Genomic DNA, 53,969 nt, shown 5'->3' with positions numbered 1-53,969 from the left:
AGCGTTATCGAGGGCAGCTGTGCCACAGGGCACTTCCTCATGCGTGGCTGCAAGATGGGGCCCTCCATGGCTGCAGGGGAGGGAAGGCTGGCAGCCCCTGCCCTTCCCACTGACCAGACACCAGGGAGACACCAGGCACCATCCAGGCATCGGGAGGGCTCTCTGGGATGTTCCCTCCTGGCTCCAGGGCAGGAGAGCGGCACGGCCAGGAGGGAGTCTGGACTGAACTGAAGGGTCTCCAGCAGGACGGCTCTGCAGGGGAAAGAAGAGGATGGAACATTGGCTCTGAGCTCAGCTGCACTTCCCTGGGCACAAAGGCTCATCTTGCTGCTTTCCAGATCCTGCCAGACTCGAGCATCCATGCCCAGCGGAAGACACAGACCAGCCTTGACCTGAGATTCCCTCTCCTGGCTGCTGTCGCTGCCTCCCTTCTCCCCCAGGCAGCTGGGAGCAGATGAGGCCAAAGTCCCAGCAATCTCAGCTCTCCACTGGAGGCTGATAAACGGTGTGGGCACAGAACAGCAGCAATCCCCACCCAGCCTGGCTTTGTGCAGGAGGGAGAGTCAATATTTAAACCAGAGGCTGTTTCCTGGGCAGACAGGAGGACAAACCCCCGGCTCCATCCTGGGCGCCAGACCCAAACCTCCTCCTCCACCCCTTCATTTGTTCTCCCAGCCACATGTTCCACCCTGGTTCCCCTCTCCTGTGGGAATGGGGCCCCATTCCCTTCACCTGAGCACCAGCTGCAGGGCCAAGCACTGACGAATGGGCAGCAATTTAAGGGAGAGGGATGCCCAGCCAGTGTTTGGGTTGTCTCCTTGCCTGCTTTTTGTGCAGACATTTGTCCTTGTTGTCCCTCAAATAAAAATTGTCCTGAGGCCCCTCAAATGAAGGACAGGACAAGAAGAATCGGGGATAGAAAGACGAGGTGAGGAAATATTCAATCATCCTAAGAATGGCAGGCCCTTGCTTCAAACTAAGGCAGTGCAGTGAAAGCTTTGAAACCTGGTTTTCATTTAAATTGAGCAAAAACTACAGTCAACTGTTGGGTTTTCAGCCAAGTTTGTGGGCCCTGATGAACTGGGAAGAAATTACTGGCAGGATGCATCCACTGGTGCAGCTTTAGGTAAATCCCTTAGGTAAATTCCTTAGGTAAACTCCTCAAAGGACAGGAAATAGCACTTTTCCCTGCAGGGCTTGCAGTCAGGCTGTGCAGAGGCTGCAGGAGGTTTGACAGGCATGTGAGCAGCAGAAGGTGGCTTTAATTTGGAGGGCAAAGGTTCCTGAGCAGGTGCTGTGTGACCTGGCAGGTGCAATGCCCTGTGTGGGAGCAGGTCACAAAACAAGGTGGTTAAAGGGAAGGATGGAGCTGTGAGGGGGAAGATGGAATGGCTGAGCCCACCTCACCAGTCTGAGAGCAGCAAAGGGTCCCCATCACCACTTTCCAGAAGACCTCAGGGTCAATTTTAACTCCAAAAACCTAATTTCAAATATATTGCTTCAAGCAGCCAAGCCCTCTGCTGCCTCCACCCTCATTCCAGGTGCACTCATTGCAGTTTGCTCAGCCTAAATATGCCCACTTTCCATGGAGGTGAGGAAAATCAGGGGGAATCTGAGTTTTAAACAGCTGGTTTAGCCCCTGATTTGTAGAGAAGACCAAAGGAAGTGCCTGTCTTAAACAGAAACTTTCCCTGAGGGAATACATTATACAGGGGGAAAAAAAAATCACACAAAAAAAAAAAATCACAGAAAAACCCCCAAAAAACCAAACCACCCAATAGTTGTTTTATAACTGTATTTTGGAGCATAATTAAATCCTCTTTGAAATCATCTGTGGTGTTAGGGAACAGGTCCATGCATTATTTAACTGTAACACAAACTGGGAGCGAGGGAGGACAGACAGGACTGACTTCACCACACTGAAGGGAGCTGGGTGGGGGCTGCCACTCCCTGCACACACCAGCACTGTCCTGCAAGCCTGCACACACACCAGCACTGTCCTGCAACCCTGCCAGGGGTGTGCATCGACCCTGCCTGCTGGAGAAAAGCCCCCTGTGATGGCAGGTCCCCAGAGGACCAGGATGTGACCCCACATGGGAACCTGCTCAAGCATTGCTAAACCTCTTCCCAGGAGGGGAGCATCACCTCTGTGCAAAAGACTGCTTTGTGGGGAAGTGAAATGGGGGAAATCTGCCTGGCTGCCATCACAGGACAGACTGGTGCAAAGAAAGTCTTGTCTGGGGAGCTGAGCATCAATCCTGCCCTGGTGAGCTCTGCTACACACAGAGCCATGCTCCACTGACACCAGGAGCCTTCAACTCTGATGCCTCAGCAGCCTTTGGCCAGCTCAAGGTGCATCCCTTCATTGCAGACAGCCCTGGATGGCTGCCCCTGCTGCAGGAGAGCCCTTTGTGAGCAGCTCTCAGATCCCAGCAGCTCCATTTCCATCAGCAACAGGAGCAGGAGCTGGGAGATGCCCCTCAGTGCAGCCAAGCCAGTCCAACCCAGCACCCACTGTGTGCAGGCTGCCTGCCCAGCCCACAGCCCTGCTGGCTGTACCCAAACACAGCCCATTCCATTCCATGAGTGTATCCTGTGTGCAGGCTGCCCTCCCAGCCCACAGCCCTGCTGAGTGTACCCAAACACAGCCCATTCCATGACTGAAATCCTGCCCAAAGCAGCACCACTGGCAGCACATGTCCCTTCCCAAGGGCTCTCTGTGTCCACATCCCATCACTGCCCTGAGCTGGGCTGGACCTGTCTCTTTGGGACTCTGCTGTTCTTTGCAGTGGGATCTGTTTCCCTTCCCTGTTTTGATCCTATAATTTCATTTTCATGCCCGTGGGAGGTGGGATGTTCCTGGGTGATCGGGTACCCTCAAACCTTGAATATGGATGCCAGGTTGATCTTGCCCAGGATGAGCTACCTGCCAGGCCAAGGTGCTCTCTCCAGAAAGGATGAGGCAGGAGCTGTCACCGGGCATAACCTTCCCAGGGAGGTGACCTTGGATCTCCTGCTGCTTATCAGCTCAGGCAGAACAAAGCAGTCTTTTGTCCCTGCAGCTCATGGCTGGCTCCTTTAGTACCTGGGCATTTTCTGGATTCCTGAACTTCCCCAGCAACTCCAGAGCTACAGCCTGGACTAAAGAAACAACAGCTTTCTGCTCTCTCTGCTATACACCCCAGTTGAGACAGCCACGAGGATGGAGCTTTGGTGCAGCTGGAGCCTGAGCCAGATGTCCAGAAGTCTGTTCCTGGTCTTGCTGGAGGAGGTGTCAGTTCTGGCACCATGGACTTTGGATCAGAAAATAGAAATGTACAGATATCGAAACAAGCTGGGGGTTTCTTGAGGAGTCCAGGCTGATGAGCTGTCCCTGCCGAGGCATCAGTCCATGGGGAAGGAGGCTGGGACGGGCGCCCTGCGGAACAGGAGGCTGGAGCCACGGAACAGCTGCCCCTGAGGAGGAGAGCCCGGGGTCAGGGCAGCCTCAGACCTGCCCAGGGAGCTGCAGCTGCTTCAGCAGGGCCCCACTCCATGCCCATGGCAGGGCTGCAAGGCTGGGCAAAGTGAGGTTCCAGCCCTGTGGGTGCTGAGGTGAGCATTTCCTCCAGGGGTGACATGCAGAGGGGCACAGACTCTGCTGTGTGAAATGCACGGGATAGAAGCTCACAGGCTGCAAGCTTGGGGTGTGCAAGGGGCACAGCAGCGCTGCCAAGCTGGTATCTGTGCCACAACTGGAGGGATAGAAGCAGGCTACAAAGCACAGCAAGGATGCAGCATTGCCATGCTGGTACCAGTGTCACAACTGGAGGGACAGAAGCAGGTTACAGAGCACAGCAGCACTGCCAGGCTGGTACCAGTGCCACAACTGGAGGGACAGAAGCAGGCTACAGAGCATGGCAAGGATGCAGCACTGCCATGCTGGTACCAGTGCCACAACTGGAGGGACAAAAGCAGGTTACAGAGCACAGCAAGGATGCAGCACAGGCACTTTTGGGGAACGCTGGAGACTTGGGAAAGGAGCAGAGGGAACCCAAAGCCCCGTGTGTGCCCTGCTCCCTCACCTGAGCACTGAGGTACCTCCAGCAGTGGATCCAGGATGCAAAGGCAGGAGCGTAGGGAGGGAGGCCGGCGCGCAACCTGCAGGGCAACAGGGAACGGCTGAGGTGGATGTGTCACCTTACCCGCACAGGTAACAAAAGAGCAGCAGGAGGTGTGAACGAGGACACGGGGACAGTGTCCACACCGGGCTGGCAGCCAAGTGACAGCTCGTTATTTACAATGCAGCAGATCTGTAATTTAATTACCCCTGGAGTGCACAAACAAGGAGCGTTACCTGGAGACTTTGAGAGTCCAGGACCGTATCTACACTTTCAAAAGCCAGCAGATACTGAGAAAACACGGCACCAGACTCGGATCCCGTTCCCATGAGCAAAAAAAAATGCAGAAGACTTGCAGCGGTGCGATTGGGAAGGCAAGCTTGGTCCTGCTCCTGTCTGCTGCCATAAGAGCTCTGCTTCCCTCGTGCTGCTCCCTGGAGCCAGCACTGTCCCTTTGATCCCTGTGCCTCCTGCTCAGCTCAGACCACCACAACTCTCCCGATTTCTCACCACCTGAGCTTTTCTGCTGCTCGTGTCTGTGCCCTCTGATCTAAAATTATAAGCAACCTGGGAGAGGAAACGAGCCAGCTCTGCGAGGTGCCACAGAGTTTACGGGGCTGGAGGAAAGCTTTACGGTCGTTAGCAGCCCATTCAGACAACAAGGGGCTGCAAGAAAGGAAAAGAAAGGCTTTAGATCTCAGTGTGAAGGACATACCCGCAGTTGTTCACTGCCATGAGATCTCCCACGAGAAGGAACGGGTAGGTCAGCATGCTCACAGCGATCTGAAAGCACAGAAAAGCAGCAGCCTCTCTAAAGCTCCCCATGTCAAAAACGCTATTTCCAGCTTTTGCATGTTAGCAGAATTATCCTTGGATAAGGGATGTCATGTACAGAGCAGCCTGTGTCCCCAGGGCAGGAGCTCTGAGCCCAGAGGTGGCAGGAGGAGGGGAAAGGACACAGCAGCTCCTACATACCCCCATCACGAATTTGGTGTAGCTCCGGATCACCGAGGCCTGGCTGAACTGCAGAGAGAAACCAAAGGCGTTGTGGAGCAGGGGATGACACCAGGCTGGCACTGTCACTGTGTGACACCCCCTGAGCCTGAGATGAGGGGCAGGGGAGGAGGCAGAAAGCAACAGAGAGCAGCTGCATTCCAGCTGAGAGTCTGGGAAGGCATTTGGGGAACTGTGATCACCCAAAGGTGAAGCACAGCCCTGAGCAGACACAGAGCCCCCAGCACTCTCACAGGGATGTCCCCAAAGCCTGGGGTCTGTACTAAGTCAGCCCCTGCTCCCCAGGAATCCCTCCCCACTGCAGCTGCTTGCTCCAGACCCCAAGCCCTCCCTCGGGCACTTCCACTCACGTTGTCGTCCACAGCGTAGGTGTTGATGAAGTGAGCCAGGAGGTTGCAGCACCAGAGGAAGATGACATCCCCCAGGACGTGAGGGACTAACCCACTGCAAGGGCAAAAAGAGGGTGTGAGGTGCAGGAGGGTCCCAGTGGCACCTCCTGAGATGCCCAGCCCTCCTTCCCTCCACCAGCTCAGATGAACTCCACTCCCCCCAAATGGAATTTCTACTTTGGGAGGAAGGGAAAAGGGAAATTTCAGGGAAGAGCTCTCTCAGCCTTCAAACTTGGTACTACTCGTGCTGCTCTGGCTGAATTTTTGGGGGGATTTTTCTGGGCATGATTCAATTCCCCTTGTTCCTGCTGCTGAGAAACTCAAGTGAGACACAGATGAAGTGATTTCCATTTCTGAAGATGCTCTTTTGGATGCACAATGAGAAGTTCATCTCTTTGTGGAATCTCTCTCCTTTTAGAAATCAAAATGAGAGGGGTTATTCCTGCACAACCTGCTCCACTGAGAAATGGGAGTAACTGGGGGAACATTGATTTTTCCCAGTCCCTGCTGCCCCCAGGAGCAGAGTTCTTTGGTTAATGCCACCCACTGATACACTGGAGCTCCCAGCAGCACCAGCACTGCCAGCTTTTGCAGATAACAGCACTAAAACTTTAATAAAATATTCCAGAGGGTTTCTCCAGTTTTCTCTGCTGCAGCAGTGCAGGGTTTCCTGCTTTTGCAGGGGTTGTTCCACTGCAAAAGGATCCAGGTGTGTGTCAAACCTGTGTTTCACCAGCAGATGTGGTCAGCTCTGAAAAGAAGCCTGTCAAGAGCCACAGGAGTGTTTGCTGAGCTGCAAAGAGCCCCCTCCAGGCACGTTAATCTGAGTCTTTTGTTTCTTTCCAAACACCACCATGCTGCCTCCTCGGAGCAAAGGACCAGTTTGTTTCCTGCTGTGGTTGCTGCAGCACCAAAGCAGCAGCTGGGACTGGTTTTGGGAACAACCTGAGCATTGTTAAGGCCCCAGCAGCCCTGGGGATGCAGCTGAGGTCTCAGGGGCCAGGCACAGCAGAAACCTTCAGCAGAAAATTCCCTGGCTTCAAAGATGTGATACATGAGAGCAGCAGACAGGACAAAGAAATCAAAGCTCTCTGGCCCCAAAGAGATGTTCTGCTTTGTGTTTGGCTTTCAGCCTTTGTAAAAAATCCATCCTTTCTGTAACTCAAAGTTAAGTCTGAAGCTCCTGAGCTGCTGCAGATACAACAGAGCCTAATAAATTCCAGAAGCAAAGGGCTGTGCCAAGGCAGCCCCAGAAGGAAAACCTCACCCAACTGTTGAGAGGGAGTCAGACTGTTTATTCCACTTCCAATAAGGATCCCATCCCTTTCTCCCCTCCAAAGTAATGACAGCTGCTGGCCCTGAGCTGATGACTGGAAACCAGGGGTCTGAGAGCTGCAGAAAATAACTAAAAAAAACCAACAAGCCAAAGGCATCAGCCCTGAAAACCCCTCCTGGAATTCCAGCACTGCCTTTACTACTATTGACATAAAAAAGTGAGTGCTGCAATTCTCACACCTGCTGAGATGTCCAAGATCTGAACTGGGAATATCTTTGGAAGATGATGAAAAGCTGGAACAGCAGCAGGCAGAGGAGGAAGCCTCAATGATGTACAGCAATGTGACCCAACAGCAGAAACCCCAGTGCAAGGGACCTGGGACAAGCCAAGTTTGAACTGACCATGCCCAGCAGCTTTGGAGCTCAGGGAACACCTCCCTGGGCTGGCAGGAGCCTGCTGCAGATATGAGGGGAAGGGAGATAAACCCATCCTTGCAAAGCCTTTATCTCCAGCCAGGCACACACCCAGAGAGTGTGAGAGAAGACTCAGAGAGTGTGTGCCACTGTTATAAGGCCATGAGAAACAAGTGCCCTGCCATGATTTTAGGGCAGTGGATGTGCTGGGATTGCACCAGGGCTCAGAGGAGAAAATCAGCAGTTTGGCCCTTCAGATGCAGTTTGTGCTCCCCTCACAGCAGTGGGATTTCCTAACAGGGTTGTAGAGCATGTAGAACTTCAGAGCCCTCCTGAGACAATTGGGGTTGTGTTAAAGCCTTTCCTGAGAACCATTAAGTTTCATTAGGCCACCAGCAGTGTTTATTTCCATGTGGATGGAAGGGAATGTGGTGGCTTCTTTCAATCACTTCCCTGGGAGGTGGAGGGTTGTGAGCAGCCTGCTCCAGCCATGCCCCACTCACAGGGACCATCCTGTATTGAGTGGAGCAGATTTGGAGCTGCACAGCTCAGCTGAGAAGCTGTGGGCTGCCAAAGGAAGAAGCAGTGACCCTCAATGGGTGCAGATCCCTGGCCATTTCCCCTTGGGGAAGGACAGGGTGAGACCCCTTGTGATTCTTTCCCTCTTCCTCATGCATTCAGGTTTCATCTGGAGGCCCATATTTTGTGAGTGCAGAGCCAAAGGCATCCTGGAAATCCCTACTGAAATTCCAGAGCTGCCTTTACTATTATTGACATAATAAATTGAGTTATCTCCCCACCACGAGCAGAGACAGCAGGTGGTTCTGTTTTATGTAGATGTGAAAAAGAAAGGCAGGAAGCATTAATTAAGGGTTCAAGCAAAAAGGTGTCCACTAAACTTCCATTTCAGTGATGCACCAATTTGCCAGGCTCTGAAAGCAGCTGGAAACATCTTTCAGCTCCTCCTGGTCCAGGCACCACCACACTCCAGCCACACAGGTAAACCTGCTCATTACAAGCACCCACGGTGCTCTGCAGAGCAATTTGCTGCTTATCCAGGGCCTGGCTTTCATTTCAACAAGGGAACTTATTGTTGCACTTGATCTTGGGGCCTGTTGCACAAACAATGCTTTAAATGGCCCTTCACTGAAACACAAAGAAGCACCAAGGGAAAAAGAAAGATAAGAAAAAACACAGCTTGCTCTGGGCTCTGAAGGTTTGATTGAAGATAAGATCTGGGGCAAACTCAATGGTCAACCTGGATTGCTGTCAAAGGCACAGATTTAACTGTGGGAGTCCCTTGGTCAGACAAGGTTTCAGCTCAGTGTGACTCCAGGTGGGGGTGGCAAAGCTGCCAGCAGAGCCATCAGTGCCTTCAGGCTATGGGAGAAGGTATTTAAACAACAATTCACTTACACAAAGAATCCCAGGATCCCTTCTTCCTTAAATATCCTGCCAATGGCACTGAACACACCGCTGCCAAGAAAGGAAAAGAGCTGTGAGTGTGCAGAGTGGTTCCACCTCTGCCCTGTGCAGCTTCACATGCATCCTGCAGCCCTCAACCATCATTCCAGCAGCTCGTTCTGCCTGTTCTCCTCACACCAGGCAGGTTGGAGGAAAGGAAGGTCGTGTCTGTGCTCTGCCAGTCTGCAGTGACACCAGCAGAACAAGCTGCACACAACTGTCCAGTGCTGAAGGCACAAGAGCTCTGTGAGGCTTTGTGAGTGGGTACAGGTGTTGTGTGATATGGGTTGATTTGGATGATTCTAAGCCCAAGAACCCTGTCTGCCTTTGGGAACTCGAGCTGGCTGTTGTGGGCTGGCTGCAATCCTGTCTAGTGTGCCTCCACATTGCTCCACAGGCAGTTCTGCCCTGCAGAGAGGCAGCTGGTACTGCAAAAGGCCTGGAAAAATTTTACAGACTAAGCAGGGCTGCAGCAAAGCTTTGTGTTACCCACTCTGCCTCCCTGCTGCCTTCTCTTTCCATTAATAGGCAAAGGAAAAAGGAAGAAGACTCAGCAAGAGGTGATACAGCCTCAAACAGGCACAAGGTGGAACAGAGGCACATCAGGGACAGAGCCCAGCCTTCCACATCCTTTAAAGCCCCAGTCACCCACCCTCTAAGCACAGCTCAGATTAACTTTTCAGCCTCTCAAGCCTCCTGGATAACCCTATTCCCCATGGCATGGGAGCCACCATTAAGTTCCATTAGGCCACCAGCAGTGTTTATTTCATGTGGATGGAAGGGAATGTGGCAGCTTTTTCCAGACCACTTCCCTGGGAGGTGGAGGGTTGTGAGCAGCCTGCTCCACTCACAGCCATGCCCCACTCACAGGGACCATCCCAGAGCACCCTATATTTGATCTGGAATCAGTACCTGGCATTCCAGAGCCTCCCCAGGTGCAGCCACTCACCTGTATTTGACTTCCCGGCCCACGAACTGGACCATGCAGCGCATGGAGATCACTGGGAGGAAAGAAACACAGGGCTGATAGACAAACAAATCCACTTTGGGTTGTACTGGATGTCAAGGGAAATGAAACATGACCCTTCTGCTCTCCCTCAACTCACAGCATCTCCAGCTCCTCTCAGTGGTCATCAGCACTGCAAGACTCATTAGAAACTGGGGCCTTTCCTGAGCCTGTAAGTGGTGGGAAGGATTTCAGAGGATCACAGAGAGGTTTGGGTTGGAAGGGATCTGTCAAGTCCCTAACTTTATAGTCCAAAAGATCTATATTTTCCCAAACTCCCTGGCATAGGCAGGGACACCTTCCACTGTCCTAGGTTGCTCCAAGCCCTGTCCAGCCTGGCCTTGGACACTTCCAGGCATGGGGCAGCCACAGCTTCTCTGTGCCAAGGCCTCCCCACCCTCACAGAGAAGATTTATTCCCAAAATCCCATCTAACCCAGCTCTCCAGCAGTGGGAAGCCATTCCCTGTGTCCTGTGTCTCCATGCCCTCATCCAAAGTCCCTCTCCAGCTCTCTTGGAGCACCTTTAGGCACTGGAAAGCTGCTACTGGCTCTAACCCCAATGGGATCTCTAGGACAAGGTCCTGGATGAGTGGCAAGAGAGAAACTCTTGCTCAGCTGTGTTTGTGCCTGAAGGCAAACCCCAGCATCAGCCTCCTATGATAGAGAAGTATAAGAACCATCCCCCTGAGTGTGCAGGGTTTGGGGTGATGCCCAGCCTGGAGGGAGCTGCCAGCCAGGGCACAGGACTCACCGTGCAGGGGGTGTGACACAACCCGGGACACACACTGCATCATCATCTCGTGGGATGTCTGGGAAGGGAGGAGAAAATACTGTGAGAAAAGCTGTGTGCTCCCCCTGCTCCCTTTCCCTCACACATTTTGGGTCTCTCTTTTGAGATCTGTTCTTGTGGTGAACCTCTGCCCCTGTGAATTATTTAATGGATTGACACAGAATGGCCACTAAACTGACAGACAAACAAATCCACAAATTTCTCACCACAAACTTCTCACTCCAGTTTCTCTCCAAGTGATCTCATCCACGTCCCCAGGGATGTCCCCAGCCACTCATGAATGGGCAATATCTACTTCTCACCTCTCTGACCACTTTCCTAAGTGAAGTTTTCACATCATCCTTGTTAGACACGTGCTCCATGTCTTCCAGTGGAAAAGCCTGAGTGGAGAGGGAAGCGACATGCTCAGAACTGATGGAGATCCTGACCCACAATGTCTGAGGATGGGAGAAACTACAAAAAACTGTGCTCTAGACTCTAGATGCAAAGGCAAGACAAACAGGCAAGAAAAAAACACAGGAGAAGAAAGGATGGAAAGTAAAACAGAGGAATAGAGGAGTCACAAAACTGCAGACAGAGGATACAAGGTACAGGGATGCCAAATCAAATTAAAATGGTTTATAAATTAAAAAATGCTTTGAGGATGGATGTATCAGTCCTCCTGTGCAGCTCTTGCTGCAGTAGCACTGCCCCTGCAGGTGATTAATGGAGAGAAGCTGACCTTTACCTTCTTCACACTCCCCCTGGTGATGGTTGATAAAGTGCTTGAGATGAGGCGAGGGGTGAGGCCACGGAAGAGGCCTCTCTTCCCATCCACTTCCACGATGTGTCTGGCTGGGAGGGACAACACCAGGGTACTGTCAGCAGGGAAGGGGACATGGAGAGCACCCCAAACACCCCCAGGGCTCAGCTGAAACCACACCAGGCTCAGCTCAGCACTCCATGGCCCCACAGTAAGTGACTCATTGTACAGTCCTAAAGAAACTTCTCACTGGAGGACAAGAATTCTTACTCTGCCATCTGGCTAATCTGGAAGGACAGCTGCAATATTTTGGGCTATTTTTTGTCTTTTTGATGGTTTTGCTCACCTGAAAGGGCTCCAAGGCAGTTTGGACTGAACCAGGCAGGGGGGATCATCCCATGTGCTCTGTGCTGTCACCTCCTCCCTCCACCCCAGGAGGGTTCATATGGATCTCACAAACCCACGTTCAGTTCCTGCCCCACCACCTTCTCCCAGGCAAACTTCCTCAGGTCTCCAGTTGCAAAAAAAGCCCAGAGATCCCATTTCTCCCACATATAACAAGGTAGGATAGAACCCACTGTGTGCTGGTGGCTACTGACTGCTCCTGTCCCTGTTCTGTGCTGTCCAAGCAAAGCCAGGCAGGCTCTGCACCTCTCCATCACCCAACTCTGCCCATATCTCTGGAAATTGCATCTTCCAAAGGGCAGCACTGGAGCATTTCCAGCCCTGGGTGTCCCAGGATGGGCTTCCAGGGCTCTCATCCTGCTCCTGTGCTGGTTCCACCCCATGGGCACCACTGGCAGATTTTGGGATTGGCCCAGCTCAGCTGCCAGGACAGTGCATTCCCCTTCCACACAGCAAGCCTGCTGTGACAGCAGGTCACAAAGTATTCACCCACCTCTCCCATGCTGCTCCACCCACAAAAGAGGAAACTACTGATTTTCTTTCCTTCTAAATATATTACCTGCCCTTTTCTTGGTATTTCTGTCCCTTTTTAGGGCTCCATCTATAACACAAATGAGCAGGGCAGGGGGCAGGTTATTCCAGGGCTGTTTTGGAGCAGAAGGAAAGTATTTTGCAACCTCCAAAACACACAAAAACCTCCTGCAACAAACCTACAGCACCTAAAAGCCCCCAAACCCCTCCACCATGGTGCAAACCCAGAGCAATGTGCCACAGGAACACGATGCAGCACCAACACCCCCAGCAAGAGGTACATGAACGTGACAGCCTTGCAAGGAGTTGTGGTGGTTTATGCCTCACTGGAGCCTCAGGATGATCCCAAGGGGATGTGGGAGTGCTGCTGGGGTCAGCTCAGGCTGCCTGGCAGCTCCCAGCCCTGACTCCAGGAGGGCAGGACCTCGTGCTGGCAGGGAGGGACAGTCACTCACCGTAGGTGAAGAAGCCAGGCAGGTACAGGACCTTCCTCCCCAGCACATTTCTGCCAATGGTTGGAGGTAGTGGCTCATGGCCAACCTGAGAGAGAAAGCTCGTGAGCAGATCTCTGTTCTGGTGTTCCCAAAGTCCCTGGGATGAAGAGGACTGATCCCAGTATCCCCCCATCACTCTCAGACACTCCTTTCCCCTTCTTATGGGGTGCCTAGGTTACAGAGGGTCCTCCACCCTCCAATTTTAGGAGCTCCCTGTTACTGAGAGGGTTTTGAGGTTTCCTATCCCTTCTTATATGGGAGGCCCCATGGCAGAGGGGTAATTTTATAGGGGTTCCCAGATTGCTGGGTGTCCCCATTCCCTGTCATAGGAGGGATCCAAATGCCCCACTACAAAGGAGCCCCCACTGTATGGTGTCCCCTATTCCCTATATATGGTGCCCCTATTGTAGAAGGCATCCTCACCCTCCTATTATATGGGACCCCATTTTTATATAGGTCCACCAGTGTATAGGGGACCCCATTCCCTTACATATGGGGCACTCCATTACCCACAGGTCCCTCATTCTGTAAGTGCTCAGGGGGTCCCTTATAATGGGGGGGCTGCATGTACAGTGACCCCCAGGGCAGGGAGTCCTCTACAGGGGCACGAACCAGGAATCCACTCCCACCTGTGACAGTGGGGTCCCAATCCCCCATCCCACACAGGGACTGCACCCCGTTACATTACCCATGGGGGTCCCCCATTCTATAGGTGCCCAAAGCCTCCATAGGGGCACGAACCAGGAATCCACTCCCACCTGTGACAGTGGGGTCTCAATCCCCCATCCCACACAGGGGTCCCCCATTCTATAGGTGCCCCCCATTCTGTAGATACCCCCATTGCACAGGGGGTCCCACTGTAACGGGGGGCTGCACATACCATGTATATAACCCTAGCACATGGGGGTTTCCATGGGGGCACTGCAGGAATCCAGTGCCCCTATGGAAATCCAGTATATCTCCTCCTGTTATACTGGGGTCCCGATCCCCCGTTACTCACAGGGACCCCATCCCATTAATTACACCGGGGTCCCGATCCCCCGTTACCCACTGGGACCCCACTCCATTAAGTCCACCGGGGTCCCGATGCTCTGTTACCCATTGGGACCCCGCCCCGTTAATTACACCGGGGTCCCGATCCCCCGTTACCCACAGGGACCCCACTCCATTAAGTCCACCGGGGTCCCGATGCTCTGTTACCCACAGGGACCCCACCCCGTTAATTACACCGGGGTCCCGATGCTCTGTTACCCACAGGGACCCCACCCCGTTAATTACATTGAGGTCCCCCCGTCCTATAGGTACCCCCCATCCTATAGGTGCCCCCACCGCACAGGGGGCCCCGTTATACCGGGTAGGGCTGCACAAACAGTGACCCCCCAGCGCACGGAGGCCTCTATAGGAGCACTATCCACAAATCCTCCCGTTATCCCGGATTCACCCCTCCCGTTACACACGGTACCCCCACCACACCGTCCCCCCCCCAAAGCGGACCTGCACAAGCAGCTTGACGTAGAGCAGGGGGTGGCTGGCGGCGGCGAGCCCCGCGCCCAGCAGCACGAACAGGCCCTCGGCGCCCTCAGGCCCCGCCGCGTCCGCCGCGCCCCCGCCAGGCGGCGACAGCGGCCCCGGGGGCAGCGCCGCCATGGCCGCCATGGCTCGCGCGTCACCGGCCGCCACCACCGCGCCGCGGGCCGGGGGGGGGGAACCGCGGAAACATTGAGGGGCGGGAGGAACCACTGAGGGGCGGGGGGGAGCAGGTATGAGGGGAGGCGATGGCGGCGGCGGGAGAGGCGGAGGGGCAGCGGAAAATGGAGAAGGGGTTTAGGGGTTTGGGGAGTTGGGTGTGAGTGACTGACGGGGATTGTGAGCACACGGGAGAGGGGAGAGATAAAAGATAAATGGAGTTAAAGAGGAAGGGAAGGGAAGGGAAGGGAAGGGAAAAAAGGGGGGGAAGAGAAGAGAGAAAAGAGAAGAGAGAAGAGAAGAGAAGAGAAGAGAAGAGAAGAGAAGAGAAGAGAAGAGAAGAGAAGAGAAGAGAAGAGAAGAGAAGAGAAGAGAAGAGAGAAGAGAAGAGAAGAGAAGAGAAGAGAAGAGAAGAGAAGAGAAGAGAAGAGAAGAGAAAAGAGAAGAGAAAGAAGGAAAATTTAAAAAGACCCAAAAAATACCAGGAAAGGAAAAGAGAAAAAAAGGAAAGCAGATCTCCAGTGCTGGTTCCGTCACTGGTCTGCCTGACCCTCCTGGGGCACAAGCTCTGGGATGGGTTTGTCACTTGCCGTGCACATTGGATCTCATACACAGTGCACTGTCTTAGACCTTTCTGGAAAAATACTGCCCTATGTCCACACGGTCCCTTCTCCAGCCACATCTTGTTCTGTCTCACGGTTATCACCGACAATCCTCGTCTGTTGTTACCAGCAGTCCTTGGCTGGCCCCGCAGCCATGCAGCTCTGGGTGTTTGGGGCAGACACACCAGCCCTAGCTGGGCACCAGCGTCCTGCCAGCCCACTCCAGCCATCCAGACTGTCCAGACTCCCACCCTGGTGGGACACTCAGAACCCAGGAAATCCCTCTGGCTGTCCTGGAGGGCTATAGCCCCTGCCCTGGGGGCTCAGAGAGCTTGGCACAGAGCCCAAGCCCCCTGTGCCTTTGATTTAGCCCTTAGAAAAAACAATTGTCAACCTTATTTACAAGTGATGAAAGTTTAAGTAGAATGATACTGAATTTATCACAGGGTGAAAAATAGTTTTTTGGGGTTTTTAGAATGGGGGTTCAGGGGGCAAGATGGAGGGATCTGGGTGTGTCCAGCCTTTCTCCTTTTTCTTCTTGGCCTCCATCTTCTGCTGTGATGTTGGCACTTTTAGATTGGTTTAGAGTAGAAGCTCACTGTCTAACACAGGTGATAGGTATTGGGAAGCAATTGTAAATATTGTACATGTGTTTTGTATAAAAACATAACACCACCCTGGGGGCAGGCAGAGTGCCTGGGACTGTCTTGCTGAGCGGACCTCAGCAGGACAGGAGAAAAAATAAACAACCTTGAGACCAAGAAATGAAGAGCTCTGACTCCTTCTTTGATTGCCTGGCTGGGAAAAGATATTTTCTAATGTATCTCAGGGTCACTGTGAGCAGCGAGAGACCCCGAGAGGACACAGCCCACTCCACCTGAGGTGTCCCAGGTCACACCTGCCCTGCGCCATCCCTGCTGCTGCTCTGCCCTCGGCTGTGCCACACTTGGGTCCCTCCCAAACTGAAGCCATTCCCAGTGTTTTCTCAGCATTTCTCCTACCCACAAAGTGCTCTGGTTCCTCTTTCCCTTCCCTTTTGAGGCCAGCCCAGTGACAAGCTCCGCTGCCACAGAGAGGGCAGCGGTTGGGCTTTGCCTCGTGCAAATCCTCACTCCCAAACTGCAGCCAGAAGCACTTCAGAGCAGAGAAGGGGACACAGGAAGGAGCTGCAGCTCCTGGACACCCTGGAGCTGCTCCCAGCCTGTGCCATGGATGGAAAAGCAGATTGTCAGCAGAGTGTGGTGAAGCTGGTGGCTGCATTTGAAGAGCACTGGTAAGGCAGGAGGGCTCTGGGTGCTCAGGGTGTGTTAGGGCTCCACGTGGGGTGGGTTTGGAAAGGAAGAAACCCGCTGTGGAGGTGGTTTGGAGCCTGTGGAGAAGCTGACAAGGCGATTTTGGAGAAGCTGACAAGGTGACTTACAATCCTTCACAACTCAGGTCAGCCTCAGTGTCTTCCTCCTGCTGAGGGTCATGAGCAGAATCTGAAAACCTCAGTGGGGTGTGAGTGGTTGTGCCTGGCTCAGGGTTAGGTTGTGGCAGCCCATTTCCCCACAGCCAGCATCTTCACACTCAGCCTGGCTGGTGCATCTTCCTGCTGGGGAAAGGAATCGTGGTTTGGGAATTGTCCCTCTGGGCAGGGGTTGTCACTGGGAATTGACTGCCTGGGTGTCTGGGAGGGTCCCAGCCTCAGACTGTCCAGCTGGTTGCAGAGATGTGGCTCCTAGGAAAGGAAACAGAAAGCAATATGGTAAGGGAGAGAGAGAATTCCTTTCATAAAGCAGCTCCTTCCTTTGGAGACTGAGCTGGGACCCTCAGACAGCGTGTGCGAGGGCATCTGCCCTGGCCCTGGTGTAAAACTAATTCTGAGATTTCAAGTGAGTTATTCTCACTTTCTCCATCTGATGGATCAAGATATGGAATCCTGCCATTCCTTGTACCCATGAGATGCTCTCAGTGAGCTTGGAGGGGCTGGGTGGTTGAGCAGGTGAGTTTTGCAGCAATTCCTGAAGATGCTCAGGCACAAGATTTCCTTTCATTCCAGGAACTCCTGCATCTCTGCTGTGTGCTGTCCCCAGGCTTTGAGTTGTCCCCATCATCCCCCAGTGATGTTGTGTTGGAGCCACTGCAGTGTTTGATCTGCCCCCATGTCCCTGCTGCAGTGTGTTTGTTGTTTGCCTTTGATTTAGAGGAAATAAAAGTAACTCAATACTTTCAGAGGAAGCTGGGGAACCTGGGAATGAGCAGACAATGGTCTGGCCTAAGTCAGCATAAATAGAAAGAGAGAAGTTCCCTGTTGGGACTCAGCTGTGGCTTCAGGCTGACACAGGTTTGGGAGGCACCAGGAGAGATGGAAAAAGCTTCTGAAGGGTTCTGCCAATGCCCTTGGACAGGAGGGGATTTGTGCATGGCTGTGGATGCTCTCCTGAGCTCACAGACATCCTGAGCATGGGATGGAGCTGGCATCCTCTTCAGATGAGTTTCTGCCCCTCAAGCCACTTCCCATCCTCAGCTTTGCAGTTTGATGTCCAAATTCTTCATGTCTTTCCCATCCCATCCATCCCACTCCTGCCTGCAGGCCAGCAGTGGATTTCTTTCCAGTTCTGGCCAGAGCAGTTTCCTGCAGTGACCAGCTCTTGGATGACAGACAAGTCACCTGCTGTCACCTTCACAGCCTGGCTTCTCCATCATGCCCTCTCTGGACCTGCTTTCTTTGTCTTTGCCAGAAAAGGGAAGAGAGAACACCACCAAAAACAACCTGTCTGCAAAACCTCCCACACATGGCTCAAAACTCTTGGCTATTGGGCTGCTCCCTGCTTTTCTCCATGGTGGCAGCAGGCAGAAATCCAGAGCTGTGGGTGGGATAAACAGCAGCATCCTGCTTTTCTAGAGGAGGAGAGGGACTGGGAACAGCAACAGGGGGCTCTGGGAGAAGAGAAACTGGATCCTGACCATGGAGGATGCTGAGGATGTTTACACTGCAGAGCATTGTCAGCACTGGGCAGCTGCTGCTCTTGTCCCTTTTGGTGGCTTTGAGCTGGGCTGTGCTGGGGGATTGGGCACATCAACAGGGGGCTCTGGGAGAAGAGAAGCTGGATCCTGGCCATGGAGGATGCTGAGGATGTTTGCACTGCAGGGCAGTGACAGTGCTGAGCAGCTGCTGCTCTTGTCCCTTTTGGTGGCTTTGAGCTGGGCTGTGCTGGGGGAATGGCTGAGCTGATCCCATTCCTTTGTAGCAGGGACAGCACATCTGCCCAGAGGGACAAGCAGGCAGGCAGGCAGCTTCCAGCATTCCCTGCCAGCCAGAGCCACTCTCTGAGCAGAAAAGAGGATGAGGAGGAGAAGGGTCAGCAAGGCCAGCGTGGACTCAGCTTCAAATGCCTCCGTTCTCTGCACTCCAAAATCCGTGAGGACGACTGGAGGAGGCCACAGGGCCCAGGCCTGGAGCCTGGCAGCCAGGTGAGCTCCAGAGCTGCTGGAGTGGGTGCCCACACTCAGGGCTGGCTCAGGGTCTCATCTCTGCCCATGAGGCTGAGCCTTGCTCCCCATGCAGGAACCAGAGGAGAAGAAAATTGCCCTGGAGCTGCTGGAGACAGAGCAGGCTTATGTCAACCGCCTGCACCTCCTTGACCAGGTGAACTGGGGAGTGGATGGACCAGTGCAAGGGGATTTGGGAGGGATTGAAGCTGTAAAAATGAGAAACATGTGGGCTGCTGGTCTTTACAGCCAGAGATTGGGTCTGGCATTTGTCTTTTCTACACCACACACCTGTGGGAAGCACCTTTGTCCCAGCAAAGCCTTCCATCCCCCTCTCCTCTTGGAGTTTGGGATTTTCCTCCTGCACAGACCTTTCACTGGGTGATATGCCAGTCCTAGAGAGGGAATGGGATCCTCAAGCATCTCCCTGGCCCTTTTTGTTCACCCTCCTTCCTTCCAGGTATTCTATACAGAGCTGATGAAAGAAGCCAAAACTGGGAAGACGGTCCCAGAGGAGGTGGTGAAGATGATCTTTTCCAACATCTCCTCCATCTACCAGTTCCATGCTGAGTTCTTCCTGCCAGAGCTGCAGAAGCGCATGGAGGATTGGTGAGCCTCAGGAGGGGATGGGAGGGCAGCACACCTGGGTGCTTTGGCCAGAATGGGGGAGCAGCACTGAGTTCAGGCTCCCATCAGGACCAGAGCTCAGCCTGTCACAGACATCTTTTAGAAAAAATCCTTTCCTTAGGATTTTTCCTCCTGAGAAGCTGAGAGACCTCAGGAACAAAATGTAAACAATAATTATCTGCTGCTGTGGAATGCAACAGGTGCATCTTTGATTGGTCTCATATGGTTGTTTGTAATTAATGGCCAATCACAATCAGCTGGCTCAGACAGAGTTCAAGCCACAAACTTTGTTATAATTCCTTCTTTTTCTATTCTTAGCCAGCCTTCTAATGAAATCCTTTCTTCTATTCTTTTAGTATAGTTTTAATATAATATATATCATAAAATAATAAATCAGCCTTCTGAAACATGGAGTCAGATCCTCATCTCTTCCCTCATCCTAAGATCCCTGTGAACATGCTCACACAACCTGTTTTACTCCAAGTGTCTTTTGCTGGAAAACACTTCCTTAAAATGCTCAGATCAGAGTATGGAAAGCTGGGTGACATCTCAGGTGGCTTGAGGGTGTGCCTGGGTGCAAGGTTGGCTGCAAGGTGGGGACATTCCTGTTCTGGAGAGCAGGAAACACTGTGGGGCTGTAGCAGCCTGCAGCAGAGCAAACCACAGTCCTCCACTGTGCTCCTTCAGTTCATCCCTCACTGTCTGTCTGTCTGTCTGTCCTGAGGAAGCTGCTGGTCTGTGCTTCCCTCCTGCAGGCACCACAACCCCCGCATCGGAGATGTCATCCAGAAGCTGGCACCCTTCCTCAAGATGTACGGGGAGTACGTCAAGAACTTCGACAAGGCCGTGGAGCTCATCACTGCCTGGTCAGAGAAATCACCGCCCTTCCAGGAGCTCATTGCTGACATCCAGGTAAGGACAGGGCAGGGGAGTGTGGGATCTCAGCACCTCAGGACGGAGGTGCAGAGTGGCTGAGACCAACCTTGGGGGGCTCGGGAGTCCTGGAATGTTGCCAGAAGTGTCTGGTGGCTGGACTTTGATCCTACACAGGAGACGACACCTGTATGAGGACTGGGAAGGTTTCACTGGGTGAATGGTGAAGGGATAAGTTAGTTAAAGTGTAAAACACAGGGTTTAGGATTTTGGTACAGGGGGGTCTAAAGAAGTAAGATGGAGGAATTGGGGCGTGTCCTGTTCTTCTTCTTCTTCTTCTTGGCCTCCATCTTCTGTGGTGGTGGTGGCACTTTGGGATTGGTTATTACTAAAAGTGCACCGGTTAATAAGGGTAGAAGGTATTGGGGAAAAATGATAAATATTGTACACGTAACTTCGGGTATAAAGATAAGTGACCGCCCGGGGGCTTGTGGAGTGTGCCCATGGCTGACTTGCTGTGCAGACCTCTGTTGGGCTGAAAGAAAATCTTTTATATAAACAATTAATAAACACCGAGACCGAGACAAGATCAGAAGTCTCTCCTCGTCCTTTGAAGCACCGGGCTCTTCAAGGCCATCCCTGGGCCTTTCCAGGCCACCTAGACAGCACAGAAAACTTACAGGGAGTGGGGAATGGAGGTTTTGGCAGCACAGCTCCCAAAATCTCCATGGAATGAGGAAACAGAGGGTGGGAGCTGCCTTGGTCACTGTTCCTCTGTCCGTGCCTGCTGTCCCTGGCCAGAAGAGGAAGGTCTGTGCTAACCTGACGCTGCAGCACCACATGCTGGAGCCTGTGCAGAGGATCCCGCGCTACGAGCTCCTCCTCAAGGATTACGTCCGGAAACTCCCGCCCCAGTCCCCCGACAGGGGCGATGCTGAGAGTAAGGGCTCACGGAGGGGAGGGCAGGGTGGGTTTGTGGGGAAATAACAACCCCTGGTTGTCGGGGAACATGAAACAGGAAAGCCTTATAAATATGATTGTCTGGCAAAAAAAATTGAGAATATAGAAACTATAAGTGAGATTGAAATGAAAGCAAGCTTTGAGATACCTCAGTTACTGAACAACTGAAAAACAAAGGTGTGGCCAGCTGAAGGTGATCCCCTTTTGATGGAAGAACACCCTCTGCTTGCAGACAGCTCCGAGGGTCAGAGAAGACCCTACAGCTTGGCAGAAGGGGCCCAAAGAGGAGTTTTTAGGGTTTAAAATGTAATTACAGTGGTAATGTAATGATTCTTATAGGCTGTATGGAAATGCTGTAGGATTTGTATCTTCTACTAGATTGGTTAGTGAGAATGAGAACATTCAACACAGAAGAAGATTTATTGTATTGGAATAGGAACCTCACTCTCTTACCTTTTTTACTCTCTCACCCTCTCATCCTCTCTGCCCCTCTCTTCTCTCAGTCCTGCTCCAGCTGTGGCTGGCAGCTCCCAGCAGGGCCCTGCACCCAGGCCCTTTGCAATAACTCACAAGTTCCCAGCCCTGGCTGCAGAGATCTCTCGTGTCTGTCTGTCCGTCCGTCCCCACCGTCCTACCCCCGGTGCTCCTACACCTGGGGTTGTACATGGGCACCAGAAAACCTGGATTCACTCACCAGCTGCCCTGTGCCTTTGGATAAACCTCTCAGTCTGATCCTTTTCTAGCAGGGAGAGAGATTAATCTTCCTTTTCATGGGCTGGGGAGGATAAGGGTGGTGTGCCAGGTGTCCACAGTATCCCCTGTAGCAGCTGGGGGAGCTTTCAGACCCCTGTAGATAGCACAGCTCCCAGTCCTGCTGGGATGGAGGGGTACAGGAGTGGGCTGTCTGTCCCTCCACGTGCAGTCCAGCTGTACCCAGACTCCTGCACAGCATTTCAGGGCCACTTTGGTTGCGCTCATGGAAGGGCAGCAGCTGCTACTCATGTGCATCCATAAGGGACAGAGCCAGAATCTTCCTCCCACAGCTCCAGAGCAGGTGTTTCACCTCCTGTCTGTTCTCATTGCAGAGGCCCTGGAGATGATTTTTATGGTGGCCAAGCACTCCAATGCAGCCATTGCTGAGATGGTGAGGCCCTGACCCAGCTGGAAATGCTTTGCAGCTCACTGCACAGTCCCCCTGAAGGGGCCAACAGCCCTGTGGGTTCAGCTGTGGAGCTTAGACCCTGCTCTTAATGCCCAACCTCACCACCAAGTCACATCTGTAGCATCAGCTGGGGTGTGACCAGCTGGTCAAGGCTGGGAGCTGCTCCCAAAGATCAGTCTGGGCTGGGAGAGCTGTGCCACCTCTCCCAGTATTCAGCACCCCACAAGAACAGATCCTGTGACCCCCCCAGGAACGGCTGCAGAACCTCTGGGTGGTCTATCAGAGGCTGGGCCTCGAGGATGACATCGTGGATCCCTCCAATGAGCTGATCAAGGAGGGGCCAATCCAAAAAATCTCCACCCGCAGCAACAGCACGTCGGAGAAATACCTGTTCCTGGTGGGAGCTGGGGTGCCTGGGGCAGGGAGAACATGAGATGGGAGTGGGGAGAGGGGTGATACAGCCTGGCCAGGGTGTTGCTGGGTCACCTTGAAACAGAGAGGATGAATTCAGAGCTGGGGAGGGAGGGTTTGACCCCGCTCAGTGCAGGGCACAGTTGGCAATCTGCTGATCCCTGGGAGATGCTTCACCTTTGCAGGGTAGGAGGGGGCTGAGGCAGAAACAGACAAGTTTTAGGTGGCAGTGAAGGACCCCAGAGCCCAGACAAGCCCACAGCTCAGAGCAGGCAGTGCTGGGCTCCAACCCACCCTCTTCTGCCCTCCCAGTTCAACAACATGCTGCTCTACTGCGTGCCCAAGGTCATCCAGGTGGGCGCCGAGTTCCAGGTCCACCTCCGCATGGATGTGGGGGGCATGAAGGTCAGACACACATCTTGTGCTTCCCCCAGCTCCTGCCTGCTCCTAAAGCCTCTGCTCTGGGCTGTGGCTGCTAACTGAATTTCCTCAGGAGGGAGGGAGGAGCTGGAGCCAGGGGTGGCTTTGTGAATGGGGTTGATGCTCTGATCCTGGGAAATGCTGGTGGAATCTTGTGCCTGTGGGATCTGAGGGGCTGAAGGGCTCGTGCCAGAGGGACATCCCTGGGCCCCACATCATGGAGAAAATCCAAGTGTGCTGGAAGTGGGTTCAGCTCCACATCCTTCCTCTGTCTCCCACAGGTGCGGGAGCTGAAGGACACCGAGTTCCCTCACACCTTTCTGGTTTCAGGAAAGCAGCGGACACTGGAGCTCCAAGCCAGGTGAGGGGAAGGGTGAAGTCATGCAGATCCTCAGGGAGGAGGGACAACAGCTCATCCAGGTCCTTTTTGTACCCAGGTCTGAGGAGGAGATGAACGACTGGATCCAGGTACCACGGAGTGCTGGGAAAGGGGGCACAGCCCCCTGGGTGAGGGCACCCCCAGTGCCCCTCCAGCCCTGCCTTCCCCTCCAGGCCTTCCAAGATGCCATTGACAGGAAGGAGAAGAGGAGTGAGACCTTTAAGACAGCAGTCCATGGACTGGAGACAGACACCCCTGCACTGAAGGTAACGCCCCTGCTCTCCCTGTGCCCCACCTGGGAGAACACACTGTGCTGTGCCTCAGTTTCCCTAGCTAAACCAGCCTGTGGGGAGGCTGAGGACACCCAGCCTGTGCTGTCCCACCCCCAGGCAGAGGAGCTGGGCCGCCGAGCCCCTCAGTGGGTGAGGGACAACCTGGTGACCATGTGCATGCGCTGCAGGGAGCCCTTCAACGCCATCACCCGCCGCAGGCACCACTGCCGGGCCTGTGGCTATGTGAGTGTCCCCTCCCTCCCTCCTGCTGGCCTGGGGGTGTCCCCTCCCTCCTTCCCTCTCTCCTGGCCTGCTCAGGTGGCTGCTGCACCTCTCCTACACCTTGTACCCCTTTCCTAGGCTTGGGGCTGTGTGACCATGTTCACAGGGGTCCAAGGATGAGGGAAGAGATGAGGATCTGACTCCATGTTTCAAAAGGCTTGATTTATTATTTTATTATACATCTTATATTAAAACTGTACTAAAAGAATAGAAGAAAGGATTTCATCAGAAGGCTAGCTAAGAATAGAAAAAGAAAGAATGATAACAAAGGTTTGTGGCTTGGACTCTCGGTCCAAGCCAGCTGACTGTGATTGACCATTAATTACAAACAACCCCATGAGACCAATCACAGATGCACCTGTTGCATTCCACAGCAGCAGATAACCATTGTTTACATTTTGTTCCTGAGGCCTCTCATCTTCTCAGAAGGAAAAAATCCTAAGGAAAGGATTTTTCATAAAAGATGTCTGTGACAGGGGCTGCTCCTGCCCCTCAGCTCCTCATAGAGCTGTGGCTGGGTCCCCTGGCCTTGCCCCAGTGTCACCAGTGTCCCCGTTGGTGGCTGCAGGTGGTGTGTGCTCGCTGCTCTGACTACAAGGCTGAGCTGCAGTACGATGGGAACCGCCCCAACCGCGTCTGCCAGGAGTGTTTCATCTTCCTCACCGGCCACACGGTGCTGGAGGACCGCGAGGGGAAGCACAAAGGCATCCTGGAGGTGAGCACCACCCTGCTCTGCCCCCTGAGCACTGCCACCCACCCCGGCTCCAGCCTCTCTGTCCCAGCCTCGCTGTCCCAGGAGGGTTGGGAGTCACTCCCAGGGCATTCAGAAGATGGATGTGTTGATCTCCTTCCCTCCCTCGTGCTCCAAGCTTTGGGACCAAGCAACTCCCTTCACCACAGGATGAAGCACTGTCACATCTAGGACAGCCCCTCACCTGCCCCTGCCTTCCCTGGAGTGGGCAGGGAATTCCCCAGGAAATTCTCTCAGCTCAGTGCCCTTTCTGCCATCTGCACTGGATATTGAGGGATTTGTTGGTTGAGGGATTTGTTGGTTGTTTTGGCAGAAAGGAGCTGCAGAGGTATCAAGCAGGAGTTTGCTCTGCAGTTCCCTGCAGCTGCTGGACAAGAACGGCAAGGGGGGCACGCGGGGCTGGTTCGTGATCCCACAGGACGATCCCCTCGTGCTCTACATCTATGCAGCCCCCCAGGTGAGGCCTGGCTCGAATGCACCCCCAGGGGACATCCCACTGTGCTCAAGGGACATCCCAGGACATCCTGATGTGCCCAAAGGACGTCCCACTGTGCCCAAGGGACACCCCAGGACATCCCGCTGGGCCCAAGGGACATCCCATCCTCCTGTGTCCAAGGGACATCCTGCTTTGTCCAAGGGATATCCCACTGTGCCCAAGGGACATCCCATCCCAATGTGTCCAAGGGACATCTCGCTTTGCCCAAGGGACATCCTGGGACATCCCGCTGTGCCCAAGGGACATCCCATCCCGCTGTGCCAAGGGACATGCCACTGTGCCCAAAGGACAACCCATTCTGATGTGCCCAAGAGACATCCTACTGTGCCCAAAGGACATCCTACTGTGCCCAAGGGACATCCCACTGTGCCCAAAGGACATCCCACTGTGCCCAAGGGACATCTCATCCCGATGTGCCCAAGGGACATCCCAATGTGCCCAAGGGACATCCCAATGTGCCCAAAGGACATCCCAATGTGCCCAAGGGACATCCCGCTGTGCCCGAGACATCCCACTGTGCCCAAAGGACATCCCACTGTGCCCAAGGGACATCTCATCCCGATGTGCCCAAGGGACATCCCAATGTGCCCAAGGGACATCCCGATGTGCCCAAAGGACATCCCAATGTGCCCAAAGGACATCCCACTGTGCCCAAGGGACATCTCATCCCACTGTGCCCAAGGGACATCCCAATGTGCCCATGTGACATCCCAATGTGCCCAAGGGACATCCCATCCCGCTGTGCCCATGCCCTGCCTCCCACCCCTGTCTCTCTCCTTGGCAGGATGTCCGAGCCCACACCTCCATCCCCCTGCTGGGCTACCAGGTGCGGGACCTGCCCCAGAGCGAGTCCCGGCACCTGTTCCAGCTGGTGCAGTCCCGGCAGGTGTTCACCTTCGTGGCCGACACCGAGGAGCTCAAACAGCGCTGGATGAAGGCCATGGCGCGCTCTGCTGCGGGGATCACCGAGGAGGAGGAGGATGAAGATGAAGCAGAATGAGGCCATTCCCAGCCCTGTGCTGCCTTGGGGGGGTCACACTCCCCCTGCCTGCTCTCACTGCTGCCTTTGGGCACACCCCCGACATCGCTGCGTTCTGGATTTCCATCGCGATGGGGCAGGATGGGGACACGTTTGCCAGCACACGGACAAAGCTGGGATCCCCTTTTGCTCCCTGCTCACTCTCCGTGCTGGACAGAGCCCCTAGGAGCAGCAGGATTTTGGGGAGCCTGGGATTTGGGGAGCGGGGGATTGCGAAATGGAGATTTGGTGGAGCGGGAATTTTGGGGAGCGGGAGATTTGGGGTATTTAGGGGAGCTCGGGATTTTGAGGAGTGGGGATTTGGGGACGCGGGGAATTTGGGGAAGCGGGGATGTGAGGGAGTGGGGATTTGGGGTATTTGGGGGAGAGGGGATTTAGGGGAGCCCGGGATTTGGGGGACATGGGGAACTGGAGAGTGAGGGATTTAGGGGAGAGGGGATTTGGGGAGCGGGAGATTTGGGGGATTTAGGGGAGCGGGGATTTGGGGAACGGGGATTTGGGGAGGAGGGGATTTGGGGGAGCGGGAATTTTGGGGAGCGAGGGATTTTGGAGAGCGGGAATTTGGGGGAGCGGGGGATTTGGGAAGCCCGGGATTTGGGGGAGTGGGAGATTTGGGGAGTGGGGCTTTGGGGGAGCCCAGGATTTGGGGAGCAGGGGGATTTGGGGAGCAGGGATTTGCGGGAGATGGGGATTTGGGGGATTTGGCGAGCGGGGATTTAGGGGAGGGGGGGATTTGGGGGAGCAGAGGATTTGGGGGGGTCAGGGATTTGGGGAGCGGGGGATTTGGGGGATTTAGGGGAGCGGCGATTTGGGGAGCAGGGATTTAGAGGAGTCCGGGATTTGGGGGAGCGGGGGATTTGGGGAGCCCGGGATTTGGGGAGCCCGGGATTTGGGGGAGCAGGGATTTGGGGAGGGGGGATTTGGGGGATTTGGGGGAGTCCCCGGCCCGGGCGCGATGCGGTGCCGCCCGTGGCCACGCGAGGGCAGCACCGCTCCGTGGTTCCGCAGCCGGGCGGGGATGCCCGAGCCGGGAGAGCCCGCGGGGCTGGGGCTGCTCGGATAAACCCTCCTGGCACCCTCTCTGCGCTCCGTGCAGCCTTCTTTGGGCGCCTGTTTTACAGAGAACCCCGTGGGATTGTCCCCGTGGCTCCACATTTGTGTCACAAATATATCAGGGATCCAGCTTGTAGCTCAGCCTCACAGCTCAGGGACACCTGTGCTGGATTCAGGATGTCCCTTTTCCAGTTTGTCACCACTCCTGGCCTCACACTGCAGTCCCATGGTGTGGGGGTACCCCTTAACCCCAGACAGCCCTCACTCCTGCCCATCCCAGGCTTTCCCTGCACCCTCCTGCCCACAAGCACCTTCCACCCTTTACCTCCCTCAGTTACATTTCCGTAGGAAAACACTTTGGGACAAGGTCACATCCACACAGGTGATGCTGGGGAAACACAGGGATCCCCTCTCTATCATCAGCATAATGAGCACCCCTGTTCATTTCAGTCAGTGCTTTAGGCTGCAGCCCCACATTTTTCTCTCTGTGTCCTCTTTAGCTCCCCAAAAACGTTGCCCAGGCAGAAGCTGCCACTTCTGAGCCTGCCAGGGGCCTCATGCCCAGAGCTGGAGGAGCTCATGATCCCTGGCAGGCAGGGATTGCAGCCTTGGGCAGAGGCCCAGGGGTGTCACAGGCTGAACAGAGCCCTGCAAACTGGGAAGGGAGGTGGAGCAGGGTCCTGCAAATGGGAACAACACCTGGGGAAAGGATGAGGTGGGGGGTAAAGATGAATCACAGCTGTCACCACCCTGGGGGGCTCTGGGGAGACAGGAAAAAGCTGTGAGCAATGTCCTTCCTCAGTCTTCTCTACCTAGCTCATCCTGGGAAAGAGCAAACTGTGGTGGCTTTACCTCCTCCAGCTCCAGAGATGCTGTCAAGGAGAGGAGGAGCTGGATCTCAGGGTGCCATCTGAGCCCAGCTGCACACAGCACAAGCAGGGCTTTGCAGAGACACCCCAAAGCAGCCTCAGCTCCCAGAGTCACTCCGTGGGAAGGGGAACCCCCTCTCAGCAGCCCTGGCAGGGTGAGCAAGGGGAGGAAAGAGTGAGCAAAGGGGAAACCCTCGGGGCTGGAAGGTTCTGCCCGGTGGCCCTTCCACCTCAGCTGTGTCACCGCTGTGTCAGCGAGGAGCAGAGGAACAAAACAAGCCCCGGGCACGGAGCTGCCCTCAGCTCAGCTCATGAATGGCCTCAGAATAAATTTCCTGTTTACCCAGTGAGGAATCGCTCCCGGGGCAGAGGGCACCTGGGGGTATTTTTAGAGCTCCTGCTCTCCTCCCTTCTCATCCTCAGCACCCTCGGGACCATTGCAGCACCCATGGGTGCCTTGGAAAGGAGCTTCCACAGAGGAGAGGTGGCACAGGGCACCAGGGCAGGCCCTGTGTGGGGCTGGCCCCTATGGAGCCCAGCACCCTTACAACCAAATCCCAGGGGTTACAGAGCAGAATCTGCTGTCCCAGCAGAGCAGGCACCCAAAGAACAGCCCCTAGAGAGCACAAAACCCCATCCCATGTAGTGCAGAGGGACCTGCAGTCAGTGAGTGAGGAACATGCCCAGTGGAACAGTCCCCAAAGAGGGGGACAGCCAGGCATGCAGAGAACCCCCTACAGAGCCTGTCCCGATGGATGAAGAGCCCAGAGCCCCCAGAGCAGCCCCCAGAGCAGCCCTGCAGGCTGGGCCTGCACTGTGCCACCCTCAAGGACAGGGTGACAGCATCACTGCCCTGAGCATCCCCGAGCAGGAGCGTGGGAGACCAAACTTTCAGAGATCAGACTTTATTTTGATTCCACAAATAAAAGGATTTTTACACGTGCAGAGAATAAATACAGTGATGGATTTTTCAGTCCCCAGGCAGTGCCACAGCAGTGGTCAAGCAGAGCAGTTTGGCCCTCCCGCCTCCAGAACAGAAAGTGAAACCCCGGTGCAGAAGCCACAGTTTCCTATTCTCGAGAATGGGGAAGGCTCAGAGGCCATTTACTGGCATCCCCCCGCGGGCCCCCCCACGCCTCTTCCCGTAAGCACTGACCAAAATACCCTGTGAAAGCCACAGGGGCTGTGCTGGGCTGGGACAGCATCAGAGACACCCAGGGGAACCTGTGTCCCTGAGCTGCTGCCCTGCAGAGCCTCCACTGTCCATCCCAAATCCAGCTGGGGATAACGCTCTGCTGAATTCAGAGCCACACGTACAAATGGTACTGTTTGTTATCTGCTGCAGAGACTCTAATTCCAGAGGATCTCTTAAATTCTAAGGAGATTCTCTAAACTCTAAGAGATTCCAGAGAATCTCTTAAATTCAGGAAAAGTATGAGCTGCCACTGGCGTTGTTCGTATGCCTCTGTACCATAAAGGCAGATGAACAACATGTTAAACAGCAAAATAAGCACGCTGCTATTAATTGCATGCCATTAACCCTTCAGATGTACCAGTGCAATCACTGGAAGTGGATTAACACAGCCCATGAATGTCATGCATTCTATGTGGCCCCCACCTCTGGGGCACATGGAGAGGTTTGAGGGAGCAGGGGAGGTGGCAGGGGCACAGCTGTGGTCCCCCCTTGCAGGGCTCTGTGGGTGCAGTCCCCCTCTGATCCCCAAGAAGGGGCTCAGCAGGGCCTGGGCTGGTGCCCTCCAGGTGTGGGTGGGATGGGAACCATGTGGGGCAGTAGGACCCCACAGGCCCAGCCTGCAGGGCTGCTCTGGGGGCTGCTCTGGGGGCTCTGGGCTCTTCATCCATTGGGACAGGCTCTGTAGGGGGTTCTCTGCATGCTTGGCTGTCCCCCTCTTTGGGGACTGTTCCACTGGGCATGTTCCTCACTCACTGACTGCAGGTCCCTCTGCACTACATGGGATGGGGTTTTGTGCTCTCTAGGGGCTGTTCTTTGGGTGTCTGCTCTGCTGGGACAGCAGATTCTGCTCTGTAACCCCTGGGATTTGGTTGTAAGGGTGCTGGGCTCCATAGGGGCCAGCCCCACGCCGAGTGCTTGTAGGTGTTGAGTTCCATAGGGGCTGTGACCCACAGCAAAGGCTCCCTGCTCGAGGACAGCACATCCCTCACTGTGGGACAGGACAACCCTTGCCATGGGGCTCTTGGGGCAGCACACCCCTCACTATGAGATTTAAGGTAGCACACCCCTCACTGTGGGATTTTGGGCAGCACACCCCTCACTATGAGATATTGAGTAGCACACCCCTCACTGAGATTTTGAGTAGCACACCTTTCACTGTAAGATTTTGGGCAGCACATCCCTCGCTATGAGATTTTGGGTCTCATATCCCTCACTATGAGATTTTGGGCAGCACATCCCTCACCATGAGATTTTGGGTCACGCACCCCTCACTGAGATTTAGGGTAGCACACCCCTCATTGTGAGATTTTGGGTAGCACGCCCCTCATAAAGAGATATTGAATAGCACACCCCTCTCTATGAGATTTTGAGTAGTTCAACACACCCCTCACTGAGATTTTGGGCAGCACACCCCTCACTGTGAGATTTTGGGCAGCACATCCCTCACTGAATTTTGGGTCACACACCCCTTACTATGAGATCCTGAGTCACACACCCCTCACTATGAGATTTTGGGCAGCACACCCCTCGCTATGGGGCAGGGGACACTCCCCCCTCACTGAGGCGTTTTTGGGCAGGTTTTTGGGCACTCCCCCCTCACTGAGGCATTTTTGGGCAGCTCCCCCTTCACTGAGGCATTTTTGGGCAGCTCTTCCCTTCACTGAGGCATTTTTGGGCAGCTCTCCCCTGGCTGAGGCGTTTTTGGGCAGGTTTTTGGGCACTCCCCCCTCACTGAGGTGGTTTTGGGCAGGTTTTTGGGCACTCCCCCCTCACTGAGGCGTTTTTTGGGCAGGTTTTTGGGCAGCTCTCCGCAGCGCCGCGGTGCCGGAGCTGCAGCAGCTCAGCCTCTGCAGCCTCTGCAGCCTCTCAGCCCCACCGGCGCTTCCGCTGCTCCCGCCAAGCGCTTTAAATAATAAATAAATAAACGGAGTTCAGGGGCGGCCACAGCAGAGCCCTGCCCCGGGGGGCTCCCAGGGCTGCGGGGACACGAGGGACACGGGTGTCCCCTGGGTCTGGGGGCACCCCCTGCATGGATGCGAGATGATGCTAAATGATGGAAAATATTGGTGATACCCCCCCCCAAAAAAAAAAATAAAACCCCACAGCCAAGATTGTGTAACCTTAGGGGTTCTTCACACCCCCAATCCCTCAGGGAACAACCCAGATCCAGAGGGGGATCCCAGGATCCTTCCACCTGCACCCCATTTTTGCAGCGCATGGGCAGGACCTCGCTGTGGGGGTAGGAGATGATGCTAAATGATGGAAAATATTGGTGATACCCCCCCCAAAAAATAAAACCCCACAGCCAGGATTGTGTAACCTTAGGGGTTCTTCACCCCCCAAGTCCCTCAGGGAGCAACCCAGACCCAGAGGGGGATCCCAGGATCCACCCAGCTGCACCCCATTTTTTCACTCTGGGGGTGTCCCCATGCTTGGGGCAGCATTTGAGGAGGGAGAAGGTTCCACCTGCTCCTCGGTGCCCCCGCGGGAGCCTGCAAAGGGCATTTCGTGCACTGGGGAAGCACAGGTCGTGCATCCCTGCTCTGGCGAGGCGGGAGGTGTTTCCCGGTGCCGCAGGAATTCGCTGTTTGCGCCTGTGTTGTGGGAGGCTGGGGGAAGGAAGAAGGGGCGGAGGTGGCGGTGGAGGTGGGGGGGATGATGCTGGCAGTTGTTATTATTTAATTTTATTTTCCTTCCTCCATCCAGGAATCTCTGCAATGTGCCGGCTGCTCGCCGGGAGGCTGGGGTGGCCGTGAGTCACTGCTGCCGCTGGAACGTGACTCAGTCCTGCTGCTGCTCCGCCGCCAGGACATGACCAGACTGCCAAAAAGCGGGAGAAGCCCCAGCTCCCATTCCCGCCCGCGCCGGGGGCCGAGGACACGCGAAATCCCCTCGGGGAGCTCAGCATCCCACTTGCCAGGGAGCCAGAAAACAGAGCTAGGCATGGGGGGCACAATGGGCTTATTTATTTATGTATTTATTTATTTCTGTATTTATTTATTTCTGTATTTTTAATTTTTTTTCCCTTTTTTTTTCTTTTTCTTTTTTTTTTTTTTCCAGCTAGGAAAACCCTCTCCACCCACTCCGGCTCACCCATCCATGCATTGCCATGGGGCAGTCCCTGGGCTTTTGCTTCCTCATTTTCCAGGCTCTGTGTCTATGCGTGAGCAGGGAAAGCTTCTGGCACGGTGCCTGCCCCAGTTCCCGTGCCTCAGTTTCCCCATCCGGTGCGGAGTGGAGATTTCCCCATCGGGACCGGGGGTTACTTCAGGTTGTGCTTTGAGGCCAGTGAACAGCAGCTGCAAGGGGTTGTTATTAATATTAATTAATAGCCAGGCTCGGCCGGGGCTCAGGTGGCAGCGAGGGATGAAGCAGCCCTGAGTCACAGGGCAGAGCAGCCCTGACACACCCACTGCACCCCAGAGAGGCACAGCCAGGGCTGGGCGATGCCGGGCAGGAGCCCTCCTCATCCTCACCCTCCTGCTGCCTGTGGGATGGGCCCTGAGGAGCAGGAGGGTAGCGGAGCATCCCCAGATCCAGGGAGCATCCCCAGCTCCAGCTGAGCATCCCCAGATCCAGCAGAGCATCCCCAGATCCAGGGGAGCATCCCCAGATCCAGGGAGCATCCCCAGATCCAGCAGAGCATCCCCAGATCCAGCAGAGCATCCCCAGATCCAGGGGAGCATCCCCAGATCCAGGGAACACCCCCAGATCCAGGGGAACATCCCCAGATCCAGGGGAGCATCCCCAGATCCAGGGGAACATCCCCAGATCCAGGGAGCATCCCCAGCTCTGCAGGGGCAGTGCTGAGCACGGGCTGGGGTGATCGCTGCTCCGGGCTGATCGCTGCTCCTCGTGGCCGCAGCTGCCTCTGTCAGCCGTGATTGAAAGCCAAGCCGGGCTGGCAGGCCTTCTCTGTGATCTTGTTAATTAAGAAATACATTTAATTAGCAGCACCCCAGCTGTGACTCAGCTAATCATCATGATCGAAACAAGAGCTGGACTCCAGCGCTGGAGCCACCAAACCCCCTCACCTGCCCTGCCCTGGTGGGTCCCTGGTTGTGCCCTGGGACCCCATCACCCACCAGGCACACCCCAGTGCCCTCCTGGGGTTTTTGGGGTGAGTTTCCCCCTCAGCTTCTCCCCTCAGGAAGCAGGTTGGGTCTGTGACCATCCCCATGCAGCACCTCACACACACTCCCCACCCAAGGCAATTACCCATTGCCACACAGCAAATAATCACATTAATAACACATTTAGCAGGCTATAAATAGCCTTGATAATAACACCCTGGGTTTTCCAGGAACGGATTGTCAAAAATGTGGGGAAAGCCATTCCCTGTCGCCTGGGCTGCAGATGGGGAAACTGAGGCAGGCCTGGTTTCGGGCACGACTCTCACCCACTGCAGCAGCGTCTGCCAGGCAGCTGTGGAATTTGCTCCCGAATAAACTGTCATGGAAATGAGCCCTTATGTATATTTATAGGAGCCATCCTGACAGCTGGAATCTAATAGGGGAGAAAATAAACTGGGAAACTGCCTGGAACAGGAGGGCGGTGCCTCACACATCAGCACCATGCCCTGCCAGCACTGCCAGGGGGGAATGTCTGTCTGTCCCTGTCCCCAGGGTGTCTGTCCCTGGTCCTGGGAATCCTGCCCTGCATCCTGGGCTGCCCAGATGTGGTCCTGGATGTTGAGCCCTGCACCCTGGTGTACCCAGCCCTAGCTCTGGGTGCCCAGCCCTGCAACCTGGGATGCCCAGCTGTGGTCCTGGATGCTGAGCGCCGCACCCTGGCATGCCCAACCCTAGTTCTGGATGCCCAGCCCTGCACCCTGGCATGCCCAACCCTAGTTCTGGGTGCCCAGCCCTGCACCCTGGGATGCCCAGCTGTGGTCCTGGATGCTGAGCCCTGTACCCTGGCATGCTCAGCCCTAGTTCTGGATGCCCAGCCCCTGTTCTGAGTACCCAGCCCTGCACTCTGGGATGCCCAGCCTAGTTCTGGGTGCCCAGCCCCTGTTCTGGGTGCCCAGCCCTGCACCCTGGGATGCCCAGCCCCTGTTCTGGGTGCCCAGCCCTGCACCCTGGAGTACCCAGCCCTGGTCCTGCTTGCCCAGATCCTCATGTGCCCAAATCCTGGGGTGTTTGGGAAGCAGTCACTGAGTGCTCTGCAGCTGCTGCAGGCTGTAATGAGCTTTGGGGTGTGGAAATGGGGAGTGTTGTTGGCACTGGGGGTAAGAGGGTCACAGGAGAATAAAGCTACAGAGTGTTTGGGGGGCTGGCACAAGGGGTCCCTCCTTGCTCAGCAAGGCCTGGGTGGGTGAGCCCAGAGCTCAGGGTGGGTGCTCTTTCCCTGCCAGCAAGGCACACGTGTGTGTGTATGTGTGTACATGGGCACACGTGTGTGTGCACACAGGGGTGTGTGGCAGTGCCACACGGGTGCTGCAGAGCACCCACCCACAGGGACAGGGGTGGCAGCAGCACCAGGGTGGGCAGCAGCACCCACTGCAGGGACGGAGCACCCGGAGGTCCCTGGCCCTTCTTTCCTGGAGGTCCCTGGCCTGAATTTCCTGGGGGTCCCTAGCCTGGCTATCCCGGGGTCCCTGGCCTGAATTTCCTGGGGGTCCCTAGCCTGGCTATCCCAGGGCTCCCTGGCCCTGCTTTCCCAGGGGTCCTGGCCCGGCTTTCCTGGGATCCCTGGCCCTTCTTTCCTGGAAGTCCCTAGCTCCACTTTCCCAGGGGTCCCTAGCCCGAATTTCCCGGGGCTCCCTGGCCCTGCTTTCCCAGGGGTCCTGGCCTGAATTTCTTGGGGGTCCCTGGCCTGGCTATTGTGAGGCTCCTGGCCCTGCTTTCCGGGGCTCCCTGGCCCACCTTTCCTGGGAGTCCCTGGCCCTGCTTTCGCAGGGGTACCTGGCCCGAATTTCCCGGTGCTCCCTGGCCCAGCTTTCCCAGCTTTCCCTGGCCCAGCCTGGGGTCCCCAGCCTGGCTTTCCTCGGGCTCCCTGCTCTACATTCCTGGGGTCCCTGGCCCTGCTTTCCTGGGGCTCCCTAGCTCAGCTTTCCTGGGGCTCCTTGGCCCGGTTTTCCTGGTGCTCCCTGCCCCGTCCTTCCCAGGGGTGCCTAGCCCGAATTTCCCGGGGCTCCCTCGCCCTTCATTCCTGGTGCTCCCTGGCCCTGCTTTCCCTGGGGTCCCTGACCCCTCATTCCCGGGGCTCCCCGGCATGGCTTTCCTGCTTTCCCTTGGCCCTTCATTCCCGGGGCTCCCCGGCCCTGGTTTCCCAGCTTTCCCTGGCCCTTCATTCCCGGTGCTCCCCAGCCCTGGTTTCCCAGCTTTCCCTGGCCCTTCATTCCCGGTGCTCCCCGGCCCGGCTTTCCCAGCTTTCCCTGGCCCTTCATTCCCGGTGCTCCCCGGCCCGGCTTTCCCAGCTTTCCCTGGCCCTTCATTCCCGGGGCTCCCCAGCCCTGGTTTCCCAGCTTTCCCTGGCCCTTCATTCCCAGCTTTCCCTGGCCCAGCTTTCCCAGCTTTCCCTGGCCCTTCATTCCCGGTGCTCCCTGGCCCGGCTTTCCCGCAGCCCCCGGCGCAGCGCCGTGAGGGGGAGCGGGCGGCAGCGGCGGAGCGAGGCCGATTAGGGATGCAGACGGCGCTGCTCTCTAATGTCTTCCTGTCTCGAGCAGACAGCAGCAGCCTGCTCAGCTCCTGTGTGTGCTGCAGCCGCCCTCGGCTCCTCGCTGCGTGCCCAGCCCAGCCTGCAGCCCCCGGGTCCCAGCGGGGATGCGACGGCGCCAGGCCCGGGCGTGACCCCGCAGCCATCCCGGAGCGGGGATCCTCCCTGGAAAGGGTTTTTGGAGCAGGAATACTGGCAGGGTTTCGTGCTGCGGCACCTCTGCCTCCCTCCTGCTGCTCCCGAGCCCTCGCCGCCGTGATTCCCTGCAGCGGGCTAAAAATATCCCCGGGAGCTGCACACCGGCACTGGGAGCGGTGATAAATAACCCGGGGGAGCTCGCACGGGCCCTTGTGGGAGGAGGTCGGAGCCCCCCGTCCTCACCGAGCCGCTGGAGGGTGGATGGACACATGGAGGCACTCAGGGAAACGGGGACGGAGCGGCCTCTGCCCCTTGGCTGCTGCACAGGGAAACTGAGGCACAGGTGGGGCTCTGCTGGGGGGCGAGGGGAGGTGATGGACCCGTGTGCCTGCGATGCTGGGGTGGGAGAGGGGATCAGCAGGGCTGGAGTGGCGGGATACACAAAGCCTGGCACTCGTGTCACTCTGAGTCACATCCCTCTGCATCAGACCTGTCCCTTTGCAGCAGCTCCATCCCCTGCAGCACAACCAGCTGCCCGCACCCGAGCCAGCCCTCTGTGCTGGATCTGTCCCCAAGCAGCAGCTGCATGCTTGTGCTTTGGCTGCTTTGCTTTGCACCAGATCCACCCTGCTCCCGTGGATCCACCCTGCTGCCATGGATCCATCCTGCTCCCGTGGATCCACCCTGCTGCCATGGATCCATTGTATTCCAATGGATCCACCCTGCTCCTGTGGGTCCATTCTGCTGCCATGGATCCATCCTACTCCTATGGATCCACCCTGCTGCCATGGATCCATCCTATCCCCACAGATCCATCCTGTTGCTCAGGATCCAACCCCAGACCCAAACTGCCTCACTCTCCCCACATCACCCTCCTCACGGTGCAGGACAAGCTCTGGGGACCATCTCTCGGGATTTTGCCCCCTTCTCCCTCACCTCTTCATCCCATGGGACCCCATCCCTCCCGTGGGTCCACCCTGCTGCCATGGATCCATCCTACTCCTGTGGATCCACCTTGCTGCCATGGATCCACCCTGCTGCTGAGGATCCAGCCCTAGACCCAAACCCTCCCCACACCACCCCTCTCAGGGTGCAGGACAAGCTCTGGGGACCATCTCTCGGGGATTTGCCCCCTTCTCCCCCACCTCTTCATCCCATGGGACCCCATCCCTCCCATAGGTCCACCCTGCTGCCATGGGTCCATTCTGCTGCCATGGATCCAGCCCTAGACCCAAACCCTCCCCACACCACCCCTCTCAGGGTGCAGGACGAGCTCTGGGGACCATCTCTCGGGGATTTGCCCCCTTCTCCCCCACCTCTTCATCACATGGGTCCCCGTTCCTGCCTCTCACCCGTGAACCGACCTGGGCAGTTCTCATGCCCGCAGTTCCACATCACGCCTGGCTTTCTCCAAAGCCAGGGAAAACAGGCTGCAAGAGGGGGGTCCCATTCAGGAGGAGGGTCCCAGTTCAGCCCCATCACCCTGCTGGGGCCAGGCATCCCAGGAGAACCCCATCCTGCCGTCCCTCCCTCCCTCCCTCCCTCCCTCCCTCCCTCCTCGCTTCCATTCCTGCCACGTCCCAGCCCACCGCGGCGGAGCTGCCAAAGCACAGGGCAAACGGGGACAAGCCAGGAGAGAGAGAGAGAGTGATTTTTGTGAGCCTTTATTTTCCTCCATCAAAATCCACCAGCCGGAGAGAGCAGCGGGAGGGGGAGGATGGGGAAACCCATCAGGTTGCACGGGCGATGCCGCCGCCCCCCTCTCGCTCCGCTCGGTGTTTATTCCCCCTCCCTGGACCACATTTCATGTCGGGCCCGCAGCGAGGCTGAGTAATAAATATCAGCTGCTGGGAAGCGGTGAATCACCGCCCGCTGCCGGCTCTGCTGCTGCTGCTGACACACGGCGGCACCCGGAGCTCCCGTCCCCAGCCCCGGCCCCCGCCAGCCCCCGGGCAGCGCAGCCCCCGGTGCCAGCCCCTCAACGCCCCCGGGCACTCTCGGCACAAACACGTTTGGCCACATCCTCCTGGCTCCCGTCTCCATCAGTGCCAGGAATCAGCTCCAAAATCCATGGGTTTTACCACTGGGGGGGGAACTTTTTGCCAGCTGAAAGGAGGATGAGGAGATCTGGGGATGCTGGGGCTGACCCTGTGCCAGGTCGTTCACCCCATCCCCAGTATGTCCAACTGGTTCCAGTGAGCTCATCCAAGCCTGGAGCAGAAATCTCATTTTCCAGCGCCCCACCCAAACACCCCTGACACCCACCAGCTCTGGGTGCTGCCACCTCCCTGCTGCCTGCACCCATCCTGCAGCCTCTGACCCCAGCCAGCCTGTCCCCCGGGTCCCCAAAATGGCCCTGGGTCCCCAAAATGTCCCTGGGCCCTTCAGAATCCATTCTGCTGCTCGTGGAGGGAGCAGGGAGATGCTTTGGGGGGTGCATGTGGGGTGCCCATGGCCTACCATGCACGTGAGCCTATAAATAATACATTTAATATAATAATTATAAATATAATATAGTAACCATAAATATAATATGATAACTATAACTATAATACAATAGAAATATGGGGTGCAAGGGCACCCCAAGCCAGCTCTAGTTTCCCTCCCTGCCCCTCCCCTGTCCCCAGCTGAAGAGCCAAAGTGACACATCTGTAAAGCAAAACCTCCAGAGGATGCCCTGGGCTCACAGAGCACTTCCTGCCACCTCCCAGCACTGACCCCCTCCAAAGCAGCTCCCCAGGGACCCCAAACACACCCCAGGCCCCAATCACAGCCTGAAACTGCGATGGGGCCAGCACATCTGGGGGGCACATCTGCCGCCGTGCATCCCCCCCCAGCTCAATGTCACACCGGCGGGTGACACAAGTGCCACCACGAGAGCCGCGTGGTCCTGGGGAATCGGAATTCAAAGTCCCCCGGAGCGCCTGATCCCCTCCACAAGTTCCAGAAGGTCCTTGGACCTCGTGAGCAGCTGGTGTGAAGCTGTAATTACCTTAATTAGCTCTGGGATTGCATTCCCTCCCCGTGCTAATTTCGTTTCTACAGTAACCAGCCCGAGAGGTGTGCGTGCGCTCCGAGCGAGACGGAGCCAGCAGCCTCGGCAGCCGCAGCAGGCACCCCGAAACCAGCCCGAAACCGGGGGGCACCCCCCAATCCACACCCCTCAGGGGCTCAGCCAGCCCAGGGCTCCTCCTGCAGAGCCTCACGAGAGTCCTTCTTGTTTCCCAGCATCTCAAGGGAGTCGTTTGTTGCTGGGAGCATCCACCAGGCTCTGGGGGAAGGGAGAGGGACCAGAGGCTGGCGGTCCCCAAATGCACGGGAACAGCAAAGCCTGGCTCTTCCTTGCTGCTGGTATTTGCTGTAACCCAATATGCCCCTGATGTAAGAGCCATTTGGGAGGAAACTATAAAAGCTTCAGGAAATGAGTATTAATTCACCTCGTGGCAATAAAAGGGAAGGAGGGCTCCCGGGCCACCTCGGGGGAGTGAAGGCGAGCGGGGCTGCGATCACAGCCCTGGGCAAGAGCCAGGCAATCTTGGAGCCATCCCCCCTTGAATTGGGAATTAACCCTCCCCGAGCGCTCTCAGATTTGGAAAGGGGGCGGCTGCAAGGTGGGAGCGCCGAGGTCCCACCCGGCTGAATCATCGGCGGCCCCTGGAGCCGAGCGTTTGTTTGGAGCTGGAGCGTGACTCGGGGAGGTTTTCTCACCCTGGAAATTTGGAGCAGGTCCAACTCTTCCCTTGCAAACACCGAGCCCTGCTCTGGCTGCTTCCCTTCCTGATGCCAGCCAGCCTTGGCACGGAGAGAACAAACCCCAGCACGGGCTGAGTCTGAGGCTGCTGCTGACCCCCAGGCTGAGCAGGGGGCAGTGAAAATGGGGGACCCCCACACTCCCACCCTGCAATCCTGGTGATTCCCAGTCCCTGCACCTGCATTGCTGCAGTGAGCACCACCCTGACATCAAAATGTCCCTGCACCCTTCAGAATCCATTCTGCTGCTGCTGGAGGGAGCAGGGAGATGCTCTGGGGGGTGAATTTGGGGTCCCCCGGGCTCACCATGCACGTGGGGCTATAAATAATAAATATAATATAATAAATATAATACAATATAATATATTATAATATAATATATTATAATATAATATAATATAATATAATATAATATAATATAATATAATATAATATAATATAATATAATATAATATAATATAATATAATATAATATAATATAATATAATATAATATAATATAATATATATCATTATGTTATATATTAATAGATATAAATATACTGTTCTATAATTATAATATAATAACTATAAATATAGTATAAGCTCAGATACAATATATAATAAATATATAAAATATAATGTATTATTAATATAGAAATATATTATTATATTATATAAATATAATATAATAATACTATCTATAATATAGTATTATAATATATATAACTGTATATAATGATATATACAAAATTATATATATATAATTATATATATAAAATTATATATATAATTATATATATAAATATATAGATATAGATATAGATACATATATATATATATATATATAATATATATAAATAATGCTGGAAAGCAGGTTGTGATGCTCCCGGGGCTCTGTGGAAGATCCGACAGCCCAAAAATCCAGCGGGGCCGGAGCCTGGAGGGTATGGGGCAGAGCCCACGCCCCTGCCCCGGTGCTGCCATCCCAGGACAGCCTTTCCCGGGACAGAAATGCTGTTTCTCTCTCCCCGGCGGGCAGCAGCAGCAGCAGCAGGACGAGCAGCAGAGGCGAATTTCGCTGAGTGGTTGCTTTTTAAAAATAACTTTGCCTTTGTCAGCAGGTCAGGGTTGCTCCAGATTGAATAATCGCAGCCGCCCGGCCCTCCCCTGCTCCCGGGCCGGGATGTGCCGGGGGGATGCCGGAGCACAACCCGCACCGCTGTCCCCGCGGCTTGAACCTCTCAAGGGACACTCTGAGCTGCATCCCCCAAAATCTGCTGCTGGGGATGCCCCGAGCTCACACCCCTGAGCAGGGTGGGGATAACAGGGGGAGCAGCATCGGGTGTTTGCCAGAACGGCTGAGTCACCAGGCTGTAATTACTCCTTAAATGTGAGCACGTTCGGTGCAGGGATGAAAGATGCTCACATGAGCCAGGCAGAGAGCTCAGCCGCTCTCCCCCACCCCGCGGAGGGGAAGGAACAGATCAGATCAGCCTTTGTGAGGAGCAGGGATGTTTGTAGGGGACACTGAAGCACCACAGACCCTGCTCTGGGGGTTGCCCTCTCTGTGCCAAGGCTGGCTGGCATCAGGAAGGGATGCAGCCAGAGCAGGGCTCGGTGTTTGCAGGGAAGAGCTGGAGCTGCCCCAGCTTTGGGTGGACACAAGGGAGCCTGGGGGCGATGGGAGAAACCCGGGGCAGCAAAGTGAAACCCCGAGCCTCTGGGTGAAGCAGCAGTACCAGAAATACCCAGACCAGGCATGGTTTAAATGGTTTTATACACAGACCATGGCACAGTTTAAAGGCTGGGCTGGCTCCCAGGGAGGCAAATGTTGGAAAGAGATGAAACAATTCAGCCTTGCTGGGAAGCTGCAGCACCAGGAGGGAGGATAAAGCACGTGGGAAGGATGCTGGGCTACCTTGGGCTGCACCACACCCAGAGGATGCTGAGGAAAAGGAGGAGGAGGGGATTGAAACGCCCCCAGACACTGTGCCAGGCAGGATGGGGACAAGGTGACAGGCCACTGCAGAGACCAGACAGCCTCTGGACACCCAGAGAGGCCCTGTCCCCATCCCAGTCTCTCCTTGGGGCAGCTTGGGGGCCAATCCTGGTGTTGCACAGACAAATCCTGGTTTGGGGAGGGAGTGGGTGCCCTGCAGGGTCTGTGGGTGCCCTGCAGGGTCTGTGGGTGCCATGCAGAGTCTGTGGGTGCCATGTAGGGTTTGCTGGGTGTGTGGGTGCCATTCAGGGTCTGTTGGTGCAGTGCAGGGTCTGTGGGTGCAGTGCAGGGTCTGTGGGTGTCGTGTAGAGTCTGTGGGTCCCATTCAGGGTCTGTGGGTGCTGTGCAGGGTCTATGGGTGCAGTTCAGGGTCTGTGGGTGCCCATTAGGGTCCATGGGTTCTGTGCAGGGTCTGTGGGTGCAGTTCAGGTTCTGTGGGTGCAGTTCAGGGTCTGTGGGTGCTCTAGAGGGTCTGTGGGTGCTCTAGAGGGTCTGTGGGTGCCATGTGGGGTCTGTGGGTCCCATTCAGGGTCTGTGGGTGCAGTGCAGGGTCTGTGGGTGCAGTGCAGGGTTTGTGGGTGCCCTGCAGGATCTGTGGGTCCCATTCAGGGTCTGTGGATGCCATGCAGGGCCTGTGGGTGCCTCATCGTCCCCTACAAACCCCAGCAGGACCCGGCGGGTGGGGAGACACCTGCTCGGCTGGGGCTCCATCAGCAGGACACAGGAGGGTGAGAAATATGTCTGAGGAGGGGTTCAGGCTGCCAGGAGCTGCCGTTTCTCCTCCCCTGGGCTGTTCCCCCGCAGCAGAAGATGCCACCTTCAGCATCCTCCCGCCGCCGTCCTCGGGCGCCCTTTGCGGGGCCGGCAGGGACACAAGGTCTGCCCGTCGCGACGCTGCCACCCGAGGGAATGCCAGCAGCGAGGCCAGGCCTTGCAGAGAAACCCTGAGCCTCGTTCAGGGCAGATTTACAGCCCGGAGCCGCTGCTGTGCTCGGAGGAGCCGGCGCTGATTGATGGCAGCGCGACAGGAGCCAGCCCATGTGCGCCATCTGCGCCTGCCCCGGCTTGGGGACACCCCCAGACCCATCTGCCCGCAGGGACAGCGCCCCACGGGGCCCTCCCTACCTCCAGGGTGCAGGGAGGATGCTGGGCAGCGCCCCGAGGCACCCCCGGCTGCCTCCATGCCCTGGGATTGCAGTGGGATTGAGGATCCCAATCCTATCCCGGCCTGCGGGAGCATCACTGGCTCCATCAGCCCTCCTGCTCTGGGTACCAGCCCTGATCCAGCCACTGGGGTCCTTCCACATCTGTTGGGGAGGATGAAACAGGAAAGCCTTATAAATATGATTGCCTGGCAAAAGATTTTGAGAATATGGAAACTATAAGTGAGATTGAAATGAAAGCAAGCTTTGAGATACCTCAGGTACTGAACAACTGGAAAACAATGGTGTGGCCAGCTGAAGGTGATCCCCTTTTGATGGAACAACACCCTCTGCTTGCAGGCAGCTCCAATGGTCAGAGCAGACCCTACAGCTTGGCAGAAGGGCCCAAAGAGGAGTTTTTAGGGTTTAAAATGTAACACAGTGTGGTAATGTAATGATTCTTATAGGCTGTATGGAAATGCTGTAGGATTTGTATCTTGGACTGGATTGGTTGGTGAGAATGAGAATATTCAACACAGAAAATGATTTATGGTATTGGAATGGGAACTTTGCTTTCTTAGCTCTTGCCCCTTTTACTCTCTCACCCCCTCATCCTCTCTGCCCCTCTCTTCTCTCAGCCCTGCTCCAGCTGTGGCTGGCAGCTCCCAGCAGGGCCCTGCACCAAGGCCCTTTGCAATAACCCACAAGTTCCCAGCCCTGGCTGCAGAGATCTCTCATCTCCATCCATCCCCACCATCCTGCTCCCCTACACACATCCCCATGGTTCCTCTGCACTCACACCCTCCCTCCCTCACTGCAAAATTCCTCTCTGATCCCTTCCCGTTCAAACCCAACCCTTTGGTGTGTTTGGGTTTGGGCTCAGTGTTGGGGTTGGGGTGACTTTGGCCTCGCACCCCCCTCCTCAACCCCCCCAGGCCATCTCAGAGGTGAGAAAGGAAATCGAAGCTTCGGTTTTCTTCCTTTTCTCCTTTTTTTTTTCCCTAATAAAGGGAGCGATTTGGGATTGTGCTGCTGGCGGCGCCGGCGCTCTCCGGGCTGATGGGGGAGAACGGGGAGGGGAGGGGGGATATAAAAGGTTTCATGTGGTGAGCCGGGCACTCGGGGAAGAGGCTGAAAGGGGGCGGTGAGTGCTTTGTATTTCATGCTTGAAGGCACCGAGGCTTTTACCGGCCTTCCCGCGATGATTTAAGAGCAGCTCCGCAGTTCAGGAGGGGACCAGAGCTGGCTTTGGCAGCTCCGTGGGACCCCCCAGGTGTGCCCAGGCGCAGAAATGCTCCAAGTGATGGGCAGGGACAGAGCAGGGCTGCTCAGGGGGCAGCTCCAGAGTCACTGGGGGCACCTCCAGGACATGGGGGCATCTCCAGGACACATCCTGCCTGGGATGTGCTTTATGGGAACACGGATAATTCCCAGTCCCTGCTGTCCCTCTGTCCCCCAACTCCTCAGCACCTTGTCTGCAGCCACAGGGGTCTCATCCATCCCTGCCCATGGTGCTCATCCCTTCTCAGGGTGTTAATCCTGTGGAGGATGGTGGGCATGGGCTGTGTGGGTTCCTCTGTCACCCCCAGACCCTCCTGAGCTGAGACTTCAAAGGGAGCCCCCCAAAAGCAGATTATGGCCTGCCCAGGCTGTTTTGCAGGCAGCTGCTCCCTGGCATGGGGCTCTGGGGACAATCAGCCATGGCCCCAAGCCTGTTTGCTCTTGGTGCAAGGGGTGCAGGCCACGTTTTGGGGAGCTCAGGGGCTCTTTCCCATGGCTCAGCCATTTGGGGTTTGCTGTTCCCGCTGGCCCCAGCAGTGTGGGCTCCATCAGGTGGGTCCATGCCCTGGGACAGGGTCAGCCCAGGGCAGGAACATCTCCTGTTCCCCACACTCCATCTCAGGTCTCACAGTCTTGTCCTGCCCCATCTCTCCAGCTGACCTGAATCCCCCTCCTACCACCCACTCAGGTCTGTGTAACCCCTGAGCACCCACAGCTGATTTTCTCCTCTATGGACTTTGGGTTTTTTTCTCCTTTTTCTCTTTTATTTTTTCCTCCTAAATTCTGCCTTAAGCCAGGCCTGTGGATGCTCTTCTCCTGTGCCAAGGCTCTTGTGCCTCATCCTGAGCAAGATGTGGATGGGAAAAGCATCCCATCCACGCCTTATAAATATGATTGCTTGGCAAAAGATTTTGAGAATATGGAAACTGTAAGCGAGATTGAAATGAAAGCAAGCTTTGAGATCCCTCAGTTGCTGAACAACTGGAAAACAATGGTGTGGCCATGAAGGTGATCCCCTTTTGAAGGGGCCCAAAGAGGAGTTTTAAGGGTTTAAAATGTAACACAGTATGGTAATGTAATGATTCTTACAGGCTGTATGGAAATGCTGTAGGATTTGTATCTTGGACTGGATTGGTTAGTGAGAATCAGAATATTCAGCACAGAAGAAGATTTGTGGTATTGGAATGGGAACTTTGCTCTCTTAGCTCTTGCCTCTTTTACTCTCTCACCCTCTCATCCTCTCTGCCCCTCTCTTCTCTCAGCCCTGCCCCAGCTGTGGCTGGCAGCTCCCAGCAGGGCCCTGCACCCAGGCCCTTTGCAATAACCCACAAGTTCCCAGCCCTGGCTGCAGAGATCTCTCCTCTCTGTCCATCCTGACCGTCCTGCCCCTGTCACTCCTACAGCGGGTGAGATTCCAGGCTGCTCAGCGAGTGGGAGATGTCCCCTGCAGCCCAGCCCCACGAGAGGCTCTGCAGGCTGGGGACAGACACAGGGACCCTCTGTGGGTGGGCACGGAGCCTGCCCACGGCACAGGCAGGGCTGATAACCCCTGGCTGCCCTTCCCAAGCTCAGGGAGTGCAGATAAAAGCTCTGCAGGCAGAGCAGGGCTCAGCTCCAAGCCTGGCCTGGGCTGATACCAGTCCCAAAGGGCGACCTCTCCCTTGGGCTCGGCTCAGCCCCAGGGACCTGCACATCCCCCTCTCCACCCCAAATTCCCCCTGATTAGCAGCTGGTATCACTCTGATGAACCCAGGAGATTCCCCAGCCACCCTGCCTTGCTCCTGCCCAGCTTTTGCCTCACTTTGGGTAGAGAAAAATCTTGTTTATTATAAAACTGCAGCGATCTGCTTGCAAACCTAAAGCCTCGGGCACGGCAGGTTGGGAGGAGCTGGAGTGGGGGAGCAGCTGCTTTGGGGATTATTAATGAGCAGCAAGTGATGGGAAAGGCGAGGATCAATTGAAACAAAGGAGTTCAATGGTAAAAAGAAACGTTTGCAGAGTAATGGGAGTCCATTTCTCCAGCCGACTGTCGGAAACGCATCCTGTTAAACATCCATCAATTATCCCAGCTTGCAAATGCATTAGAGTAATGAGGAATTATCCATCAAATACACTTAAAGGCAGTGCCCCCCTCTGCCAGCCACCCTGCAAAGAGGCACTTCAGCAAGGAAAAATAGCCTGAAGGTGGGTGGAAATTCAGGGAGGGCTCCAGGGCTGCATCCTCTGGAGCCTGATCCAGCCCAGAAGATCCTTCCCCAGCTCCAGGGGCAGCTCCTGGCCTTGCTGCCTCCTTCAGCAGCTGTGGTGACACCATGGGCAGCCCAGGGACCTGCTCTGTGCCTCAGTTTCCCCATCCTGCTTGTCTGCAGCCACCCATGGGTGCTGCTTGTGTCCCTGTCCCCTCTCTGCCCAGGAACAGAAGCTGTGGAGACCGTGTGGTCTGGTAGCTCAATTCCCAGAAATTCGTGGAATTTGGGTCCATCCACACCCCCTGCACCCCAGCTGGCCCTGGCTGTGCAGAGGGAGGGTGTGGGGAGGCAGAGAACCTCAGGGCCCCTGGGGATGCCAATCCTGGGCTGGGCTGGATGCACCCAGCAGAAAATACCCGGGTCTGGAGGCAGCATCCTGCTGTGCCACCAGGGCAAGGGAGATGGTCAAAGTGACACCAGCAGGGTGTGAGGGGCTGCAGGTGCAGTCTGTGTGTGCTGGGATGGGGCTTTGGGAAGTGCCTGGAGCCCTGCAGGGTCAGAGCAAACAGGAGTGTGAGGGATGTGACCCAACAGAGCAGGGTCTGGGCTTGCTGGTGCTGGGTAACTCCAAGGGTTTGATCCCTTGGTGATGGATTGAGGACTGATCCAGGAGTTTTCCAGCCTGAAAACTGCCTGCTCTGTTTTCTTCAGAGAGCCTGGTGCAGGATCAGAGCAAACAGGAACGTGAGGGATGTGACCCAACAGAGTAGGGCCTGGGTTTGCTGGTGCTGGGTAACTCCAAGGGTTTGATCCTTTGGGGATGGATCCAGGAGTTTTCCAACATCAGTGATGGAACCTTGTGGCAGCCCCTGGCCCGAGGTTTGGGTGCTGTGAGCTGAGGGCACCCATCCTCCTCCCCAGGGACAGGGCTGTGTTTATCAGGGCGTTCCCCCAGCAGCAGGATTTGGATTTGGGTGTCAGGGCTGCTGCGTGTGCATCCTCTGATGTCTGGGGCTGTGGTTGTGGGCAGGGGTTGGGACAGCACTGAGGAGCAGCAGCGGCAGCTTCTCCTGTCTGTGCACCTGCCTGGCTCTCCTGCAGGCACCACTGGGAGCTGGGAGTGATCAGGAGGCTCAAAAATCCCCAAGAGGGGACAAAAGGACACCCACTGAAACCTCGGAGCAGGAGCTGCCACAAGGTTCCATCACCGAGGTTGGAAAACTCCTGGATCAGTCCTGAATCCATCCCCAAAGGATCAAACCCTTGGGGTTACCCAGCACCAGCAAACCCAGGCCCTGCTCTGTTGGGTCACATCCCTCACGTTCCTGTTTGCTCTGATCCTGCACCAGGCTCTCTGAAGAAAACAGAGCAGGCAGTTTTCAGGCTGGAAAACTCCTGGATCAGTCCTCAATCCATCCCCAAAAAATCAAACCCTTGGGGTTACCCAGCACCAGCAAGCCCAGACCCTGCTCTGTTGGGTCACATCCCTCACACTCCTGTTTGCTCTGACCCTGCAGGGCTCCAGGCACTTCCCAAAGCCCCATCCCACACCACAGCCAGCCTTCCTGAGAGGAACGGGGTAAAAAACACCTCCTGGGCTTGCATTTCCCAGAGCTGATGTTTCCACCTCCCAAACCCCTCTGGCAGCCCAGGAACACCAGCCTGGGGTGGGAGCAGAGCACGCCCTGGTCTGCAGCTGCAGGGTGAGATGAGCCTTGCTGGGAGTGTCGGATAACAGCAGCTGCCATTAGGTGTCACAAGAGCCTCGGGTCTTTGCTCTTCCTGGGAGGATGGGACAGCAGGGGTGAGGTGCTGAGGTGGCCCTTGGGGTGGCACCTTGGGGACAGAGATGAGCTCTGGCTGCTGGGAGAGCACCACACGTCCCTTGTGGTACCACAGCCTTGCCTGGAGATCACTGTCTTTCTGCCCACAGCTGATCCCTTCTGTCACCTCCTGGGTGCCCTGCCCTAGTGCTGGGGACAGGCAGGAGGTGGCACCAGTTCCTCCTGTGTCACGCTTGTCCCTTCGATAACCTGCTGTGTTTTACTGCAGGGAAGCAAAGGGAGCAGCCAGTGCTGGAGCATCACAGCTCCCAGTGCAGCCTCCTGTATCCTCCTGTATCCTCCCAGTGCCCAGGAGAAGCCCAGAGCCGCCCTGCAAAAAGAGCCTGAAGGTGGGTGGAAATTCAGGGAGGGCTCCAGGGCTGCATCCTCTGGAGCCTGATCCAGCCCAGAAGATCCTTCCCCAGCTCCAGGGGCAGCTCCTGGCCTTGCTGCCTCCTTCAGCAGCTGTGGTGACACCATGGGCAGCCCAGGGACCTGCTCTGTGCCTCAGTTTCCCCATCCTGCTTGTCTGCAGCCACCCATGGGTGCTGCTCATGTCCCTGTCCCCTCTCTGCCCAGGAACAGAAGCTGTGGAGAGCGTGGTGTGTGGTCTGGTAGCTCAATTCCCAGAAATTCGTGGAATTTGGGTCCATCCACACCCCCTGCACCCCAGCTGGCCCTGGCTGTGCAGAGGGAGGGTGTGGGGAGGCAGAGAACCTCAGGGCCCCTGGGGATGCCAATCCTGGGCTGGGCTGGATGCACCCAGCAGAAAATACCCAGGTCTGGAGGCAGCATCCTGCTGTGCCACCAGGGCAAGGGAGATGGTCAAAGTGACACCAGCAGGGTGTGAGGGGCTGCAGGTGCAGTCTGTGTGTGCTGGGATGGGGCTTTGGGAAGTGCCTGGAGCCCTGCAGGGTCAGAGCAAACAGGAGTGTGAGGGATGTGACCCAACAGAGCGGGGCCTGGGCTTGCTGGTGCTGGGTAACTCCAAGGGTTTGATCCCTTGGTGATGGATTGAGGACTGATCCAGGAGTTTTCCAGCCTGAAAACTGCCTGCTCTGTTTTCTTCAGAGAGCCTGGTGCAGGATCAGAGCAAACAGGAACGTGAGGGATGTGACCCAACAGAGCAGGGCCTGGGTTTGCTGGTGCTGGGTAACTCCAAGGGTTTGATCCTTTGGGGATGGATTCAGGACTGATCCAGGAGTTTTCCAACCTCGGTGATGCAACCTTGTGGCAGCTCCTGCTCTGCCACCGGGGCAAGGGACCCTTGTGGCCCCCACGGTCCTGCTCGTGGTGCTGCCTGTGGCCACCCCTGGGTGCTGCTCCTGAGACTGTTTTGAAAACACAGAAAGTTCCTCCCCTTTAGGATGAGTCCAGCTGTGAGGGCACAGCTGGGCAGGCTCTGGGTGCTCACCCACAGAGGGATGGATGCTCTGGGATTGTCTCCTCCTGGCATTCCCACTCCCAGTGCCCCACACCAGGGGCAGGTGCCACGCTCAGATAACCTTCCAAGAATTCACAATTCCTCCCCGAAATGCCGTTTGCCTCTTTAATTTCGCAACGTGACCAGAAACAATGCACGGTCCGAGGCTCGATAAGGGAAAAGCCATTCCCTCCTCTGCCGAGAGCTGATAAAGCCTGGAACACCGGCTGGCCCGGGGGAAGGACCGGACCGAACCGGAGCCGCCTCCGGGAGAATCTCCCACTCCCCTCCCGGTGCCGGGCTGGGCTGGCACGGTGTCCCGGTGACCTCCCGGCATCGCGTCAGCTCTTCCCTCTCGGAGGGGCTGAGTTCATGTCTGGCCTTTCCCGGAGCTGGGGATCGCTCCTGGCCTGCCCTGTCCTGTCCCTGTCCCTGTCCCTGCCGGGCTGGCCGCAGCACCGGGGCTCAGCCCCGGGTGAGCACTGCCCGTGCCCCTGTGGGGTGTCCCGGGGTGTAACGGGATGTAACGGGGTGTGCCGCGGTGTTCCGTGGTGTCCTGGGGTGTACGGGGGTGTCCCGAGGTGTAACGGGGTGTATCAAAGTGTACGGGGGTGTACCTGGGTGTCCCAGGGTGTCCCAGGGTGTCTCAGGGTGTACCGGGTGGTACTGGGGTGCACGGGGATGTCCCGAGGTGTATCGGGGCGTCCCGAGGTGAACCAGGGTGTCCAGGGCTGTCCCAGACTGTACGGGAGTGTCCCGGGGTGTACCGAGGGTTTTCTGGGGTGTCTCGGGCTGTATCGAGGTGTACCGGGGTGTCCCGGGGTATACGGGGTGTAATGGGGTGTACCGGGATGTCCCGCAGTGTCCCGAGCACGGCACCCCAAAGCCCGGGGTGTACCGGGGTGAACCGGGCTGTATTGGGGTGTACCGGGATGTATCGAGGTGTCCCGGGGTGTCCCCGGGTGTCCTGGCATGTACAGGGGTGTCCCAGGGTGTAATGGGGTGTCCCGGGGTGTCTCGGGTTGTACCGGGGAGTCCCGGGGTGTAACAGGGTGTACCGGGGTGTAAGGGGTGTCCCGGAACGGCACCCCAAAGCCCGGGCTGTATTAGGGAGTCCCGGGGTATCCCCGGCACGGCACCCCAAGGCCGAGGTGCCGGTTCCGGAGGCTCGGAGCGGGGCTGGCGGCCCGGGGATGCTTTCCCGGTGACTCACAGCATTCCGGGCAGGTCAGCGGCGGCCGCGGGACACCCCGACAGCCCCGGCCGCCCCTGGCCTCCGCCTGAACTCCGCTGGCAAAGCGAATTTCCCCTGGTGCCAGACGCCGGGGATCCTCCGTTCCGTGGCTGCGGGAAAGGGGAGGCAAAAGGGGACACCCCACGGGTGTCCCTGCGAGGGGATGGGGACAGGGCACAGGGACAGACCTCACGGACACGGGGCAGTCAGCGTTTGACCTCTCCATGGCCTCGGTGCTTCCTCCTCCACCAGTTCTGCAGAACCCCGAGGAGGAACGGGCTCCCCACAAACAGCCCCGACTCCGAGCACTCCCCGAGCACTGCCCAGCTCTGTGACTCAGTTTCCCTTTGTTGGGGCGAGGAGAAGCAGTGCTGACCCCTCTGAGAGGGTTCCCATTGCTCCTCCCCAGCAGCTCTTTTTGGGAACATCCCAGCCCATCCCAGCTTGGATTTCCCCCCTCCCAAAGAGTTTCCCTTTGTCTTTTCAACTTCAGCCCTTTGAATCCGCTCCTGGGTGCTCACCCAGCACAATTCTGCATCTTCCTGCATCCCACCACCTTCAGCCATCCTGTTCTGCTGTTTCATGTCACCAGTGGGTCAGTGGGACCAGGATTGGGGCAGGATGAGCACAGGGGACCTGTTGGGGAAGATGAGACAGGAAAGCCTTGTAAATATGATTGTCTGGCAAAAGATTTTGAGAATATGGAAACTATAAGTGAGATTGAAATGAAAGCAAGCTTTGAGATACCTCAGGTACTGAACAACTGGAAAACAATGGTGTGGCCAGACTGAAGGTGGAAGAACACCCTCTGCTTGCAGACAGGCCCAAGGGTCAGAGCAGACCCTACAGCTTGGCAGAAGGGCCCAAAGAGGAGTTTTTAGGGTTTAAAATGTAACACAGTGTGGTCATGTAATGATTCTTACAGGCTGTATGGAAATGCTGTAGGATTTGTATCTTGTACTAGATCGGTTGGTAAGAATTAAAATATTCAGCACAGAAGAAGATTTATGGTATTGTAATGAGAACTTCGCTCCCTTTACCCCTTTTACTCTCTCACCCTCTCATCCTCTCTGCCCCTCTCTTCTCTCAGCCCTGCTCCAGCTGTGGCTGGCAGCTCCCAGCAGGGCCCTGCACCCAGGCCCTTTGCAATAACCCACAAGTTCCCAGCCCTGGCTGCAGAGATCTCTCCTCTCCATCCATCCCCACCATCCTACCCTTGTCACTCCTACAGTGACCAGAGCTGGCAGCAGCAAAGTCCCCGCGGGGTTTGTGAGCCCCCGGCGCGGCCGTGTCCGTCTGTCCCGCCCGGCGCTCAGCACACAGGAATGCCGTCAGCTTGCAAAGTGGTTTCAGCGAGACGTTATCTAATGGAGGAGGAGGAGGAGGAGGAGGAGGGTGGATTAAGCCAAACCCACAGCACCGGCTTTCAATTAAAGCGAGTGAATTTACGGCTTCTCCTGACACAGTAAACACACGCTGACGAGGTCCTGACCCGGCATTTCCCCTCCGCGCCCCGGCGGGCGAAGGGAGCGGCCTCCGGCTCCTCCTGTGGCAGCCAGGAGCCCTCGGGGCCGGGCTCTGCATTATTCATCACCACAAAAAGGGCAGCGAATGCGGTGATGCTGCGGTGATGCTGCGGTGGGCACGGCGCCCCAGAGCTGCCCACCTCGGCCTGCAGGGATGGGGAGAGATGGAAACCTGGAGAAGAAGCAGCAGCATCCCCTGGCTGGGAGTGATGCAGCCCCGGGGCTCTGGGTGACACAGCAGCACCTGGGATGAAGTGCTGCTCCATGGGTGGGTGATGCTTGGTGACCTTCAGTCCATGTCCCTGCAGCCATCCTGCCGTCCCCGTGCCTCAGTTTCCCCCGGGAGCAGGGAAGGCTGGGTGTGGCAGCAGCAGCAGGGTGAGCTGAGCAAGCTGCATGAGCCAAGGCAGGATCTCACAACAGGGCTGGGAGCTTTCCTGGTGGCACTGCAGAGCAGGGCTGGGTGTGAGGTGCTCCTGCACGTGTGCCAGGGCATGCCTGGCACCCTCTGCCAGCCTCCTCTGCTGCCTGAGCCAGGTGAGACAGCAGAACCCCTCAGTTCCAAAGGGGTGCAGTGAGGCCAGGACCCCCACCTGAACACCCCCAGCCCTTTTGGCCGTGTCAGAGGAGCCCTGGGCATCAGCTGGCACCTGGGGGTGAGGCTGGGCACCAGTGGCACTTTGGGCAGTGCAGCCCCGGATCAGGCACCTGGCCAGGAGCGTGACCAGGAGCCCGGCAGAGCTGCTGGGGTGACGTCCTGGCCCCGCTGCTGACGTCCAGCAAAGGGAAAACCCTCCCCAGAGCAAACACACACCGGGGCTGAGCAAACCCAGCCTGCAGGGTGGCTCTGGGCAGGTAGCTGGGTCCCATCTGGCTGCTGTTTACCTGTCTGCTGGAATTCACCCTGCAAACTTCCTCCTTGGATGGGCCCAGGAGCTCAGCTCGGCCACGCCAGGCTCACAGGGAGGTCCCTGGAGCCCCAGACCCTGATGCTGATCCTTGTCCCCTGCACAGGCGGGATCCTGTCCCCTGCACAGTGCAGAGTGGATCCCAGTGGGGTTTGGGAGGATTTCAGCACCAGCCCCTGCCAGGTTTCCAAACCCTGTTAGCACCAGCCGGGCTCCATGTAACACCCAGAGCTGCACACCAGCAGTGTCCAGGGAGCAGCTGCTGGGTCCCTTTCCATAAGGATTCGGGCAAGTCATGGCATTCCCACCCCTACCTCAGTTTCCCCCTCAGCCTGTCCCTCCCTGACCCGCAGCGGTGGCTCCTGGGGCGTGCAGGGACCTGCCACCACGCAGGGAGGGGACGGTGCTGGGCACACCTGAGTGAGGCAGGACCCTGCCTGCCACTCCCCTGCAATGGCAGCTGAGATTGCTCAGCCCCTGGGAGCACACAGGAGCCACCAAATGCTCTGCCCTGGGCATGAGGGGACAAAGAACCCCCCAGGCCACTCCTGTCCCATCTGCACCTTGCACTGAGGTTCTCCAGGGAACAGGGGGAGCAGAGAGGGTCAGCACAGCTCAGGAGCCCTTCCCTGGGTGCTGCCAAGGTGGAGAAGGAGCCCCCAGTTCTCCTGGATGGATGGATGGATGGATGGATGATGGATGGATGGATGGATGGATGGATGGATGGATGGATGGATGG

At 56.2% G+C, this 53,969-nt stretch overlaps 2 protein-coding genes and 1 long non-coding RNA gene across 5 annotated transcripts; 1 reads left to right on the top strand and 2 right to left on the bottom strand.

Moving 5' to 3' along the window:
• Positions 1–2,599: 2,599 nt before the first annotated feature.
• MTCH1 (mitochondrial carrier 1) lies at positions 2,600–14,284 on the bottom strand. Of its 3 annotated transcripts, none has more exons than XM_059488070.1 (12): positions 14,120–14,284; positions 12,587–12,671; positions 11,175–11,287; positions 10,756–10,833; positions 10,415–10,472; positions 9,606–9,657; positions 8,609–8,668; positions 5,465–5,558; positions 5,076–5,123; positions 4,816–4,883; positions 4,065–4,140; positions 2,600–3,456 (listed from the first exon to the last, which is right to left on the bottom strand). In XM_059488070.1, the coding sequence occupies exons 1-12, from the start codon at positions 14,279–14,281 to the stop codon at positions 3,385–3,387; spliced, it is 966 nt and encodes a 321-aa protein (XP_059344053.1). In that variant the 5' UTR covers positions 14,282–14,284; the 3' UTR covers positions 2,600–3,384. The 3 variants fall into 3 exon arrangements, with proteins under 3 accessions (XP_059344053.1, XP_059344054.1, XP_059344056.1); XM_059488071.1 differs by having other exon boundaries at positions 11,181–11,287; XM_059488073.1 differs by lacking the exon at positions 8,609–8,668.
• Positions 14,285–16,121: 1,837 nt separating this feature from the next.
• On the top strand, positions 16,122–26,213 carry FGD2 (FYVE, RhoGEF and PH domain containing 2). The gene is made up of 16 exons (XM_059487939.1): positions 16,122–16,186; positions 18,147–18,369; positions 18,464–18,544; positions 18,848–18,996; positions 19,770–19,926; positions 20,689–20,827; positions 21,933–21,991; positions 22,260–22,406; positions 22,733–22,825; positions 23,122–23,201; positions 23,278–23,308; positions 23,393–23,485; positions 23,609–23,734; positions 24,342–24,488; positions 24,838–24,981; positions 25,805–26,213. Exons 1-16 carry the CDS (start codon positions 16,122–16,124, stop codon positions 26,018–26,020), a joined length of 1,950 nt encoding a protein of 649 aa, XP_059343922.1. The 3' UTR covers positions 26,021–26,213.
• Positions 26,214–49,688: 23,475 nt separating this feature from the next.
• On the bottom strand, positions 49,689–52,120 carry LOC132083335 (uncharacterized). The gene is made up of 3 exons (XR_009419918.1): positions 52,011–52,120; positions 51,318–51,432; positions 49,689–51,141 (listed from the first exon to the last, which is right to left on the bottom strand). It is a non-coding gene; the product is annotated as an uncharacterized LOC132083335 (long non-coding RNA).
• Positions 52,121–53,969: the final 1,849 nt, after the last annotated feature.

The sequence above is a fragment of the Ammospiza nelsoni genome, chromosome 23 (assembly GCF_027579445.1).
Source record: "Ammospiza nelsoni isolate bAmmNel1 chromosome 23, bAmmNel1.pri, whole genome shotgun sequence".
Lineage (NCBI taxonomy): Eukaryota > Metazoa > Chordata > Aves > Passeriformes > Passerellidae > Ammospiza > Ammospiza nelsoni.
Note: the sequence above shows the minus strand (reverse complement) of the source record. Positions and strands in the feature narration are given on the sequence as shown.

Bases quoted from the DNA above. Each gene is read 5' to 3' on its own strand.
- MTCH1 (XM_059488070.1), bottom strand. From the start codon at position 14,281: ATGGCGGCCATGGCGGCGCTGCCCCCGGGGCCGCTGTCGCCGCCTGGC. The intron at 10,473-10,755 runs GTGAGAAGTAGA...CTCCCTTCCCAG, and splicing joins TTAGGAAAGTGGTCAGAGAG to ACATCCCACGAGATGATGAT. The intron at 8,669-9,605 runs GTGAGTGGCTGC...CTTTCTTGGCAG, and splicing joins GGCCGGGAAGTCAAATACAG to CGGTGTGTTCAGTGCCATTG.
- FGD2 (XM_059487939.1), top strand. From the start codon at position 16,122: ATGGATGGAAAAGCAGATTGTCAGCAGAGTGTGGTGAAGCTGGTGGCT. The intron at 18,545-18,847 runs GTGAACTGGGGA...CCTTCCTTCCAG, and splicing joins GCCTGCACCTCCTTGACCAG to GTATTCTATACAGAGCTGAT. The intron at 18,997-19,769 runs GTGAGCCTCAGG...TCCCTCCTGCAG, and splicing joins CAGAAGCGCATGGAGGATTG to GCACCACAACCCCCGCATCG.